General features: G+C 43.1%; 2 protein-coding genes across 4 annotated transcripts in view; both read right to left on the bottom strand.

Annotated features, from left to right (window-relative positions):
- The window catches only part of LOC132893856 (ras-related protein Rab-15-like), a 12,954-nt gene extending 6,047 nt beyond the window's left edge, over positions 1–6,907 (bottom strand). For both annotated transcript variants that reach the window (XM_060933014.1, XM_060933015.1), the window contains exons 1-2: positions 6,585–6,907; positions 406–466 (exon numbers count right to left, since the gene is read on the bottom strand). In XM_060933014.1, the coding sequence (XP_060788997.1) occupies positions 406–466; positions 6,585–6,708 (185 nt within the window). In that variant the 5' untranslated portion in view covers positions 6,709–6,907. The remainder of the gene's footprint in view (positions 1–405; positions 467–6,584) is intronic.
- Positions 6,908–16,670: 9,763 nt separating this feature from the next.
- Positions 16,671–51,036, bottom strand: LOC132894328 (protein max-like). 2 transcript variants are annotated; one of them, XM_060934000.1, is made up of 5 exons: positions 50,895–51,036; positions 50,621–50,647; positions 38,577–38,684; positions 28,768–28,906; positions 16,671–17,843 (listed from the first exon to the last, which is right to left on the bottom strand). In XM_060934000.1, exons 1-5 carry the CDS (start codon positions 50,928–50,930, stop codon positions 17,659–17,661), a joined length of 495 nt encoding a protein of 164 aa, XP_060789983.1. In that variant the 5' UTR covers positions 50,931–51,036; the 3' UTR covers positions 16,671–17,658. The 2 variants fall into 2 exon arrangements, with proteins under 2 accessions (XP_060789983.1, XP_060789984.1); XM_060934001.1 differs by having other exon boundaries at positions 28,768–28,891.
- Between the last annotated feature and the right edge of the window lie 2,012 nt (positions 51,037–53,048).

Genomic DNA, 53,048 nt, shown 5'->3' with positions numbered 1-53,048 from the left:
ACAAACGTGTTGTGAAGATCAGACTTTGATAGATCCCTGTTCTTTAAATAAAACAGGGTGCCCACTCACACCTGATTTGTCGTCCCATTGATTGAAAACACCTGACTCTAATTTCACCTTCAAATTAACTGCTAATCCTAGAGGTTCACATACTTTTGCCACTCACAGATATGTAATATTGGATCATTTTCCTCAATAAATAAATGACCAAGTATAATATTTTCATCTCATTTATTTAACTGGGTTCTCTTTATCTACTTTTAGGACTTGTGTGAAAATCTGATGATGTTTTAGGTCATATTTATGCAGAAATATAGAAAATTCTAAAGGGTTCACAAACTTTCAAGCACCACTGTATATATCCAGATTATAGAATAGAAGTATGACATCAACCATCTCACCCACCATATTTGTATTCTCACTTTGAGTCCACGGACTTCTATGGTCTTCATTTTGAAATCCACCCCTGAAGGAAAGATAAAGGACACATTTACAATACTGCTGAAAAGGTGGACAGAGGTATTTTATGTGAATAGAGTCATAGTAAATGACTCTATATACTGCAAAGAAACAGAGGTTTAATTATTATAATCATAATTATTTCAGATTCTCTGCTGGTTTTCAAGAATTCTGGCGAGATCTTGACCTCTAAATAAATTCTTGGTAAGAAAGATCCTCAACTTCCTCCATCAGGAAGATTTGCTTTCCTGAAGAATTAAGGTCCATCTTTGCTTTCCTAGCTAAACAAATAGACTGGTTATCTGAAGCCATGGCTATAACTAGCTAGTCTCGCTGAGATCTGGACCTCGGTAGTTTCAGAAGGGTTTTGTTTTTGTGTTTTTTTTTTTATAAACCTCCCAAGTAGCCCATCTCCAGGTGTAAAATTCAAGATGGAAACAGGGATGTCCTGATAATGTGGTGGCAGAATGGAATCATGCTTTATAATGTACTTTACAAGACAATCAGTGGCAGCACGGTGGTGTAGTGGTTAGCACTGTCGCCTCACAGCAAGAAGGTTCTGGGTTTGAGCCCAGTGGCCAACAGGGGCCTTTCTGTGCGGAGTTTGCATGTTCTCCTCGTGTCTGTGTGGGTTTCCTCCGGGTGCTCCGGTTTCCCCCACAGTCCAAAGACATGCAGGTTAGGCTAATTGGTGGCTCTAAATTGACCGTAGGTGTGAATGAGTGTGTGAATGGTTGTTTGTCTCCATGTATCAGTCCTGCGATGATCTGGCGACTTGTCCAGGGTGTACCCCGCCTCTCGCCCATAGTCAGCTGGGATAGGCTCCAGCTTGCCTGCGACCCTGCACAGGATAAACGGTTACGGATAATGGATGGATGTCTGGAAGACAATCAGTGGTGGTAACTGGTTCTCAACTGGAGATAAACTAGAGAAAAGAAGCTAAGCACATGTACAGAGAGAGTGACATACTGTAACTGTAAACCAAAATATTTAACTCAATAACTTTTTGAAGTCAGAGCAGTTTATGGAAGAAGTCAAGTATAACATAATTGATGTACACATTCAGCATTGTGGTATACTAGATTGCCAAAAGTATGTGGACACCTGATCATCACACCTACAATATATGTTGCCATTCCTCTAAACTGGTGGCACAAAGCAGGAACCACTGAATTGTCTCGAATGTCTTTGCATGTATTAGCTTTAACATTTCCCCTCACTGGAACTAAAGGGCCCTGTGAATCAATCAAGGTCCACAAAGATATGGCTTGCCAAGGTCGATGTGGAAGAACTCAAACCCTGAGCCTCAACCCCACGGAACACCTTTGGGATGAATTGGAACACCAGGCCTCCTTGCCCAACATCGTTGCCCGACCTCAGTAATGCTCTTGTGGCTGAATGAGCACAAATCTCCAGACATGTTCCAAAATAGAGTGAAATTCACAGAAAAGAGTGGAGGTTATTATAATAGCGAGGGGGAGGAGCAACTTCATGTTCATGCCCAATGTTTTGGAATGGGATTTTCAAACAGGCATTTGTGTGTGTCATGGTCAGGAGTCCACATACTTTTGGCCATACTGTGTATATATACACACTTTGAAGTGGGTCATCTTACTGCAACCTGGACCTCATTAAAAATTTAACCCTGGCTATTGTGGTTGGTAGAAGAGAGCAACTGGACTTGCTTGAAAAGTCTTGAAGACGTTTCGCCTCTCGTCCGAAAGGCATCCTCAGTTCTGTCTGTCTAATAGGGAGTATCAAGTATTTATCCTCTCATGGATCATCATAGAATCCGAATCAGAATGCTGATGGCTGCATTGTGGGCGGCTGATAGATGTCATAGACACCCACCTCTGTTCAGTGATGGTCGTTCCAGGTTGACAAAAATGAACGATCCTCTCTGGTTAAGATGTCTGCCAGTTTTCTGGAAGTCCTCTCATACTCCCACACCAGTCGAAGGGAACTCATCCCAAAGTGCGTAGAAACATATCTGTGAAGAATCTCAGTCATCCAGGTACATAGTAATCTGTGGCTGGTAGAAGAGACTTTTGCTTGAAAAGTCTTGAAGACGTTTCGCCTCTCGTCCGAAAGGCATCCTCAGTTCTGTCTGTCTAATAGGGAGTATCAAGTATTTATCCTCTCATGGATCATCATAGAATGATGATCCATGAGATGATGATCCATGAGAGGATAAATACTTGATACTCCCTATTAGACAGACAGAACTGAGGATGCCTTTCGGACGAGAGGCGAAACGTCTTCAAGACTTTTCAAGCAAGTCCAGTTGCTCTCTTCTACCAACCACAGATTACTATGTACCTGGATGACTGAGTATCTTCACAGATATAACCCTGGCTATTATGCTATGGCTCTGTCTGGAGAGGGGCTGACTTCTGTATGACGGTAGATCAGTAACAGGACTGGTAAAAAATTCACCATTTCTACTGGTTCTGAGTGGTCAAATCAGTTGAAAATCTAATTGATTTAACTATCTGGAACAAATTGAGCAAATAACAATTGAAAATCCTGCTGAAAAATCCAGCTTAATCTGACCAGCTACCAGCTGCCAAAACAAAAGGCTAAGCTACTCAATACAGTAGACCATTTTTGCTTTTTCTATTTTAGAGCACTTGAGCGAAACAGATCATTAACCTTGTCAAGGGTTTGCTGTTGGGTTATTGTCTTTTAAAAAAAAAAAAAAGTCTACAAATGTTCCATTAGTAGTTGCGTTTCAGAAACCGTGTCCTTTTTACCAGCACTTGAGCAGCTTGGCCTGTGTTACGGCAGCCGGTCAAACCCAGCTGGATTTTCTTCCAGCATGAAATCAGCATCCATTTCATACTTAGAAATTGTTGGTGCTTTACTCCACCACAACCAGTAGAGCCCACTGGAGCACCAAATAATTGTAACTTTTGACCTAAACTGCTTTTATTCAAACTGGGACAGGTTGATTGAATATGTATGGAAGCCATTATTACCACCACAATAAGGTTTCTCATAAGTGTGACTTACGTTCTCAAAATAACGACTTAATACCTTATAATGAGATAATCCTCATAATTATGACTTATAAAAATGAGATATCTCAGAATTATGATTTTCAATCTCATAATAAGGACTTAGTATCTTATAATGATGAAATATGTGAAAGTGTCTTATGATACTGAGTTATGAGATACTGAGTCATTATCATGAGAACCTTTCACATATTATTAGGGTGCATCAGTTGCCCCCTAAAAATGAAAAGTTCCTCCGATCATGATGCATTTTTGTTTTTATGTTCCTTTTGGGGCGGCACGGTGGTGTAGTGGTTAGCGCTGTTGCCTCACAGCAAGAAGGTCCTGGGTTCGAGCCCCGGGGCCGGCGAGGGCCTTTCTGTGTGGAGTTTGCATGTTCTCCCCGTGTCCGCGTGGGTTTCCTCCGGGTGCTCCGGTTTCCCCCACAGTCCAAAGACATGCAGGTTAGGTTAACTGGTGACTCTAAATTGAGCGTAGGTGTGAATGTGAGTGTGAATGGTTGTCTGTGTCTATGTGTCAGCCCTGTGATGACCTGGCGACTTGTCCAGGGTGTACCCCGCCTTTCGCCCGTAGTCAGCTGGGATAGGCTCCAGCTTGCCTGCGACCCTGTAGAAGGATAAAGCGGCTAGAGATGATGAGATGAGATGAGATGTTCCTTTTGGTAAGAAAACACACTGGGTGAAATATTTTGACAAAATTCTAAAGTTTAATGGTGGCACCAGGAGCTCAAAGTTATGGAAAAAGCTGCTATTTTATGACTTGTGACAAAATTTTGATCACTTTTTATGAAACATTATGGCACCTTATTAGAGTATACCAAATATCTTAGATACACATTTTTAGTACATATTCTAAATATATTATCAAGCACAGTTTGAGTTTTAGCTGTTCATTGAATCATTGTTCAACTACTTTTAAACAATACAAATGTATTATGAATCACATTAATGCTTCTCAATCCCTTGCAAAGGTTCTTAACATGATCTCTGGCTCACAAGAAATCAATAAATGGAGTCCAACATTGTGATTCAAACCTTACGCGAAAACATAAAATAAGCGGTTTTTGGCAAAAAATGAACCTCATGGTGCCACCATTAGACTTTTGAATATGGTCAAAAAACTTTACAGGATGTCTTTATTGATGAAAAGGAACACCCAAACAAAAATGCATCAGATTTTATGAAAGTGAGGGCAACTGATGCACCCTAATCTTTATGGCATACGGAGTTATGAGATACGGAGTCATTATGCCAGAAAGATATATGTGAAAGGTTCTCATAATAATGACCCAGTATCTCATAATAATGAAATATGTGAAAGTCTTATAATAATGACTCAGGAAGAAAGCGCAACTTTATTCATCACACATTTTGTGAAATTTCCTCTCTGCATTTAACCCATCTGAAGCAGTGAACACACACACACATACCCAGAGCAGTGGGCAGCCATGCTAACAGCGCCCGGGGAGCAGTTGGGAGTTACGTGCCTCGCTCAAGGGCACCTCAGCCCCAAGGCCGTTCCATATTAACCTAACCGCATGTCTTTGGACTGTGGAGGAAACCCACGCAGACACCACATATTCAAAAAATCATTTTGCAAAAATAAGGCAGAACACCATCACAAAGTGTGGATATGTTAAAAACAGACATCTAATCTTTCTAAAACAGTCAATTTTATGTTGGTGGATGCTGTCATTTTTTGCTATAACATGCCAAAAACGTCACCAAATTAATTTTTTCCATTTTTAAACTTTAATATCTTCCAAACCGCTCATCACAGAGGGGCAGTTTTAGAAAACAAAGTGCACAGTATATATGGGAAGGTGTATATGCAATATCAAGCCTCTGTCTTTGAAATTGCACTTTCCACGGTCCTTCAAATATGCTGCCACAGAGTGTAGCGTAGAATTTCCGAGCAAATTGAAGCCCCCAGAATTCTATAATAAACCAAAAGCACACATGTAAAAAGTCCATATTCTACAAGTACTGGTGCCAGATTTTGACCCTTGAAAATGTGAAGGACTTGGCTTAAATTAGATACAGCAATCTCAAAGTGGCTCCCCAAAAAACTCCGCTCAAAACGGGTCCGAGGTTAGTTGCAAAAATTTTTTTTTTTCTGACAAAACTATAAGGAGTTGGGAGCTAAAATTTGGGACTTTTCCTATTGCGAAGTGTGAGAACCTCCTGGAATTTTTTCAGCCAAATCCGAGATGGTCAAGTGGGAGCATTTGGAGATTTGACATGGAATGACCCATATGTGAAAGTTTCTCATAATAATGACTCCATATCTCATAATAATGAAATACGTGAAAGTCTCATAATAATGACTCATCTCATTATCTGTAGCCGCTTCATCCTGTTCTACAGGGTCGCAGGCAAGCTGGAGCCTATCCCAGCTGACTACGGGCGAAAGGCGGGGTACACCCTGGACAAGTCGCCAGGTCATCACAGGGCTGACACATAGACACAGACAACCATTCACACTCACATTCACACCTACGGTCAATTTAGAGTCACCAGTTAACCTAACCTGCATGTCTTTGGACTGTGGGGGAAACCGGAGCACCCGGAGGAAACCCACGCAGACACGGGGAGAACATGCAAACTCCGCACAGAAAGACCCTCGCCGGCCCCGGGGCTCGAACCCGGACCTTCTTGCTATGAGGCGACAGTGCTAATCACTACACCACCGTGCCGCCCACTACACCACCATGCCGCCTAATAATGATTCAGTATCTCATAATGACTCAATATCTCATAATAAATGACATATGTGACAGTATCTCATAATAATGACTCAATATCTCAATGACTCAATATCTCATAATAATGAAATATATGACAGTCTCTCATAATAATGACTCAATATCTCATAATAATGACTCAATATCTCAATAATAATGAGATACTAAGTTATAATTATGATGTGCCTTCATTTTGTTCTAAAGCAGTTTCCGTAAATAAGCGACACTTTACAAACAAAAGTTATTTCCCTCAGTTTCAGGTTAGTCTTCGGGTTCATGAGCTTTCTCACTAAAATGTCAGCTCATAATGAAGTTAGCCAGCATGTTCCCAGCGCTCCCAGTGCTCCCAGCGCCCCGTTACTCACCAATAGTGGAAATGTGCGGCGACAGAAACTCCGTGTCGGTGAGGCGGTGCAGTAAACAGGTTTTCCCCACACCAGAGTCTCCTAACAGCAGCAGTCTGAACAGCACGTCGTACTGCTTCGCCATGGCGGACACCAAGCTCCGGACTCAACGCCTTCAAACTTAAAGTGCTCGGCGATCATTCGTTTTCCAAAGTAGCGACTTCTTCATATTTCCGCTCATTAAGCGAAGCCTCACTCATCACCATCTGTTCAGTCAAACTCCTGAGTGTAGCCGAGGGGAAGGGAAAGAACCTCTCTCCTTCTCCTCCTCCTCTCAGGACTTCTCTCTCCTCCTCCTCTCAGGACTTCTCTCTCCTCCTCCTCTCAGTACTTCTCTCTCCTCCTCCTCCTCCTCTCAGGACTTCTCTCTCCTCCTCCTCTCAGGACTTCTCTCTCCTCCTCCTCTCAGTACTTCTCTCTCCTCCTCCTCCTCTCAGGACTTCTCTCTCCTCCTCCTCCTCTCAGGACTTCTCTCTCCTCCTCCTCCTCTCAGGACTTCTCTCTCCTCCTCCTCCTCTCAGGACTTCTCTCTCCTCCTCCTCCTCTCAGGACTTCTCTCTCCTCCTCCTCTCAGTACTTCTCTCTCCTCCTCCTCCTCTCAGGACTTCTCTCTCCTCCTCCTCCTCTCAGGACTTCTCTCTCCTCCTCCTCCTCTCAGGACTTCTCTCTCCTTCTCCTCCTCTCAGGACTTCTCTCTCCTTCTCCTCCTCTCAGGACTTCTCTCTCCTTCTCCTCCTCTCAGTACTTCTCTCTCCTCCTCCTCCTCTCAGGACTTCTCTCTCCTTCTCCTCCTCTCAGGACTTCTCTCTCCTTCTCCTCCTCTCAGGACTTCTCTCTCCTTCTCCTCCTCTCAGGACTTCTCTCTCCTTCTCCTCCTCTCAGGACTTCTCTCTCCTTCTCCTCCTCTCAGGACTTCTCTCTCCTTCTCCTCCTCTCAGGACTTCTCTCTCCTTCTCCTCTCAGGACTTCTCTCTCCTTCTCCTCTCAGGACTTCTCTCTCCTCCTCCTCTCAGGACTTCTCTCTCCTTCTCCTCCTCCTCTCAGGACTTCTCTCTCCTTCTCCTCCTCCTTTCAGGACTTCTCTCTCCTTCTCCTCCTTTCAGGACTTCTCTCTCCTCCTCCTCCTCTCAGGACTTCTCTCTCCTTCTCCTCCTCCTCTCAGGACTTCTCTCTCCTCCTCCTCCTCTCAGGACTTCTCTCTCCTCCTCCTCCTCCTCCTCCTCTCAGGACTTCTCTCTCCTCCTCCTCCTCCTCCTCTCAGGACTTCTCTCTCCTCCTCCTCCTCCTCCTCTCAGGACTTCTCTCTCCTTCTCCTCCTCTCAGGACTTCTCTCTCCTTCTCCTCCTCTCAGGACTTCTCTCTCCTTCTCCTCCTCTCAGGACTTCTCTCTCCTCCTCCTCCTTTCAGGACTTCTCTCTCCTCCTCCTCCTTTCAGGACTTCTCCTCCTCTCAGGACTTCTCTCTCCTTCTCCTCCTTTCAGGACTTCCTCTCTCCTTCTCCTTCTCCTCTCAGGACTTCTCTCTCCTCAGGCTCAGAGCAGCCTTGAGGCCCATCAGCCCCAAGTGGCCCCAGCTCAATACTTTCATCACATCTCCTTGGATTCATTCATTTTCAGGGCCAAACCCATGTCATGGTCTTCAGTTTAAAGTGAATGGCTGCCTTTGGAAAGATAAACGATGCTAAACTGTAAACATGTGTAATATAATCTCCAGTAGGCGTTACTGATATGCAGATAAAAACAAGGTCAGTTTTCCTTTTTGAAGTAAATTTATACAAGGTTGTTAATTTATTTAGGCACAATTTAACTCTCCAAGAGAAGTCCTGAAATAGTCAACACCTCGAAGACCAAGGAGCTGGTCATTGACTTTGGGAGGTCCAGACCAAGGTCACGACCAGTTCTGATCGAGGGAGTCGAGGTGGAGGCTGTGGATTCCTACAAGTACCTCGGGCTGTGGCTGGACAGCAAGCTGGACTGGACTTGCAACACCAACCACCTGTACAGGAAGGGACAGAGCAGGCTGTACTTCCTGAGGAGGCTGCGGTCCTTTAACATCTGCAGGAAACTCCTGTGGATGTTCTATCAGTCTGTGGTCGCCAGTGTCCTGTTTTACACCGTGGTGTGCTGGGGGGGCAGCAGATCCAAGAAGGACACATCCAGGCTGGACAAACTGATCAGGCGGGCCGGCTCTGTGGTCGGCGTGAAGCTGGACTCTCTGGTGATGGTGGCAGAGAAGAGGACTATGGACAAACTACTGAACATCATGGACGATGCCAGTCAACCTCTGCACACCGTCATCAGCAACCAGAGGAGCCTGTTCAGTGACAGAATGCTCCTTCCCAAGTGCAGGACGAACAGACTTAACTCCTTTGTTCCTCACGCCATCAGACTGTACAACTCCTCTCTGGGGGGAAGGAGGGGTAACAGGAGGACAGAGGACGGGAAGGAGCAGTAGCCTAGCCTGACAATAGGCAATACTGGACAATGTGCAATACCTCTTCCCCATGTCTTATTCTTTTTTATACTTGTATATGCAAATACCTAATTTAATTAATTTATCTAGAAGTTTTTCTCTATTTCTATTCTCTGTTTATCCTGTAATGATGCTACTGGAATTTTAATTTCCCTGAGGGAACCCTCCCAAAGGGATCAATAAAGTTCTATCTAATCTATAAATATCAACCTGCCATAAAGTTTGGTTGACTAAACAGTTTATAATATAAACCAGAACAATAGAAACAATGCCCTGCATGCATGAAGACTACCAACATGCAATGTACATTGAGCAGGATCATAATCTACTGAAAAATCCAGTTTAAATTTGTCATCTACCAGTTGTCAAAACACACTCCAAACTGGTAGTCCATCTTTCCCTGCTTTCTTATTACTGTTTCCTGTCCAACAGCACTTACCAGTTGGTAAAGATGGTCTACCAGTCTAACCCATCTCACCCTCTGTTCTGGCATACGGTAGCTGTTCAGACTAAAGCCGGCTTTATCTCATCTCATCTCATTATCTCTCGCCGCTTTATCCTGTTCTACAGGGTCGCAGGCAAGCTGGAGCCTATCCCAGCTGACTACGGGCGAAAGGCGGGGTACACCCTGGACAAGTCGCCAGGTCATCGCAGGGCTGACACATAGACACAGACAACCATTCACACCTACGGTCAATTTAGAGTCACCAGTTAACCTAACCTGCATGTCTTTGGACTGTGGGGGAAACCGGAGCACCCGGAGGAAACCCACGCGGACACGGGGAGAACATGCAAACTCCACACAGAAAGGCCCTCGCCGGCCACAGGGCTCGAACCCGGACCCTCTTGCTGTGAGGCGACATCGCTAACCACTACACCACCGTGAAGCCGGCTTTATATCGTATGATATTTTTGGACCAATTTTGCTGTCGCAGGCAAAAATTGCACACTGTAAAGAATGAAATGAGATCACTAGTCTTCAAACATATATTATTTTACTCATCAGCAGCCGATTTGGTGCTATTGTGGCCCAGGACAGCGGACAACAAATTTCTGGCCGTGTCAGAAATACTTTATTAAAATTTCAGACTACGCAGTGTAAACATAGCTGGATTCTTCAGAAGGATAATCAACAATGCATGCTTAAGGTGGGGACAAATGTATAATTTGATCTGTGCCGAGTTTCCCAAAAGCGTCGTAACACCAAGATCATTAAATGGTAGCGCGAGCAGTACAACTAACACTTACTATCTCCTAGTTAAGATGCTCTTAGCGTTAAGAGGCTTTTGGGAAACCCACCCCTGGTCAGTACAGTGTTTTTTTGGTCTTACCCAAAATCTTACCCAGTGAAGCTTGGTATTAACTTTATAAAAGGATGCACAACAGTCCCCCCCACCGACACCTGATGCTACACTGCTTTAGAGTTTCCCAGAGGGATACTGAAAGTTCCTTCTACATTTACCAAGTGTAGGCCTTCTGCAAAAGGTACTCGCACTTTAGGTATGCGTTTTCAGTTGACTTGTATTTTGCCTCATGTTGTCTTTGCAAGTGGAGTCTTTCGTTTCCACAATTCCCAACTCATTCAAGTGTATTAACTTTGGTTCCAAGTCTTTTATGAAGCATCATCTGATAGCTTTTCACTACAGAAGCAGTTCTTGTAAAAAGCTAAAAGTTGCTTTAACAACTTTCCTTGTGCAGACACACCCATTGCTAAAAGGTCCATATAAAATCAAACACATAGCCATGCAACATCATAGACAAACATTGGCAGTAGAATGGGTTGTCTGTACTGAAGACCTCCCAGTGACTTTAAACATGGCACTGTCATAAGGTGCCACCTTTGCCACAAATCAGACAGGCCTTCCCCGGTCATCCGTCAGTGCAGTTATTGTGAAACGGAAGTGTTTCGGTGCAGCATCGTCTCAGCAACAAAGCAGTAGACCACACAGACTCACTCAGACAGAGTGAGGCTGCGGAGTGGTGAAACCTGTCATGCTTTAAAATCACCTATATCCTCTCTCGATCCTTATCACTAGAACTGTTTATTTGGAACTTCATGAAATAGGTTTCCATGGCCAAGCAGCTCCACACAAGCCTGAGATCATTATGTGCAACACTAAACGTGGTCTGAAGAAGTGTAAAACACATCACCACTGGACTCTGGTGCAGTGAAATTCAAAGGGTGTTCTCTGGAGCAATGACTCACATTTCACTATCTGGTGGACGAATCTGGGTTTGGTGGATGAATGCCAGTTGCCTGAAAAGAGCTCTGACCTCAACCCCATCGAACAGCTTTGGAATGAATTTGGAACAACTTTTGCAAGCCAGGCCATTTTGTCCAACATTATCGGACTTCACAATTGTTCTTTTGACCGAATAGGTACAAATTCCCACAGAGACTCCAAAATCTTGTCGAAGACCTTCACAGAAGACCGGAGGCTGTTAAAGGTACCAAGGGGGCGGGAACAACTCCATACTGATACCCATAGTTTTGGAATGTTATGTCCAACAAGCTCATTTTACCATACCTGTGGTCAGGTGTCTACATACTTTTTAAGCCATTTGTAACATGATTTTTGGTGCTTTGAAGGTTTATGGTCTTCGGCTCCACCCTCATTTCAGGCAACCCATCTGGCAGGAGAAACTGGAAGGAGGATGCTGAAGTTAGTGCAAATCTCTCTGAAGCTGAGAAAATATATGTTTTCCCTAGTCCTTGCACATTATAACTATCCAGTCCATAAATGCAACATCCATGAAACACTTGCATTAGTAACAAGCGATAGGTTAAAGTCACACAGTATCCATTAATGGTTGTAACAACTAAAAACGTTGATGCTTTGCGACAGGCCCTGGCGAGATCCTGACCAATCCACTGTAATGCACATTGTGTATCCTCTCTTTGTTACCACATCCATTAGTCTAAAGTCCGTCCTGCACCATGTTGCGCATAGGGCAGCGCCGATCTCTGTTGCTGTAGCCCTCGGCCTCTTGCCTATTACAGTACATAGCTAGGGTTACAGTGGGGGGCTAGTCCTCTGGTAACCACGAGAGTTTGACTCCCCACTCACATCTGTATTGCTGCATGCCTTGCCAGAAGGTACCATTTTTATAATGGTCTTTGGTATGACCCGACCGCGAGTAGAACTCACGATCTGCACCACATCCATTACCATAAAGAGACCATTGTGCATCATTATTTGGGGTGTGGCTCATTCTCAGCCCAGGAGTGTTGGTACGAGTGTAACAGGCACAACAATATTGCTTTGAATTTTAAACAAAGCATTGCCCAATTTATTAGATGCACCTGCCTTACAGATGTATTGTTAGAAACTGTAGCTGCCCCCCATGTACAACATCTGGCAAAAACGTTGTAAATAAATCAGAGATCTGACAATTTTTTGTTCAATAGCTGGACATTCTGGCTTCAGGAAACATACAGTTAGGTCCATAAATATTTGGACAGAGACAACATTTTTCTAATTTTGGTTCTGTACGTTACCACAATGAATTTTGAACAAAACAATTCAGATGCAGTTGAAGTTCAGACTTTCAGCTTTAATTCAGTGGGTTGAACAAAATGATTGCATAAAAATGTGAGGAACTAAAGCATTTTTTAAACACAATCCCTTCATTTCAGGGGCTCAAAAGTAATTGGACAAATTAAATAATTGTAAATAAAATGTTCATTTCTAATACTTGGTTGAAAACCCTTTGTTGGCAATGACTGCCTGAAGTCTTGAACTCATGGACATCACCAGACGCTGTGTTTCCTCCTTTTTAATGCTCTGCCAGGCCTTTACTGCAGCGGTTTTCAGTTGCTGTTTGTTTGTGGGCCTTTCTATCTGAAGTTTAGTCTTTAACAAGTGAAATGCATGCTCAATTGGGTTGAGATCAGGTGACTGACTTGGCCATTCAAGAATATTCCACTTCTTTGCTTTAATAAACTCCTGGGTTGCTTTGGCTTTATGTTTTGGGTCATTGCCCATCTGTATTATGAAACGCCAACCAATCAGTTTGGCTGCATTTGGCTGGATTTGAGCACACAGTATGTCTCTGAATACCTCAGAATTCATCCGGCTGCTTCTGTCCTGTGTCACATCATCAATAAACACTAGTGACCCAGTGCCACTGGCAGCCATGCATGCCCAAACCATCACACTGCCTCCGCCGTGTTTTACAGATGATGTGGTATGCTTTGGATCATGAGCTGTACCACGCCTTCACCATACTTTTTTCTTTCCATCATTCTGGTAGAGGTTGATCTTGGTTTCATCTGTCCAAAGAATGTTCTTCCAGAACTGTGCTGGCTTTTTTAGATGTTTTTTAGCAAAGTCCAACCTAGCCTTTTTATTCTTGAAGCTTATGAGTGGCTTGCACCGTGCAGTGAACCCTCTGTATTTACTTTCATACAGTCTTCTCTTTATGGTAGATTTGGATATTGATACACCTACTTCCTGGAGAGTGTTGTTCACTTGGTTGGCTGTTGTGAAGGGGTTTCTCTTTACCATGGAAATTATTCTGCGATCATCCACCACTGTTGTCTTCTGTGGGCGTCCAGGTCTTTTTGCATTGATGAGTTCACCAGTTCTTTCTTTCTTTCTTTCTCAGGATGTACCAAACTGTAGATTTTGCCACTCCTAATATTGGATGGGTTTTTTCTGTTTTCGCAGCTTAAGGATGGCTTGTTTCATCTGCATGGAGAGCTCCTTTGACCGCATGTTTTCTTCACAGCAAAATCTTCCAAATGCAAGCACCACACCTCAAATCAACTCCAGGCTTTTTATCTGCTTAATTGAGAATGACATAACGAAGGAATTGCCCACACCTGCCCATGAAATAGCCTTTGAGTCAACTGTCCAGTTACTTTTGGTCCCTTTAAAAACAGGGTGGCACATGTTAAGGAGCTGAAACTCCTAAACCCTTCATCCAATTTTAACGTGGATACCCTCAAATGAAAGCTGAAAGTCTGGACTTTATGTCCATTATATAACTATAACCTGAATATGTTTCAGTAAACAGGTAAAAAAAAAGAAAATTTGTGTCAGCGTCCAAATATATATGGACCTAACTGTACCTCAAACAAATTATATCTAATTATTTTAATGGCATTTTTCCACAGACCAAGTAGGGTAAAAAAATAAAAATGGAGTCACCTTGTAATATGCATTTCTAACACAAATACCAGCATAAGTCTAAGAAGAGGAATCAGTCTGCAGTTAAAAGCGACTGCAACAAACTGTTAGACTTGGCTAATTGAAAGGAAACGTGGCCCCAACAAGAGAGTTATAAACTGAAACAATGGAAAGGATTAGAAAATTCCTTTAAGAAATCAGCTGCAGGAAATGGGATTTACATACAGAAAAGCCAAATGAAAACCAGCTCCTATCCAACACCTAAACAGAAGAAAGCAACGTTACAGAGGGCTAAAGAGAAGCCGTCATGGAGTGTAGATGATCGGATGAAGGCGACATTCAGTGATGAATCACGAATCTGCATTGGTCGAGGAGATGATGCTGGAAATTGTGTCTGCTGCCATTTTAATGAACCATATCAAAATGATGGCCTGAAGAAAATCACATTTCCCCACTAATTTATGACATGAAGTTGCAGGTCAGGTAAAGGACCAGGGGAGATCACAATCATTACTTCAACAGTCAAGGCTCGGGTGTACACTGAAAATTTGGACACGTTTCTCATTCCACTGATAGAAAATAGGTTTGGTGGTGATGTAATAATTTTTCCAGGATGATATGTGTAGCCAAGACTGCTAATGCCTCTCTTCAGGAAAGGGATACGAAATTAATGGCAAACAGTCCAGAACTCAATCGACTGGAAATTTATGGTAGAAATTAAAATTAATAAATAGGTCCATGACAAGGCCCAGTTCCACAAAGCTGACCTGTCAAGTGCTAACTGAGAAAGCCGATGTAGAATATTGTTTTTCATTAGTGAAGTCCACGTCTCAAAGAATTCAGGCTGTTCTAAAAGCCCAAGGAGGAGCAACAAAGCACGAATTGCATGCCCAAAGACATGTGGTTAAGTTAACATGGGGTGGCCATGGCCTGAAGGGTCCTTGAGCAAGGCGCCTAACCCCCAACTGCTCCCTGGGTGCTGTAGCATAGCTGCCCACTGCTCTGGGTATGCGTGTGTTCACTGCTTCAGATGGGTTAAATGCAGAGGAGGAAATTTCACTGTGCTTAGGTGTACATGTGATAAATAAAGGCTTCTTAACTGTGAATTTCTGTTGTTGACGATGGATACCATATTTACTTCAACAATGAGTGAAACCATAATTGTTTCCTCGGGGGCATTAATTATAATTATTTAATCTGTTTGAGGTGGGCATGTTTGAGGAAAATCCTCAAAGTGCAGTAAGCGTAATTCCGAAGAGGAAGTGAATCCAAAACCTTTGCCAGGGTTTTATTATTTACAAGAAATCATCCTCAGTCTGTCAGAAGTGTCAGTTTCTGGCCCCAGGATGCTGTATGGTGGACTTTCAACCCAGCACCATGCACTAACATAGGAGTGCCATGGCATCACTACTCCCCTTCGTTTTTACTTAAAAAAAATAAATAATAATTCACAGATAAAGATGGTTAGCGCTGTCGCCTCACAGCAAGAAGGTCCGGGTTCGAGCCCCGTGGCCGGCGAGGGCCTTTCTGTGCGGAGTTTGCATGTTCTCCCCGTGTCCGCGTGGGTTTCCTCCGGGTGCTCCGGTTTCCCCCACAGTCCAAAGACATGCAGGTTAGGTTAACTGGTGACTCTAAATTGACCGTAGGTGTGAATGTGAGTGTGAATGGTTGTCTGTGTCTATGTGTCAGCCCTGTGATGACCTGGCGACTTGTCCAGGGTGTACCCCGCCTTTCGCCCGTAGTCAGCTGGGATAGGCTCCAGCTTGCCTGCGACCCTGTAGAACAGGATAAAGCGGCTACAGATAATGAGATGAGGTATTGATTTTCCCCAAGATCAATACGTTTGCCTCTTTTATGACTCATGACCAATAAAGTCCATTTCAGGTCTGGGTTGTAACATGATAAAACATGGCAAAGTTCAAACAGGACACTGAGCCATGCAGTCACCTGAAACATTAAATATTATTGCTGAAATTTTAAATTCACCCAACCAAACATGTTAACAGAAGCTTCTAATTACAAACAGTGAAGGCCTTTTAAATGGACAAAGACACAATACAGTTTAACAAATGTACATTACTACCAAAAAAAAAAAAAAAAAAAACCACCACAAGCCATTTGATTAACAGTATACCATTACAGACCAATGCTGTGGACGCAAATATACTGTAACATTTCAACCACACAATCAGGATTTGGTTTCAAGGGCTTTTGTAAAATCCCATTTTGTATCCGGCGGCCATTCACCTGAAATAAAACATTCATGCATTTTACAGTTGTTACCGCAATGTTTTTGGGGAGATGCTGATGCCTTAGTATCTCCCAATCCGTGCACTTTGTACGAGGTTTGATTGTCATAATACTCTCATACAAACTCATGTCATGACGCATAATCTGAAACAGTTGGAAAATCACCCCCGTCAGCACAACCACACGTGAGAAGTTCGAAGATAAAATAGTTTTATTTGGAGTCTCATAGTAAAGGTATGCCTCAACTTGCAAGACAAAATGTTGGCAGTATGTACAACATACCTGTAATTTCCATGGAATGGAATAAAAGCACAATATTTCATACACTCTTTCAAATGAAACCAAAACATTACCTATAGGCAGGCAGGATCGCAGGGAAGGTTATTCCATCAAGACAATTACATTTAAGATTATACAGTGCCACATACTACATACTGAAAGGGACAAACTTACATGTAATCAAAAAACTGCTTTTGAACTACACGGTAACATTCAACTTCTGGAGCGAAGTTTACCTGTATTAAAAGGTTGTCCTCTTTTGGCGAAGCAGATTAAAAATCCAAGTTCCCAAACTATTAAGTCAGGATACGGAAAAAGTCGAGGCCAGCTACTTCCACTTAGAATCTCAGGCAAAAACAACACATTAACAAAATACAGCCTCAACATTCCATTAAATAAACAAATTCAGCAACAGATAATTGCCCAAAAGGGGAGAACACCAGTCTTCCATACCAGGATCATACAGCCAACATACCCTTGTGTTCTTTTAAAAAGCACCATTGTACATCTCATGGAAAATTAGAAATATTACAAATGTAAAATTTATTTTTTTATTAAACACCTATGTTCTTCTTTATCTCTTAGCTCATTTGGGAAACATAATGGTTTGTTGCTTTACATTACTTGCTGCATGACTACTCGAAGAGGCTGAAAAATATTGCAGTCTTAAAACTGCCAAGCTGCCACGCCTTGGAGGAAAATGAAGCTTTGCTTGATCCACGCACAAAGTGGCATCCGTGTTGAGAGATGAAAAGGCTGAAACTTTCAGGCCTTTCAAGACACTCCCCAGGTTTCTGAACACACAGGAGAAAAAAAAAAAAAAAAAAGGAACAGGTTGTGGGAAGGTGAGACAGAAGGGGGCGAGGATGGAGGAGAGAGTCAGACAGGTAGGATGGATGCGTCTAGCTGGGCTCCATGCGCAACTTCTTCCTGGTGGGTGGTTCCTCAGGCTCAGACTCGGAGCTGGAATCAGAACCGCCATCGAAGGCCGAAACGGCACTGCCTTTAGGGTTGGTGTACAAGCTGCTGTCTGATGAGTAGCTGGCCTGCAGCTGTGTGTTCCCCTTGGCCTTCTCTAGAGCACGGACTGATGTAGCCAAGAAACAAACCAAAAAAAAAAACCACCTAAATATTTCATTTGCAAAATATTCGAACAAAAAAACCTTTAGAGAGGTTGCACATACACAAAACACCCCATCCAGTTCTTATACCTCATTTTGATCAGCCACTCGCTAGCTTTCCCTGATCACATGACCGCTACCAACCAGGGAGGATAAGGACGAGCACATCACATGCTTGCTCTGAAGGGGTGTTCACACGGCAACTTTTACTCCGGTGTAGCGCCGGGGCTGCCCCGGTAGAGCGTTCACACGGTACAAAGTTATACCGGTGCAGCCACTGAAAGCTGCTTAAACCGGTGCAAATCTAACCCTGCTCGGGAGGTGGTTTAAGAAATTTACTCCGGAGTAAATGCTAGTTTGTGGGGCAGCACCGATATAAAATGGGACGTCTGAACGCTACAGGGGTAGACTCGCTACGCGTGAGGAGAGTTGATTACATACGGGCATTGCATAATTTGCATCCTGGTATTTTGTGCTTCCAAAATGGCAAATATCAACAACAGAACTGCGTGTCTTCCAGTGTTGCCAGATTGGGCGGTTTTAAGTGCATTTTGGCAGATTTGAACACATTTTGGGCTGGAAAACGTCAGCAGTATCTGGCAACACTGGTGTCTTCATCCACGTTGTTTTCCCGGCGCTTGGTGATGCCATGACAACCGGGAAAAGGAAGTACATTTTCACGCATGCGCACATTTCATTTCTGCATTATTACTATCATATAGCACGGTCGCAAAAACTGCCGTGTGAACGCAAGTGGGGCTGCACCGGTGCCAACACGCTTCTCTCTAGTAAGCAGGTTTGTGAAGTGTGAACGCTCCACAAAATTTACACTGGTGTAAGATATATCGCAACAAAATACATCGGTGCAGCATTGATGCAAATACGTGCCGTGTGAACACCCCTTGAGACACCTTAAAAAAAAAAAAAACTCGCAACATTTCAAACTGCTGCTCACGCTATGGACCAGGGACACTGAACAGATTCTGAGGAGACTGCCGACTGCCCTCTTCCACATACACACAGATGCTCACACATTGCTCACCTCTTGGACTCCTTGCCACAGGAGTCTGCGGCATTGTCAGGATTCAAGCTCGTAATTTTCAATTCTCAATCGAGTGCTTTTCTGTTACGCAACTTCAGAGCCAAAACATGCAGATTTACTGCTGCCAGAAGAACTGGCACATTCATCGCTCACTTCAGAATTATTCCTAATACCGCTATGGAAGGCACATTCATAGCAGTAGTAGGAACAATCCTGAAGTTAAAAAGTTGTCTATTCAAAGCTTAACTGACCGTAAAATCAGTTTGAAGCAGGACAGTCAAGTCAGTAATAGGCTGCCTTAACATGAGGCAATATAATCCTATTTTTAAAAAGTGCTGCTGCTGCGAGTTCTCTTTTTTTGGGGCAACAGATGACTTAGAAAATTTAGTGAAGAAAAAGAAGAAGTCTTTTTAGAAAAGCAGTGAGTGATGTCACTCTACTCGTGTGTTGGGGACAAGTTAGAAAACCAACATGGTAAACATGTGATCAAGTACAGTGTCCTCTCCAGACTTATAAAAAGGGCTGGAGTTTTCCCTCCTTGTTTAAAGTGCACATCACGGGTAAATTCAGGAGCAAGATCAATGTAATTCTCCTATTTTATATTAAACTTTGGTCAAATATCGGTCGCATTTTGTGCAATTTTTTTTACCTTGCGCAATACCAGAAAAATTCAGTTGAAATCAAGCCATTTGAGGCGAATTGGTCCGCCTCTGAAAAAACTTGGCATTTGGATTTCCCGGCAAACATTGATTTTCGTGACGTTGCGTGCGGGACGCCTCCTTCTGAATCCTACGTCAGCGCTGGTTTGTTTATGAGAAAACGACCTGGTGGTTTTCTGCAAATTTCTTCGTTATCACGTAATTATTAAAATGGCTAACAGATGTATCGTAGAAGGGTGTAGCAACACCAATCTTGATGGGATTACTACTCATCGTTTCCCACATTGCGCTCAGGTGACAATTCCATATTTCAATGCAAAATCGCTCGCTGCTAAACTTGGTCTACACAGGCTGTGCACTGAAACCGTGCAAAGCTCTCGCAGCCTGCTGGTGCTTCTGCAGGTAACGTCACGAATCTGGCTCCAGACTCCCTTGGGATTTTTCCAGATGCGTTTTGTCATTTTATTTTTTTCTGCTGTAGACAGATGGCCTTGTGCAAAATTACCCTTCTGGATGAGTGTGTAAAGGGACATAGTTCCATATTAAAAAAAAAAAAAAAAAAAACAACCGAATTTGGTCCAGGATATGCACTTCAAGTGCGAGATGAAGGTCCCACGTTAACTGTTGCTACATACAGTCAAGTCACACAAAGCAGCTCCTTACCTATTGAATTTCTGCCCCCAGAGCTACACTGAAGCAGCCACATAGTGCCAAATACTGAAACAAACTTGGCCAAATCAAGTCAATCACCTGATCCAAACCCCTTGCAAAACACCGAACCAGAAAAGATTTCTTTAATCTCAATGGATCCTAGACAACCAACCTTTCCACCACCAGCGTTGTAGTCAAGTCACTAAACCTCGGGTCCGAGTCCAGTCTTAAGTCCCCAGTGTTCAAGTCCAAGTCATTAAAGAAAATTTTGAGTCGACTCCAACCGCGCCGTTTGACGGTGGCCGTTTTAGCCCCATTAACGTTAGTCTGTTCCTGAACATGACGTATGACCAGGTGAATGTGCTTCTCTTTGTCAGGGAGTGCGAAGTATTCTGTCAGAGATGGTTGCGAGACAGATGTAAGTGCAGAAGGTGTTTTTATTAGACAGATAAACAATCCAGAACGGCAGGCAAAGTTGCAAAATGGTGAAACAGGCAACAGGTCGTGAGGCACAAACAGGCTATCGTAGACTCGGCAGAATCAAAGACGAGAAACAGGAAATCAAGGATCAGGAAACCAAACAAGGAAATAAGGCTCAGTAATGTGTCAGCAACGCGACTCAATACTTCACAAAGTATGTGTGTGTTTGCAGTCTTTATATAGGTGCGCTGATTGCACCCTAATCCTGTACAGGTGCGAGTCATTTACAGCGCATGTGCGAGAGTCCGCTTGGCGCGTGCTGTCCCGAGAGTCTATCTGATGCACGCAGAGGTGTGACATTCTTGCACGAAATTAGTACAAAAATTAATGTAGATATAAATCTTTTCTTATGCCAAATTATTAATGGCATGTTACAAAAAACCAGTCCTCGTCTCCAATTTACGAGTCCGAATGCAGTTAATGCACAAGTCCGAGTCATCAGTGCTCAAGTCCAAGTCAAGTCATGAGTCCTTAAAGTGCATATCCTGGACCAAATTTATTTTTTTTTTTATATGAAAGTATGTCCCTTTACACACTCATCCAGAAGGGTAATTTTGCACAAGGCCATCTGTCTACAGCAGAAAAAAATAAAATGACAAAAACGCGTCTGGAAAAATCCCAAGGGAGTCTGGAGCCAGATTCGTGACGTTACCTGCGGAAGCGCCAGCAGGCTGCGAGAGCTTTGCACGGTTTCGGTGCACAGCCTGTGTAGACCAAGTTTAGCAGCGAGCGATTTTGCATTGAAATATGGAATTGTCACCTGAGTGCAATGTTACTTCACCTTTGGATGAAGAATGTAATGTTGCTACACCCTCCTACGATACATCTGTTAGCCATTTTAATAATTACGTGATAGCGTTGAAGAAATTTGCAGAAAACCACCAGGTCGTTTTCTCATAAACAAACCAGCGCTGACGTAGGATTCAGAAGGAGGCGTCCCGCACGCGACGTCACGAAAATCAATGTTTGCCAGGAAATCCAAATGCCAAGTTATTTCAGAGGCGGACCAATTCGCCTCAAATGGCTTGATTTCAACAGAATTTTTCTGGTATTGCGCAAGGTAAAAAAAAAAAAAAAATGGCACAAAATGCAAAAAAAGTGTGACAGATATTTGACCAAAGTTTAATATAAAATAGGAGAATTACATTGATCTTGCTCCTGAATTTACCCGTGATATGCACTTTAAAATCAGAGCACAAGTCGGACTCGAGTACTACAAGCCTGTCCACCCCATCACTTTGTGCCATGCGATTCTAGTAAAACAATGAAACCAGTCGATTCTTCCTCCAGCAGCATGCACCATGATGTGTTATTCCCTGAAATAACCTTGGCCAAGTCAATCACCTGATCCGAACCCCACGGCAAAAGACTAAATAATCCAGGGAAGACTTTCAAAATTTGAACAGATCACAGACTTCAGGGACCAAATGAAATGATACGCAACCAACCAAATAAAGAAATCTACCACAGTGATCTATGCACTTCATGCTGTGATATCACAGAACAATGGCAATTTGTCAGATTTTCTCCTTAGAAATGTTTCCATCTCTTCACCTACATTTATCACCCAGCATGAACACCACTAGATTTCTTCTAATAAAACAAGCGAAGGTATCTGAAGCCTCTTAAACAAGCCAGAACTGAACATGGCTGCATTTACCAGGAAAGATGCCTAGCAACTAGTAACGAGAGTGGCTTTAGAAAAGCCTGGAATTCCTGTATAAATGGAGAACACCACAGCATGGTGCATGCCGTTATATGAAAACTTGACTGTTCTCATTGTTTTCCTATAATTGCATGGCACAAAGTGTGTAAATGTGTATTGCTGTGGTGGAAAATTTGTTTGGTTGGTTGTCTAGGATCCATTCAGAGTCTGGAAAGCTTCCCCAGTTTAGCGTTTTGCAATGGGCTTCAGATCAGGTGATTTACTTGGCCAAGTTCACTATTTGGCACGATGTGGCTGCTTCAGTGTAGCTCTGGGGGCAGAAATTCAAGAGCCCAGGAGCTGCTTGTGAAACAGAGCTCCGATTTCTTGCTAAATCTATTTGTACAGTCAGTCGCACGACAGCTCTTACCCATTTTTTGAGCCGTTTATATATGCGTTTTAAGCCTCGGTCACAACCGTCCGTCCGTGCCCCTACGGCCGGTCTACGTGCAAAAAACGCAAGAAACGCACGGAGGGCGCGTGTGTGACGTGCTGATTTTCGAGCCGTAGACTGGCTGCAGAGGTTCTTTGTCATGTCAAACTCACTCTACGGGCGCTTACGTTTTTTTCAGGTTGCAAGACAAACTTACGGCCAACGTGCGTCTTTCTCCACGAACAGAACAAAAAAAAAAGAAAAAAAAAAAGGCAGCGATTTGGGAAACGCCAAAAATCGCACGGCCAAAAAAATCGTACGTCCGGTTGTGACCTAGGCTTTAGCAGAATTAGCGCTGCGTTACTTCCGCCTACGGTCAAGTCACGTGTATTCATGCTATTTTACATCGTTGCACCCTCTGCTGTGTAAACACAATTACAGTGAGGAAAAACCAAGGGGTCATGCAGCCTGATAATCATCACAGGTCATCGATTCGAATAATCAAATTTCTATCGCACTTGATCGTCACACGATATCTCTTTACATGCCTACAGCCTTTACTGTCAGGACCAGTTCTGAAGTTAATAACGAATGAGCCAGTTCTTCTGGCACCATTACATACATCCAGGTTTCACAGATGGGCTGCACAGAACTGGACGTTTTTGCTCTGAAGATGACAAAAGTCGTAGCCATCCGTGGTCAGATGTGATACTAGTCAAATCATTAGCGGCTGTGAGCTCATGTATGTGGAAGAGGGCAGTCAGCAGTCTCCTCACGATCTATTCAGCTGCACTTTTCCACAGCATTACTGGCAATTTGAAAAGTTGCTGTGACTTCAGGCCATCCTTAAAAAAAATCCGTTTTCTGTCCACCAGGTGAGCAAAAAAATTTTTCAGTAGGGAGGGAGGGATTTTTATTTTATATATGGATGGATAAGAAATGAATTTCGCAAAACAAAACTCAAAAGCTGTTTGTAACGTCTCGGATGGATCAAGATCAAACGAATTTTCCAGTAATGGTTTGTGATGGTCCGACACACGGACTTTTTGTAGCTCTAAATCGAGCGTTAGGCCTAGTTCGGATGAAATTACACTATTAAAATGATCACTGAATGATTTGTTTTTCTGAATCTTTACTATTTTGTTGTTCGCTAGAATACCATTTTGCAATTTCACACTTAAGCAAATGTTTGATAACTCCGGATCTCCTTCCTTCATGGTGGCTGCCATTTTTTTGTGCCGCACGGCGCATGCGCAGAGCTGATTCGATTCTATATTCTGCACGGAATGCGTAAATGTCAAGATCGATTTTAGATTTACGAACCCCCCCCCCAAAAATGTCAAAAAAAAAACGGCGTTAAAAAAAAAAAAAAATTTCAACCGCACAAACGGCACTCACCCGGCCGGTGGACCGGAAACAGAACATTTTTTTAATATAAACCCCTGATGTTGGCACATCTGGAGAGGATACAAAACCGACACTTTTTTTTTTGATGAGCAGCACATTAGGTTTAAATTAAGAGTTACCTGCTCCTCGTTAGGGTTGAGTATCATTTGAGTTTTATCGATCATGATTCTGCTTATCAATTCCCACTTTTGATTCTAGAATAAATAATAATAATAATAATAATAAATTTAGTATAAATACACAGGTGATTATAGAAAACTGCGTGTGCTGATTGATCGAGAAACTCCGACTATTTCTCAATAAATCACCTCGAGCGACTCGGCAAAATGGCGATGGCTTCGTTACCGTAAATGAGGAAAAATTACAAATTATGAAGGGGGGGAAGCTGTTCTGAAAAGCACTAAAAATATTCAAAGGTAAGGTGGAATTGTGATTTATTTTATCCATTTCAAAACACAAGTATTTTATGTGACTTGGCATAGAGATGTGACAAGTCTACGTGCATGATCGTGCATGCTGCTTTTAAGATTTCAAATAAGTGATTGTTTTCAAATCCAACTTTAAATTTTTTTTAAAATTAATTAAAAAAAAAAAAATCACCTGTGTATTGATGATAAAACAATTATCTGCTTCAGGCTCAGTGAACATCAGTGAATAATAACCTCGACTTCCTCTCAGTTATTATTCACCTCACCTGAGGCAGAGAACTCTTAAAGAATAGGATGGAGAAAAATAAATAATTTAAGTGAACGCACTGATGAGTAATAACATTTATATTGATCATAAAGAAGCGTTTCTTTTTAAATGAATATCAAGCACATTTTATTAAAGCAGCTGGTATCCAATAAGAATAAAGATTAGCTAATAAACAGGATTAGCTAATAGGGATGTGAAGAGTTCTCGTTTCTGGTTGTAATCTACGAGCCAGAGTTATACTCGCAGCACAGATACTGTACAGTGGCGTGAAAAAGTGTTTGCACCCTTTGATTTCTTTTTTTTTTTGCACGTTTGTCACACTTAAATGTTTCAGATCATCAGACAAATTTAAATATTAGACAAAGTAAACAAAAATGCAGTTTTTAAATGAAGGTTTTTATTATTAAGGGGGGAAAAAAATCCAAACCTACATGACCCTGTGTGAAAAAGTGATGCCCCCCCCCCCGTTAAAACATTAATTAACTGTGGTTTATCACATCTTTGGAAAGCTGAGTTCGATTTCTCTAGCCACACCCAGGCCTGATTACCACCGCACCCATTCTCAATCAAGAAATCACTTAAATAAGACCTGCCTAACAAAGTGAAGTCAACCAAAAGATCCTCAAAAGCTAGACATCATGCTGCGATCCAAAGAAATTCAGGAACAAATGAGAAACAAAGTAATTGAGATCTATCAGTCTGGAAAAGGTTATAAAGCCATTTCTAAAGCTTTGGGACTCCAGCGAACCACAGTGAGAGCCATTATCCACAAATGGCGACAACGTGGAACAGTGGTGAACCTTCCCAGGAGTGGCCGGCCGACCAAAGTTACCCCAAGAGCTCAGCGACGACTCATCCAAGAGGTCACAAAAGACCCCACAACAACATTCAAAGAACTGCAGGCATCACTTGCTTCAGTTACAGTCAGTCAGTGTTCATGACTCCACCATCAGAAAGAGACTGGGCAAAAATGGCCTGCATGGCAGAGTTCCAAGACAAAAACCACCGCTGAGCAAAAAGAACTTAAAGGTTTGTCTCAGTTTTGCCAGAAAACATCTTGATGATCCCCAAGGCTTTTGGGAAAATACTCTGTGGACTGACGAGACAAAAGCTGAACTTTTTAGAAGGTGTGCGTCCCATTACATCTGGCGTAAAAGTAACAGCATTTCAGAAAAGGAACATCATACCAACAGTAAAATATGGTGGTGGTGGTGGTGTGATGGTCTGGGGCTGTTTTGCTGCTTCAGGACCTGGAAGACTTGCTGTGGTAAATGGAACCATGAATTCTGCTGTCTACCAAAAAATCCTGAAGGAGAACGTCCGTCCGGCCATCTGTTCATGACCTCAAGCTGAAGCGCACTTGGGTTCTGCAGCAGGACAATGATCCAAAACACACCAGCAAGTCCACCGCTGAATGGCTTAAGAAAAACAAAAAGAAGACTTGAGTGGCCTAATCAAAGTCCTGACCTGAATCCGATTGAGATGCTGTGGCATGACCTTAAAAAGGCGGTTCATGCTCGAAAACCCTCCAATGTGGCTGAATTACAATTCTGCAAAGATGAGTGGGCCAAAAATTCCTCCACAGCGCTGTAAAAGACTCATTGCCAGTTATCGCAAATGCTTGATTATTGCTGCTAAGGGTGGCCCAACCAGTTATTAGGCTGAGGGGGCAATCACTTTTTCACACAAGGTCATGTAGGTTTGGATTTTTTTTCCCTTAATAATAAAAACCTTCATTTAAAAACTGCATTTTGTGTTTACTTGTGTTATCTTTGTCTAATATTTAAATTTGCTTGATGATTTGAAACATTTACGTGTGACAAACATCTCATCTCCTCTCATTATCTGTAGCCGCTTTATGCTGTTCTACAGGGTCGCAGGCAAGCTGGAGCCTATCCCAGCTGACTACGGGCGAAAGGCGGGGTACACCCTGGACAAGTCGCCAGGTCATCACAGGGCTGACACATAGACACAGACAACCATTCACACTCACACCTACGGTCAATTTAGAGTCACCAGTTAACCTAACCTGCATGTCTTTGGACTGTGGGGGAAACCGGAGCACCCGGAGGAAACCCACGCGGACACGGGGAGAACGTGCAAACTCCGCACAGAAAGGCCCTCGCCGGCCACGGGGCTCGAACCCGGACCTTCTTGCTGTGAGGTGACCGCGCCAACCACTACACCACCGTGCCGCCCCTGTGACAAACATGCGCAAAAAAAAAAAAGAAACCAGGAAGTAGAGGTCTGCGCGGGACAGAATTTTCAGTCCTGCTCCCGCAAAGAATTATGATTTTCAGTCCTGCTCCCGCCCGCAAATCCCGCATGATGCAGACGTTCGCGTTATTTCCCTCACACGAGTGAGAACGACTTCCAAATGTCTGATTTCAGGACTCTTGACTTAACGGTAAATGTACCTCTTTTTAAAGCAGCACTTACTTCTGAAGCACTGTGAGCTTCACTAGAGGAGCTCTGCTCTTCTGCCATGATCGGAGATCTCAAACACGGAAGAGCGGAAAGGAATCGGAAACGTACGCGAGATTAGACCACATCCGCAAATTTAGGCATCTTAAAATGTTTTTATTAATGCCAAATAAAATATCCAGCACAAATTATATATGACAGACATAAATTAATAATTTATAAATTTTATTTTAAACACGTTTTTAGTTAGCAGGACTGCAGCTCATCACCTCTCCCGCCCGCTCCCGCATTGTGCACTCCCCCTCCCGCCCGCAATGAGCTTTCAAAATTTGTCCCACGCCGCACTGCTTTGCATCGGGTCCCACGGGACTCCCACGGGAGTGCAGGGCTCTACCAGGAAGCGGGCAAACACTTTTTTCACACCACTGTATATTGAGATGAGTGTCGGAGAAACAGCCGGCTGCAGTTTACTGCAAAAGAAAAATAGATCAGGATTTTATAACAGAAGGTGTAATTTTATCCTATAGGTCACCGGTTACTTCAAAATCATTTTCAGTGGAACTGTACAAGTATTTTCTGGCAACATTAATATAGAAAGTTGAATAAATGTTAAAATTATTTGAGATTAGACTGTACTTCTAATGTAATGAAAGAACAAATGGGGTAAAAACGACTTCTGGTTTAATATGGAGCCCCTGCTATTGATACGAAAATGGATGGAAGGAGGCGTCTCATGGCCAGGCGTTATTAATTCGTTCCCTCATTTTAACCGCGCCCGTGATTGAACTAAAATGACAGAACGAATATATCTCATGAGAAAACAATTAATACAACCTGGCTGTGAGATTTTATACATTTGTATTATTTCTCTGCGTCATGAGCTCATGCGTGCTGCATTATGGCAGTCTATATGCGAGATCTGCTGTAAAGGCTGGATCATGTGAAAATGAGCAGTAGTGTTCGATGGGTTGTTGCAATATTATTAACTCCGCCCCCCACCCCCAAGCTCAGGCGGGCCGAAATAAACAAGGCGACGGTTTAGAGAACAAAACGACTTTTGACTGTTTACTGAAGTTCATCTGTCACACTGTTGTGACATTAGCTATGCATGCTAGCTCGTATCTAAACAAAATGGACACGCTGTTGTGTTGATGCATGACAATCATGTAGACAGGTCCTGGCAGACAGCTACGTACTTCATCGCAGACATGTAGCTTTTGTTTGTAATAATAAGTGTCATCACAGAACTGATAAGCAGAACCAGAAAAAAATATCCCCAAAACATTTTACAGGTATCTGGTAAATTTTGGATTTGGTTCCAATTTAGAACCCAGTTTCAGTTCCCAACCCCACGCCTCACGTGGCACGTTATTCATTTCCAGCCCTGATGTAAAAGCATGTGAAACACTGAGGCCCTACTACGTTTTTTTAAAAGAAAAATCCGCACACTTACCCTGCTGCTCCAGCAAAGCGTTCTGTTTCTTCAGGTCATCAATGTCCTGTTGGTGCGTGTGGTTCTTGCGGCGCATGTACTGGATGTACTCTGTGGCTTTGTCTAAAATCTGAGCTCGGGAAGCCTGTTTGACAAAGTGCTGTCACACATCTGAATCATGACAGGAGGTTCCATCATATACACATTTATCAAGATGACAATCATGCTTTGACCTCTAAAGATCTGAAAGCTTGTTCATGTTAATGTGCATCAGACAGCTTTTGAAGTGAAGAACCAAATATTTCAAATCAAGCAGGAACTAAATAACTCAATGTGTTCAACTTGAAATAAAATTTTATAGTATAAACATTTTTGCACTGAAAAGTGTGTGGCGGCCTGGGAAACTGGTGTACAAGTTTCATAGGCTTTTCTGTATTTTGACCATTTTCTACACTGTAGAACAATACTGAAGACATCAAAACTATGAAATAATGTGTTTTTTTTTTTATTTTGCAGTCCAAATCCTGTGCTCTGATTGGCTGGCGAGCGGGTCAGTATCCTACGGTATGGACCCCAGTTACGGATCTCTGGTGACTCACTCGTTCACAACAAACATAGGAGCAATTTTTGTCAACATTTATTTTCGCATTTCTCAGGAGAATAGCATTACATTTTACAGCATAGATAGCGATAACAGTCTTCACAGCAAAAGTGAGTTTTACTACCCTGAGGAAGAAGAAAAAAGAAAAAACATTTCAGGAGAGAGCTAAAAACCTCTAACTTGCTAACGCCGAAGAAAAACATGGCTGAATCCTGAATGACTCAATTTTGTATAAATAGGGGACTACATAGGCGGCAAAATGTAGTTTTTTTCCTGCCATGGAAGTGCGCTTGTATACCAAGGAGGAAGCAATTTGCATTACAGCCGTGAATGAGGATTCAAAATGGCGACTCGGCTCGGTTTTCCCTTTCAGACGCTCTCGTTTTCCGTTAGAATTTGGTAAAGAAAATATATATATATATTATTTACCAGCTTAAGATCGGTCCGTATGGCGAAATACCGTGACCTCGGCCTTGAATACTGACCTCGGCCCAGAGGGTCTCGCTCAGTACTTTCAAGACCTCGGTCACGGTATTTCACGATACGGACCTCCCAGCTGGTAAATAACGTGTGTGGTAAACGAACAACCCCAAAAAAAAAAACCCCACACAAAAAAGGTCTCATATTTTAGATTCTTCAGCATAGCCACTGTTTATCTTGACGCTTTACAAGCTATTGGCATTATCTTAACCAGCTCCATGAGGTAGTCACCTGGAACGCTTTTCAATTAACAGATGCCTTGTCAAAAGGTAATTAGTACAATTTCATGCCTTCTTAATGTGTCTGAGATCAAACAGTAAATAATAAATACAGTAAATAGCTCCATTCCACAACTGTAGTAATCCATAATATGTCAAGAACCGCTCAACTAGGTAAACAGAAATGACACCCATCATTAGTGTAGGTAATCGTATGGGGCCGAGTAAAATTAAGGATTAATTTCACAAGTGATTTCGAAGTTTTGAAAATTGCCCAAGTCGCGAAGCAACGAGGGCAATTTCAAAACTTTGAAATCACGAGTGAAACTGATCCTTAATTTTACAAGGAACCATACGATTACTTGTTTATAATACATAGGGCCAAATTACTCAATTCTGACACGACACGAGGACTGCATTTCCACAGAATATCATTTTCTTGTTTCGTCAGGCTTTTGGACTTGTTTGGCTTTTTACCCATTCCAACGAACTAGCCAATAGCATTTCAGAAATACGGCCCCGTGTTTAAAAAAAAAGCCCTCCTTGATTGACCGATCAGAATTGAGTAATTTGACCCCATGTATTATAATTGAACCAATCAGGGCGCAAGACTATCTTGCACGTTTGAATCAGGTTCTAAAGCGTCTTTCCTCACGACACGAGGATTTTGGACAGGATTTTAACATTTTTCAGGATTGATCCCGGATATTTCTCTTGTCTCAGATGCCGATGCAATGCTGCCTGCATTACTTTAAGAGAGTCTGGTTCGTAGTTTTCCCCCATTTTCTTTCCTCACTTCTGCAAAAAACTGCAATAGCACCTTGTCTAACTCACAGCATTCATATGCCACTAGAGAGTCGTTTATTTATCTTTCTGCGGCCCATTTCTTAAACACGGAAAGCCAAAAATTCGTACTTTCATTTTCGCTTGCAGCTTTCGATTGGTTTATCATTTCTTCGTCAAATATAGCGAAACGTGGCACTGCTGAGTCAGCCATTTTGGAGACAAAATTTGCTAATTTTTGTAACCGTAACCAAGCAACGAACTAGCCAATAGCATTTCAGAAATACGGCCCCGTGTTAAGGGAAAAAGCCCTCCTTGATTGACCAATCAGAATTGAGTAATTTGGCCCCATGTATTAGCACTTTAATACATGAACCCTGTGTCCGAAACCACTCGTTCACTACTCCCTACTCACTATATAGTGAGCTCATTGGTAAAATAAAATAAATAAAAACAAACCACTTCCTAACACTACTCCATTGCGCTGTTATTTACGTCATTACTGTCGCACGATTAAAACCCGCCAGATCAGTCGGCCGGTGGGTTTTCAAGAATAAGAAATACATGCGTGTATTTTTGTGATAAATCCATATTATACTGAGCGTATTTCCCACATTAATAAATACAAAGTATTTTGTGTATGCTGCATCTTTCAGTTCTTTTAAATCAACACTGAATACTTTTCTTCTTTGCTGCTGCCTTTTATTAAATCGAATTTGAAGCTTTCGATTTGATTTCTTTCAGCGTGACCGCAACACATGATGGGATATATTGCTTTGGTTAGTGACCATCGGTTGTACACTACTTTTCATGATGCATTGTGGGATACTTTGAGTGCACCATATAGGGTGTAATAATGCTCGCTATACAGTTGGACAGTGCTACAAAATGGCGACCTCACTATATAGACCCTTTTCAGTCACGTGACCTTCGTAAACGTGACCGCCATTTTGGACATGTAGTGGACTTCGGCTCGAATCAGTTTGAATGCGAGGAAGGCGACAAACGAAAAACATAAAAGAAAAAGGAGCGAGATAAAGAAAACACCTTCACTATCCAGCGACGTAGGGCATTTACAGGGTGAGCAGAGGGAGAGGTATTTGCAAAAATTGAGGTTAGCAGGCTTAGAGAACAACGTTTACCTGCTTCCACCAGGATTGTTCACTGACGTACAGAAGTACACGAAGCCCTCGTCTTTACCTGACTTCGGCCCACATGATCTGTATACCTATGTCGTTAAAAACCCATCGCCATACACATACACGCCAACGTCCGAGGTTCCGGAGCGCGCTCTGGCTTGCTCCAGGAGTGCTCCGGCCGAGGTTCCGGAGCCCGCTCCGGCTTGCTCCAGGAGTGCTCCGGCCGAGGTTCCGGAGGGCGCTCCGGCTTTACTGGATTTACTAGTTTACTGTAATTATGATCCGGCAGCTATTTACACCGGATCCAGTGTAAATAGCTGCTGGAGTCAACGTCAGAGAATTAAGCAGCGCGCTCTGGCTTGCTTGCCCTCAAATTAAGCAGCGCGCTCTGGCTTGCTCCCGGAGTGCTCCGGCAGAGGTTCCGGAGCTCGCTCCGGCTTGCTCGCCCTCAAATTAAGCAGCGCGGTCTGGCTTGCTCGCCCTCAAATTAAGCAGCGCGCTCCGGCTTGCTCCGGAGCAAGCCGCTTAATTTGAGGGCAAGCAAGCCGGAGCGAGCTCCGGAACCTCGGCCGGAGCACTCCGGGAGCAAGCCGGAGCGCGCTGCTTAATTCTCGGACGTTGGCTCCGGCAGCTATTTACACTGGATCCGGTGTAAATAGCTGCCGGATCATAATTACAGTAAACTAGTAAATCCAGTAAAGGAAAAACTTGAGACTGAAAGGTTAACAGTCATCCAAATGACTGAACGTAAACATTGCTACAGTAACATACTAGCTACTATGTTGTTGACATTAGCTAGTCAACAATAGCTACTACAGAAGAACAAAGAGGTTACAATGGGTTATTTTAGCCTATTTGCTTACACACTCGCCGCCACAGAATGTTAACAGCAATGTAATGCCTTTTCTGGCTAATTTTATTCGTCTTACCTCCAACAAAGTGGTCACTACACAAGCGTTGGTATGCCGAGGGCTGCCAATCTTTCCCGTTAATGGCCGCTATCCATCTTCTCTGTCGGGATCCGATAAAATGATAAACCTTGCCTTGTTTGTTGATGGTTACTACATCCAGGTGCACAACAATATAGTGGCATGATGGAAGTCTTGCTGAAAATAAACACTTTCTTTGCTGCCGTTCCTCAATGCCGGCTATGGTAAACTACTGGTAGTACACGTCCAAAATGGCGGCCGTGTTTGTCGTGACGTCACGTGAAAAGGGTCCATAGTCCACTACACAGCGAGTAGGGAGTGATTTCGGACACAGGGGAAGTGTCTTAATTAACAAAATGAAGAAAAACCCATCGACTGAGAAGGCGTGTCCAAACTTTTGACTGGTACTGTGTAATTCTGAAAACTAAATTTTTGAAATATGTTCCTCTTTTACATGCAGCTCAACCAGTAACAAGTAACAGCATTTTAAAAAGTCTGTTTACCCTCAAAAGTGAAACGGAAGAACATGAGGCTGATGTCAGTTTCACTACAGCGTGTATGTAGCTATTCATTAACCTGACCAAAGCCTGACACTCACTGTATGAGGATATTAGCGAGGAAGGTTTAGATAGCTTGACTTGGACAAGAATAACAAAGTAAATTAAAAAAATTAAATAAAATTTCCATGTTGTTTTACTGAAATGTATTTACGGTTTATTAACCCTTTCACCACTGCACCACTAGATCAGCCTGGAAAATATGGAATCTCAACACCACAGACCGTGAAAACGGTCTCATGTATTGGTCGCCATTATCAGGGCAGACCACTATTCTGGTCTCAGTAGTCGGGAAACCCCGTGTATCATACACGCTGATTTTTTGAGAAGTCGAATTTGCTGGGATTTCCTACGACATTATTTTATGTTAGAGTTACGCATTTTTCTTTCGGTAAATGTTAATGGATGAAATTCAAATTTCATGAAGAATATTAAAATCGCCTGCGACCCTGTAGAAGGATAAAGTGGCTAGAGATAATGAGATATTAAAATCGCAGTTACATATAATAAAAGAAACTGCTAAAACTTCAAACTACAATAAAATTGGTTTTATTCACATAGTAGTATTTGATCTAATACACACCTGCGTAAAAGCTCATTAGTGCATACACCTGGATGCAGCAAGTGAGAAGAAACTCATGTATAACGTACACAAAATTGTTACAGCTGGTTTTTAGTCATGTTTAGGCCGGATTCTGTTCTTTTAAAAATAAAACCAATAAGAAGTTGACATTTGCAGACCTGTGTAGTTATCAGTGTTCGGTTTACTGTCAAAGTGTTACATATTCCTGGAGCAGAATTCCTCCACTTTCCAACGGTACCAAATGGGTCACTACGGCACACAGTTTAGACAGATGTATAGATACACACATACAGTACTGTGCAAAAGCCTTCGGCACATGGAAAGGAATGCTGTCGACCAAAAATGGCTTAAAAATAATGAAACTAAATGTTTGAACATTTAAAAAACAAAAAAACAAAACCATCAACAGCAGTAAGCCATAATAAATGAAATATTCAACATTTGGTGAGAGACGACCCTTTGCTTTAAAAAAAAAAAAAAAAGTGTCATCTCGGGTACAACGATTGCAGTTTGATAAGGAAATGAGCTGTAGGTTTTACTGAGCATCTTACAGAACTAGCCACAGTTCTTCTGGACACTTTGACCGTCATACTTGCTCAGTGTGGGAAATAAGGAATTTTAAGCAGACCGACACAGGACAGACAAGTCTGAAATGTTGTCTGTCCGTCCAAATTTCAGCCTGTTCGAATGACGGGCCAAAAGCCCAGAATAACGCGGCCAAGGGTCTGGGGCCCGCCTTTGGGCTGAAGGGCTTTAGGTGCCTGGAGATGGCTTCTCAGCTCTTTCTGGGCACATTTTTGTGATCTTCAAAAGGTCAAATTACACTACAAATTAAATCTTACTTACAAGAAAATGTCAGAAGATTCGAGAAAACCATGCTGAAAGTTCTACCCAAGAAAACAGTCATACACACAGGTCAGTTCCACGTCTAGAAAAAAGTATGGTGGCGTAAGGATGTTCCAGTTGGTTACAATTTACTGGTACTCATATACCGGTACTATAATGCCGCTTTTCCACTACAAACGCGGCTGAGTTGGGCTGAGCCGTGCCGTGCTGAGTTGGGCTGAGTCAAGCTGAGTGGGGCTGTTGGAGTTGCATTTCGACTACAACTGCACTGAACCGTGCTGGCTGGAAGTGGGTGGACACATTGGGTGGAGTTAGCGAAAGTGGGTGGACGTCACGTGATGTCGTTAGGCGGCGCAAACAGTGACATCAGTGACCTTTTAAGCGGTAGTCTCACGACCCGGATAGTAAACAATAAACATGGAGGACATGGAGTCGTTAGTGTTGCTGGTCTTGGTGCTGTGGCTTGTTGTCACCGACAACGCGGACAGATACTGGCAAGAGCGTATAGATGAGGCGAGGCGCATAAGGCTTCAGAAATTCTCGTAATTTGTAATTCTTCTTCTTCCGGGTTTACAGATCCCAGCGTGCTCGCGGGGCGTGTGTGGGCATGTGAGGACACTCCTCCTCACCAATCAGTGCACAGGGGAGTGTCTGCTCACGCCCCCAACCTCACTCGGCTCGCTTTGGCTTGCTTCAGCCCCACTCCAAAACGGTGCGAGTTTTAGGGGCTAAGCAGGGCTGAAGCGAGCTGAGTCGTGCTGGTTTTTGGTAGTCGAAACGCGAGCCGTGTCGGGCTGAAGTGAGCTGAAGCGAGCTGAAAAAGGGCCATATTAACACTCATGAAACATTATGTCAACAATGACTTTTTTTATACCATGTCCATCAGAAATTTAGTAATTTCAACTATTCTTTAGAAATACAACTATTCTTACATAAAAGTTAAAATTGAGTCCGAGATTCCAAGTAACTTTGCAACAAAATGACTCCGTACTAGACATGGAAATATCATTTGGCATTCAGACTAAAATCTGCTGGACTAGGACTTAGAAAATAAAAACACTGTTAAAAGATAAATCTACAGCCTCCAAAGCATATGACTATCATTCTTATTATGAATTTAAAAAAACAAACAAACAACTGACTGGCAGTTTGGCACGTAACACAATACTGTACTGCAAAGTTTCATGGAAACTGAACTCTTAATCAACTGACTGGATCAATCAGATACCGTCAACCCTAAAACACTAGTTCAACTGCATTGTGCAATAAAAACAACAGTGAATACTCAGTGTATTGTCTTATTTATTGTGCCACTCGGGGAGAGGGAGGTGCCTGTAAAGTTTGGCGGGGCGAGGACCTTTGGCGGCTGAGTTATGAATTTTTAAAGGATGGCTCGAGCCAGGGCTCATATTCAAGTTGTTTTCAGCGAGTAGTGCTCACGCGGGGGATCCGGGGCCAAATAACAGGCCGAGGGGCGGTCGTGGTGGGCCAGGCCTGTGCTGGTTCGAAAGGACTCAGGGAGAGGGGAGGTGCCTGTAAATCTTGGCGGGGCGAGGACCTTCGGTGGCCGAGTTATGAATTTTTAAATCCCCGCGCGAGCAGCTGGAGCATGGGCTCGTGCTAAAGCTTTCCCTGATCCACGCTCGCTGCTGATGTCGGATCGGGCCATGCCTGTGCTGGTTCGAAAGGTCTCGAGAAGATGGAGGTGCCTTGAAAGTTGGGTGAGGCTAGGACTATTGGTGGTCGAGTTGTGAATTTTTCAAGCCAGGCCCACGGGGTCCCCCGTTTCACAGGCCGTGTTACGACAATTTATTTTTTTCGCAGTGTGGGTTCCATCAAATCCTGCGCTCTGATTGGCTGGCGAGTGGGTCCGAAACGGACCCCGGTTACAGACCTCTGGCGACTTGCTCATTCACAACAACAAACATAGTAGAATTTGTCAACATTTATAAGATTTTTGATAATCTTATAAATTTTTGCCAGCATTTCTCAGGAGAACAGCATTAATTTACAGCATGGACAGCGATAATGACAGGCTTCATAGCAAAAGCGAGTTTTACTACCCTGAGGAAGAAGAAATAAAACATTTCAGGAGAAAGCTAAAAACCTCTAACTTGCTAACGCCGAGCAAAAACATGGCTGAATCCTGAACGACTCAATTTTGTATAAATAGGGGACTGCATAGGCGGCAAAATGTAGTTTTTTTTCCTGCCATGGAAGTGCAGATGTATACCGAGGAGGAAGCCATTTGCATTACAGCCGTGAATGAGGATTCAAAATGGCGGCTCGGTTTTCCCTTTCGGGCGCTCTCGTTTTCCGTTAGAATTTGGTTAAGAAAAAAGTAAATATATTATTATTTACCAGCTTAAGGTCGGTCCGTATGGTGAAATACCGTGACCTCGGCCTTGAATACTGACCTCGGCCCAGAGGGCCTCGCTCAGTACCTTCAAGACCTTGGTCACGGTATTTCACCATACGGACCTCCCAGCTGGTAAATAACACATGTATTCGCCCAGTGTAACATCTGAAAGAAAATTAGATGTAGATTAGACCCATATCTTTACAATTTTTGATGGGCTGTCCAGTTTGATGCTTTTAAAAATACAGACAGACAAATGCGAAAAAGTTACCAGTCAGTGTCCGCCAGGCTGGCCTTAGTTCCCACACTGCCTGCTTCTTAAATTTTGCAGCAAAACCCAGTAACCATTTTTTTTTAAATCTGAAAAGTGGCATCTTATGTAATATGCTGCTCAGATATAAACAGGGTTTTTTTTTCCTGTAACAAATGTTGTGCTGGAAAATTAACATTTGGAGCTCTAAAATGTTTTTGCGCTGACTCGATCAAGTCATAAAATAGAAATCCATTTAAAAAAAATTGTATGAAAAAAATAGGGCGCCTCAGACTTTTGCACAGTAGTGTGTGTGTGTATATTATATTTTTCTGATTGTGTACTGGTTTATGCTGAATTTATCACAAAGTTACTGAGTATTAATGGTATTTATGTAAAGTTCTATAGTGTATATAGCAGTCTGTACATGAAGTTACACAGCAGTGAAACAGTTCAAGTTCAGGTGTATTAATAATTATTCTATACACATTTCACTGGATATGAGCAATTGTGCGCGCCGATAGCCTAGTCGTAGCGTAGCCAATCAGCTCATATACCGTCAGTAGAGAAAAACAAAATGGCGGCGCGCGTTGCTGAACCAACTGAGGACGAAATAAAAAGGGGGATGTATTTGATGGTAAGAACGTCTTTTTACTTTTCAAAAATTATTATAGCATTTTTCAGAAATTGCTACCGTCATTTCGCCGGCTTGTTTACATTCTAAGCAGAAATGATTTTGTTGGACGTTTTGCGTGAAGTTTTTTTTTTAAATCAACTTTGCAAAAATTAAAAAATGCTCCGTTTCTCAAAATCCAGTGAACATAGATAGAATAAAACAATTATTCCACTCAATCTCATCGTGCGTGGCTCATAGCCAACTCGGCGCCTATCGGCTCACGTACGACTCGATTTCGTGGAACAACCATTAAATAGTAGAAGCAAAAAAAAAAAAACTTTGCCAATTTGCCAGAACTCAGTCATTTTCCCAGACCACCACATCAGTGCTTAGCAGCAGTAAAAAGACATTGTAAATTTTGCACCTAATATAGAACAGAAATAAGAAAGAATGAGGAACAGCCTCCAACCTTCTCTCCTTGTAAAGAAGGCACAGAGTCACGTAAACTGTGAAAGCTGTCTTTGATGTGGTCCCTGCGTTTGCGCTCCAGTGCGTTGTGGTGTGCCCGCTTGTCTGCCTGCAGTTTAAATAAAAACAGCCCATGTTCTTATACATACACACAAAAAAATAATAATTACAATAGCATACTATAATTCCTCTAATGAAGAAGACTGCCCAGGCACCATGATTTGACCTTTGTCGAACTGAACAGCAACGCCATAATCAGGAGAAACAAACAGGCCACGATACAGTGACACTGTTTCTCAGCGACTTCAACATGCTCATTTTACTGCTTTAAAAATATGTCTCTTTGGCCCATTTATCACCGATATCGTGATAAACTGCCTTTTCTGAAACACCATCACGGTACTCGAACAAATCACAAACTCTGACCTGGAGCAGCTGGTTAAAACTTGGACAGGTTTTTCCCTCCTTTTCAGTGTTAAATACTTTAATTTCTACAAACTCAGTTTTGTAGGATTTTAAACGATAATATCCAGCTGTGACCAGAAGTTTACATACAGAGACATGGTCATGCCAATATTGGGCTTTCAATGATTTCTTTGAACCGATCCTTTCCTGTGGCAGAATGATTACTGTACATCAAACAGCACAAAAAAAAAAAAAAAGTGAAAAATATTGGTGCACAAGTTTAAAAAAAACAAAACAATCACTGCATCAAAACTATACATATACATGCACTCAATTAGATCACGAATTCAGTGGTGCTGAAAATTCCAAAATGTCTCAACTTGCCAAGGCCTCTTAACTTCCTGTTAGTGATCATGATTAACTACAGCTGGTAACTTCTCGATGCACAACATGAAAAGGGTTTGTTTGACAGCAAATCGTTGGCTTGACCAACAGAAAGTACAACGGGAAAGTCTCAGGAGCTCAGTGCAGATCTTGACATGTCTGACTGTCAGGACAACCAAATGTTTGGTCCGGACAATTCAAATCCAGATCCGCCTGCCTGACAGGACAAGCTGAATATTTGTTGAATATTACCATTTCAGTAGCAATTATTCAAGATTTACACATCAATAAAATTCCAACAAAACCAGTTCAACCACCTCAGTGATGCGGCAGTGTTATTGTTGACGACATTCCGGGGAAGCCAAGTACAGCAGATGTGTATGTAAAAATAACCACGGTGTAATATCTAATTAGATCATCTGGTTAGACATTGAATTCATCAAAATCAGAGAAATGGCGATCAAATACCTCCATAAAATAAATATCTGTGGCGAATCATTTTATTCAGTCAGTCAGAGTGTTTTTCTTTTGGATGGTTCACGTTAACCATCACAAATGTCGTAAAATATTTTGCGGGAATTTTACAACAGTGCCGAATTCACTTACGGTTTGTTTTCATTCACAGTGTGATCCTGTCGCCTTTATCACGGCCGACTCGTTTTCTTTTGGTTTCAGTTCACTGAAAGAAAGTGAAAAAGACGACAATCCCAGCTCTTAACACTGCAGATCAGGTAATGGGTTATAACATGTGCATCATAATGGGGCACTGGATAGCTTTTGTTCGTTACGGTTTGAGCTTTATTGAAAAATTATAAAATCATTAAAAGCACAATGATCATAACTACACCTGCTTTTTGATAAAGTTTGTTAACCACTTTCCCTTCGTTGAACACGTAAATATATAGCGATAATAAAAAGGTGATGGTCAGGACAAGGGAAAAAAATCTTGCTGCTTATCCGACTGGACAAGCGGATTAACAAGTTAATGTTGAGCCTTTTCAGTGCAGATCTAAAAGAGGATCATAAAAAGTTACACAACTCAGGAACGTGTCATGAAGTCATTTCTAAACAACTGCAGTTTCCAAGATCACCACTTCAAACAACTGTATGCGAGTACAAGTTATTGGGAGGTGTAGCCACTTTGCTGGGGGGGAGACGACGACCCCCAAACAGTCACCCTCAGCTGAGAGGAATGTTCAGGAACCATCAAGGCACAGACGCCCATCATAAACTGGAAACTGTTGGAACACTGCCAACAGTCAAGTGAGATTTAAAGGGGAACTGAAGGCAAATGTTTTTTTTAAATCATCAAAATTCTATTTCTCATATTATAAAATGTAAGAATGCATTTCTGACAGGTATTTTGTCACTGCTATAGCAAGTTATGAGTGTTTGAAATATGCTCTGTAATAGGGATGTTAACCGATGACCGTTTGACCGAATCAACATCAACTGGTTAATTTTTTTTTTGGTTGTCTGTTAAAAAAAAAAAAAAAATCCATCGTTTTGAAGCCGCCAATTTTGGAGCGGAGAACCTGGAATTCTGTGTTGTAAACACTTGGGGCACGCCATGCGGTGTAAGGACGACAGCTGACAAATCAGAAACACCCATTCAGTCATGTCCCGCCCTCCCGCCCCAGTTGAACACAGCTGCCACTTGGCGAAAGAAAAGTGTAGACACAGGCTTTTTAGCTTACAAATTACTATTCTGTTTTTTTTAATTATTATTCGAAGGCACATGGAGTTTAGTCCTACCTTGGCCAGTGCATTCTGAAAGTATGTTTCGGTCTGTAGCCAACAATGCATGTTATTGCAGATCATATCTCTCCACGCAAACTAAAGGCGCAGATGCCGACTTTTGGAGGGAAGGGGAGAGAATGAACTGACAGCGGTGTCTGGAGGGGGAGTGACAAACGCAGCTTTTATGTCTGTGAGCCAAGTCGGTGACGGCTTCAGAGCAACTTCAATACCATGCAGTAACGGCGTGTTGATATTGGTAACGGCGTTATAACGATTGTAGCTAATTAATTAGACTACCCGGCGTTATAACAGCCTTTATTTTAACGCCGTTATTCCCATCACTGAATGTTATGTACTACTTCTAGCACTTGACTATTTTCAACGCCATCATGGCCAACTGAAACTGTCTCTAAGCTGGAGCCATTTGTCCTCCGCTCCAATACAAACCCCTCGACATCAGTGCCGCGTTTGACTAAACGTTTCGCGCTGTAGAAAAGGGTAATGTGAGTGGAGGGCAGCGACTGGGACTGAATGTCCGGATGCTCGCGGTTAGATTTAGAATAGATTCTAATAATTCCAATTCTAGAATTTTAAACTCATAGGTTAACCGACTTTAACCGGCTAATGAGGCTCGGTGGTCGGTCAAGATTTTTTTTAGTTTTCGCCATCCCTACTATGTAATATAGATCAGTCCGTATGTCAAAGCAATGGCCGTAAACGAGATTCGCTGAGACCTGTGTGAGACATCGTAGGACGGAAGTAAAACATACAGCGGAAATCAAAACGACCAACATCTGTCAAAAGACACACGCGCCCTCCTTCAGATGCTGACGTAATCAAGCCGGAAGTTTTCCCTGTGTCCGAAATCGCTCCCTACTCACTATATAGGGCACTATAAAGTGGAGACGCCATTTTGTAGCGCTGTCCAAAACCTTAGTGAGGATTGTGGGAAACGCGCTCAGTATAATATGCATTTATCACAAAAATACATACATGTATTTATTATTTTGAAAACCCACCGGCCGCCCGATCTGGCACGTTTTAATTGTGCGACAGTAATGACGTAAATACCAGCACAACGGACTCGTCCTAATCCTGTCGTCTTTCCAACACTTCTCTACTCCATGTTGGTTCGAAGTCGGATGGAATAATTTCCACGTCACCTACGCGAGGGAGGCGGATGTATGTGCAGAAGTATACAGTTTAATAAAGTGCAGAACAATATGTACACAGGCAAACAATCCAAAACGGCAGGCTAGATCACAAACGAGAATACAGGCAAAAGGGCTCAAACAGTACATCAAAGGCTAAGCGAGAATAAGAACGAGAAACAGGCGCAAGGACCGTGAAACAGGACATCAAGACAATGGGTAGAAAGGCTTGGTAATGCGTAAATGCGTATCATAAAGGCCAATTTATGCTGACAATCCAGTCCTCGCAGACGGTGTCGCAGATAGTGTCTGCGTAGCCCCCCCACCTTCGCAGACGCTCTGCGCGCACCTCCCAAAAATTGTGACCACCGCAGAAGCCTCGCAGACAAGAGGGCTCCGATTGGTCCACTCTACATCCGCTGTACACGCACTTCCGCTTCACTACTTTCCCGGTTTGTTTTGTTTTCACGACCGGCATTTTTAAAAACACGAGCGAAGATGGAGCAGCATGAAGAGCGGTTGATTGAGGAAGTACGTACATCTATACGACTCCAGTTCTAGTCATTATTAAAAAAAAAAAAGTTCTAGTCATTATAAGTAACCGGAGGATAAACACTCCACTAACCACACCCACCAACTACTCCTAGCGACTTCGCACCCCCTTGCGTTGTGCCGGTGAATAACATCGCGCACGCCTATTACTCCCCGCTCAACAATAAATTACAACTGTCTGCGAAAAGCTATCTGCGAAAGCCTTGTCGCAAGAGCATGCAGAGGCCTTAATACTTCGCGATACAAATGCATCAGCACAGTCCTTAAATAGGTAAACACACAGTTCCTTAATTGAGCTCAGGTGCGCCTTGTTCACGGCACGCGTGCTGGAGTCCACTCGGCGCGCCTTCAGGCGCACGCGCCACAGCGCGCAGGACTGACACGCCATCACTGATGAAGCTGGCAGAGCTCAAAATTAAATTGGGATGATATGGCGATCTGGCGGCTGTGTAAACAGTTTTCAAAATGGCCGCGCTGACACGTCACGTTTGAAGTCTCGCACAAGTCTTGTGAAGATCGTGCAGATAAGCGACGCCTGCTGTGGACCGTATGAACCACATTCGACATGGCTAAAAACCGAAAAGATTGATAAGTGTAATATAATATGCCAAAATGAGTCACGATATAAGGTTAATAAAACCGAAAACGTAATTGAATAAACACGTTAAGAAATAAAGCAAGTTTAAAAACAACTTCAGTTCCCCTTTAAATTGCCGTGGACTAAGAAGTTGCCGTCCGAGACAGAAGCCCCTGCTTCAAAATGTAGCTCTTTCCAAACTTTCAGCTGACCACATGGACAAAGAAAAATTATTTTTCCTCCAAAAGAATTTATCAACGGATGAGAAAGATGGAGTTGTTTTGCCACAATGACCAGAGGAACACTGTACCAGCTGTTAAGCACGGTGGTGGCATCCTCCTGCTCTGGAGCTGTTTTGGTGCATTACACAAAATGAATGGAATAATGAACCTCAGACAGTTGAAACTTGGACACCATTAGGTTTCCAACAGGACAATGACCCCAAACACATCAACGCTGGTTGTGGATAAAGCAGGCAAACATTAGCCTTAAAGCAAGTCCCGACCTCAAGCCTATTTATTTAAAAAAATAAAAAAAAATAAAAAAAAACAAGATCAACTGTGAGCTCCTGCTCACTTACGTATCCCCCCGCTCTCGCTTGTATCAGAATGCAAGCAATCGAAGGAACAGGACACTTATTATGAATGTCGACTTCAACAAATAATTAACCCTGAAACAAGTAAAGAGCAGGGTTCTCCCCAGGGATTTCAAACAGCATCCTGGTAAACTGGCATTTTGAAATAGCATTTTGCTTCTTGAAATAGCATCAAAATTTATTTATTGCTTTTTATCTGCAAATTGCACATTTTATGTCTCAATTTTGAGAGACTATAATTAACTCCCTGACGTTTTTATTCCCTGACGTTTTTTATTGTATATTCTGTGTCTCTTATGTGCATTTTATTTTCTGGTGTATGGTGGCTCTGTGGGAGCACCCTCAATTTCGTTGTATCTCCCGGTACAATGACAAAGATTATTCTATTCTATTCTAGATTATTCTAAAATCCACCCTATATGTTTCGTAAATACATTCAGTCGGTAAACAGGAAGTCGATGTGCGACAGACCTGAAAACGGTATACATGGTACGGAACCCCAAGCTGAAGCTCGGTACCAAATATCAAACAGTTGTGATTTGTAGTGGCTGAGCAAAGTGTTAGAAAAAATTGCGTAAATCCATGTTATGGACCCTTTTCACGTGACGTCACGACAAACGCGGCCGCCATTTTGGACATGTACTACCAGTAGTTTACCACAGCCAACATTGAGGAACGGCAGCAAAGAAAGTGTTTACTTTCAGCAAGACTTCCATCATGCCACTATACTGTTGTGCACCTGGATGTAGTAACCATCAAACAAGGCAAGGTTTATCATTTTATCGGATCCCGACGGAGAAGATGGATAGCGGCCATTAACAGGAAAGATTGGCAGCCTTCGGCATACCAACGCTTGTGTAGTGACCACTTTGTTGGAGGTAAAACGAATAAAATTAGCCAGAAAAGGCATTACATTGCTGTTAACATTCTGTGGCGGCGAGTGTATAACCAAATAGGTTAAAATAACCCATTGTAACCTCTCTGTTCTTCTGTAGTAGCTATTGTTGACTAGCTAATGTCAACAACATAGTAGCTAGTTACGGTAGAAATGTTTACGTTCAGTCATTTGGATGACTGTTAAAACCTTTCAGTCTCAAGTTTTTCCTTTACTGGATTTACTAGTTTACTGTAATTATGATCCGGCAGCTATTTACACCGGATCCAGTGTAAATAGCTGCCAGAGCCAACGTCTGAGGTTCCGGAGCGCGCTCCGGCTTGCTCCCCCTCAAATTAAGCAGCGCGCTCCGGCTTGCTCCGGCCGAGGTTCCGGAGCGCGCGGCTTAATTCGAGGGGGAGCAAGCCGGAGCGTACGTCAGTGAACAATCCTGGTGGAAGCAGGTAAACGTCGTTCTCTAAGCCTGCTAACCTCAGTTTTTGAAAAAAAATACCTCTCCCTCTGCTCGCCCTGTAAATGCCCTACGTCGCTGGATAGTGAAGGTGTTTTCTGCACCTCGCTCCTTTTTCTTTTGTTTGTCGCCTTCCTCGCATTCAAACTGATTCGAGCCAAAGTCCACTACATGTCCAAAATGGCGGTCGCGTTTACAAAGGTCACGTGACTGAAAAGGGTCTATAGGTCTCATACTGTAAATACATTCAGTCAGTAAACAGGAAGTCGATGTGTGACAGACCTGAAAACGGTATACACGGTATAGAACCCCAAGCTGAAGCTTGGTACCAAGTGGCTATGATTTATGGTTGCTGAGAAAAAGGGTGTTTCGGACGGATGGACGGTGTTTTAAAAAAAAAAAAAAAAAAAAAAAACCTACATGGATTGTGGTCAAAAGCTGGGTCTGTAGCAGAAAACACACACAAACTCAATTTAACTCTACAAATCCTGCCAAGAAGAACGGTCAAATATCCAACCACAATTCTGCCAGAAGCTTGTTAACGGCTCCCAAAAGCATCTGGTCACGGTGAAACTTGCCAAATGACATTTAACCAAATATTAAGTGCGCTGTATGTGTAATTTAACCCTGTGTTGATTTCAGAAAACAAAATTTATAACCTTGTGCACCAAATTGTGTTTTTTTTTTCTATTAAAGAAAAAATGTTGTACAATTATTCTGCCCCAGAAAAAGAACAATTCAAAGAACTGGCACGGTGGTGTAGTGGTTAGCGCTGTCGCCTCACAGCAAGAAGGTCCGGGTTCGAGCCCCGTGGCCGGCGAGGGCCTTTCTGTGCGGAGTTTGCATGTTCTCCCCGTGTCCGTGTGGGTTTCCTCCGGGTGCTCCGGTTTCCCCCACAGTCCAAAGACATGCGGTTAGGTTAACGTGGGGCGGCCTTGGGCTGAAGTGCCCTTGAGCAAGGTACCTGACCCCTGACTGCTCCCCGGAGGACGCAGAGGATGAATTTCACTGACAAATAAAGGTTTCTTCTTCTAAAATCACTGGAAACCCAATACTGCCATGACGTTCATGTCCGTGTATATAAACTTCTGACCGCAACCGTAATTAAACTACGAGACTGCAATCCATATCATGTATCAGGATGTATTTTTGCCATGTCATTCAGATCTACTCAGATTCCTGTTCTTGGTTGACAGGAGCGGAACCCGATGTGGTCTCCTGCCTGTAAGTTCAGCGTGTTGTGTGCCATGTGATGCTTTTCTGCTTACCACATTACCACAAGCGGTTAATTGTGTTCCTGTAAAATTCCTGTCAGCTGAAACCTCTGACCTGATTGGATAATTACATCTGTGTGTGTTCCAGTGAATCTAGTCTTCATTTTAAATAATAAATGTGAGGAAAGGGGCGATAAAAATCAAATTGCTGGAAGCTAATCTTTAAGATAATGACACGTTGTAGCCTATTTATAGCTTTCATTTAATATTCTGGCTAATTTAATAACTTTAAAACAGGCAGATTCACTGGTAAATTATGTAGTGGGGCTGGAATCGGTGCACTTTAATGTGTCTCTCCCTCAATTTATTTCCCTAATGGCACACGGGAGCAGTAAAACTGAAATATCCATCAGGACGAATGAGGGTTACTATCGTCAGTACGTAAACAAGTAGCTAGGCATATTTATAGCGAAATAGATCTATGGCTGTTTTCAACTTGGGGCCGTTTTAGCATGCCGAGTGATCCCAGACCAACATTACATGGAACTCAAACCATGTAAAACGCCCGACAAGCAAGGCTTCCAGAGCTTCTCGGTATGTTTTGTCTGTGGTTCATTTTGCAGACCTTGTAAATTTGCGTCTTGTGAAACATGTCCACTTTAAGGCTAAAGGACATGCTGTCCATACGCATCTGCAGGTTTCTGTCATGTTTGGATAGAAAACAAGTGCAGAATTTAATAAAACGTGTGATGTCATGTAGTTCAGTGACCAAGCAAACAGTGTTGGATAGGCTCGTCAACTATTATACGAGTCCCGATGTTGACATTTCTTTTAAAAACAGGAAGTCAGAGTGACGGGGTGTGAAAGCAATTGACCGATTTACACAACGCTCCACTCCCACTGAATACAAACATACTTTTTGGTATTTTAGCAAAATGGGTAAACATGGAACAAGAAAGCATTTAAGAGCTTTTCTGAACCGGAGAGGATTTCTCACTATCATCATCACCCCCCACACCTGTTGTGCTTTTGGAGTTACATATGACATACGTGTTTGGGCCAAGGATCACTGTTAACAGGTGAGGGAACGGTAGATAAAATTATACTGCTTATTCTTACTACCATCCCGACAGCGTATAAAGACGGAGTCACGGTCCTGATCAATCTGAGGAAGAAATATTCTGATACTGAACAGCCTCAAAGGAAGACACTCCCCTGAAAATGGTGTGCACGTTTGCCGTTACGTGACAGGCAAACTCCATGTGAATTTCTTTCAACCAATAGCTTTTTTCCCCCTAGCAGTCAGGTGCTGGTGTGGCGCCAGTTCCGCATTGCTGTCTTTTGAGAACTGAATGCTACGCAGCAGCAGGGAAGTTGGAGTAATTCCCGTTGAAGTGTCATCAGGGGGAAACATTTATTCTAAAAAATAACAGCGGACCGAACTCATCTACTTTTCTTGCATTTTATAAAAGTTTCACTTTAAGACATTACAGCTTGCACTTTAAAGGGCACATCTTGGGTATATGGAAGAGCAAGATCAATGGAATTCTCTTATTTTATATTAAACTTTGGTCAAATATCTGCCACATTTTGCGCAATTTTTTTACCTTGCGCAATACCAGAAAAATTCAGCTGAAATCAAGCCATTTGAGGCGAATTGGTCCGCCTCTGAAAAAACTTGCCGTTTGGATTTCCCGGCAAGCACTGACTTTCGTGACGTCGCGTGCGGGACGCCTCCTTCTGAATCCCACATCAGCGCTGGTTTGTTTATGAGAAAATGACCTGGTGGTTTTCTGCAAATTTCTTCAACGTTATCACGTAATTATTAAAATGGTTAACAGATGTATCATAGGAGGGTGTAGCAACACCAATCTTGATGGGATTACTACTCATCATTTCCCAAAAGACCAGACAATGAGAGAGAAATGGGAGCGCGAGGCACTCGGAAAAAATGTCAACATGCAACTGGTGTTGTCTCCGTCATCTTCACTACTTGAATCATCATCAAGTCCAAACAGTCATCTTCACTACTTGAATCATCATCAAGTCCAAACAGATGAAGCCCCAATTCTGACATCTCATTCTTCATCCAAAGGTTTAGTAATATTGTGCTCAGGCGACAATTCCATATTTCAATGCAAAATCGCTAGCTGCTAAACTTGGTCTACACAGACTGTGCACTAAATCCGTGCAGGGTCTCTGAGCCTGCTGGCAGATCCGCACATGACGTCATGAACCTGGATCAATGTGGCTCCAGACTCCCTTGGGATTTTTCCAGACACGTTTTGTTATTCATTTGTTTTTTTCTGCTGTAGACAGATAGCCTTGTGCAAAATTACCCTTCTGGATGAGCGTGTAAAGGGACGTACTTTTTCATCTCATCTCATTATCTCTCGCCGCTTTATCCTGTTCTAAAGGGTTGCAGGCAAGCTGGAGCCTATCCCAGCTGACTACGGGTGAAAGGCGGGGTACACCCTGGACAAGTCGCCAGGTCATCACAGGGCTGACACATATGGCCCTTTTCCACTACCCTTTTTCAGCTCACTTCAGCCCGACACGGTTCGCGTTTCGACTACCTCAGAACAGCACGACTCTGCTCGCTTCAGCCCTGCTTAGCACCCAAAACTCGCACGGTTTTGGAGCAGGGCTGAAGCGAGCCAAACCGAGCCGAGTGGGGCTAGGGGCGTGAGGAGACACTCCCCTGTGCACTGATTGGTGAGGAGAAGTGTCCTCACATGCCCACACACGCCCTGCGAGCATGTTGGGATCTGTAAACACCGTAAACCCGGAAGAAGAATTATGAATTACGAGAATTTCTGAAGCCTTATGCGCCTCGCCTCATCTATACGCTCTTGCCAGTATCCGTTGGCGTTGTTGGTGACAACAAGCCACAGCACCAAGACCAGCAACACTAACGATTCCATGTCCTCCATGTTTATTGTCTACTATCCGGGTCGTGAGACTACCGCTTAAAAGATCACTGATGTCACTGTTTGCGCCACCTAACATCACGTGACGTCCACCCACTTTTGCTAACTCCACCCAATGTGTCCACCCACTTCCAGCCAGCATGGTTCAGCACGGTTGTAGTCGAAATGCAACTCCAACAGCCCCACTCAGCTCGACTCAGCCGCGTTTGTAGTGGAAAAGCGGCAATAGACACAGACAACCATTCACACTCGTGGTCAATTTAGAGTCGCCAGTTAACCTAACCTGCATGTCTTTGGACTGTGGGGGAAACCGGAGCACCCGGAGGAAACCCACGCAGACACGGGGAGAACATGCAAACTCCGCACAGAAAGGCCCTCGCCGGCCACGGGGCTCGAACCCGGACCTTCTTGCTGTGAGGCTTTCATATAATAAAACTCCACTAAATCGGTCCAGGATATGCACTTCAAGTCTGCCTACATGATTTATCAAAACAGTAAGGAATTTTCTTCCGGCAGTCCAGCCCAACACCCCAGACGTCAGCGGTTCTTACTTTTCTCAACCAGCAGTTTTGTAATACCGGGCCAGTGCTGTTTTTTGTTTTTTTTAAATAGTCAAAACACTTGGAACTGGTTCTCGGTTAGGCACTGGTACGTGTTAGTGGAAAAGGTCGACATGAAGTGAAGTGAAGTTTTACAACCATGTTTGCTGTTGAGCAAGACCCACCCCTGGGGGCGGGACTTAGATGTTCTAGAGAGCATTTGATTGGATGAATCTGTACAAGTAGTCCAGGTAGGACGTGTTGAGTCATGGAAAAAAAAAAAAAGTTTTATAAAAATGAAAACTCCTTAATTATTTTTCGCCTTAGATAGATTATTGTATTGTGTTTATAAGACTAAAGAACAGATACAAAAAGGTTTCAGAAGCAGAGTAAGAAATGAAAGCTGAGATGTAAACAGCTGTATAATATTTGAGGTCCATGTGGATTTCTGAGATGTTTCTAGGAGCTGAACAGGTTTCCTACAGGACTGCTTGAGGCTAGTAAACACCAGGCAGGCAGGCAGGCAGGTAATGGAGCCAAAGGCCACATGAGGACAGGAGCAGAGAGCAGAAACGCTGCTGGAGCTCATTAGTTAGCAAAGCGACTACATACCACTGGGTGAAATCTCGACGACTCTTCCTGTAAAAACAAAAAAAGTGTATTAACTCGGAGTGAAGAGGCACAACTCGGAATACAAATCACACCGATAGAAACCAAACCAGTCACTAAAGCCAACTTGATGAGGAAAATCACATGTAAAGCAGCGCTAGCTTCTCCAGCTAACCCGGTAGCTTTCTGTAGGCTAGCTGCTAGCACGCGCTGTATTAATAACACACTGCGGTCTAATCACACAGGGAAACAGCTCGCCGGAAGCACCGTCACCTACATCACTATCGACTTCGATGTCATCGTTATCACTCATTCTCCGAACTCGACAGAAACGCCACTGAGATCCCGAGCAGCCTGCAAACACCACACACACATCCACTGGAGCACACAACAGGACTCGAGCAGACCTGTACACGTGACTGAACCAGAACCCGAGGTGCGCATGCGCAGCAGTGTGAAACGGTCTGGGTATTAGGGTTCTTAAAGGAAGCGTGGTGCTTGAAAGTTTGTGAACCCTTCTGTATTTCTGCATAAATATGACCTAAAACATCATCAGATTTTCACACAAGTCCTAAAAGTAGATAAAGAGAACCCAGTTAAACAAATATTATACTTGGTCATTTATTTATTGGGGGCGGCACGGTGGTTAGCGCTGTCGCCTCACAGCAAGAAGGTCCTGGGTTCGAGCCCCGGGGGCCGGCGAGGGCCCTTCTGTGTGGAGTTTGCATGTTGTCCGTGTGGGTTTCCTCCGGGTGCTCCGGTTTCCCCCACAGTCCAAAGACATGCAGGTTAGGTTAACTGGTGACTCTAAATTGAGCGTAGGTGTGAATGTGAGTGTGAATGGTTGTCTGTGTCTATGTGTCAGCCCTGTGATGACCTGGCGACTTGTCCAGGGTGTACCCCGCCTTTCGCCCGTAGTCAGCTGGGATAGGCTCCAACTTGCCTGCGGCCCTGTAGAAGGATAAAGCGGCTAGAGATAATGAGATGAGATGAGATTTATTTATTGGGGAAAAGTATGTGAACCTTTGCTTTCAGTATCTGGTGTGACCCCCTTGTGCAGCAATAACTGCACCTAAACGTTTCCGGTAACTGTTGATCAGCCCTGCACACCGGCTTGGAGGAATTTTAGCCCATTCCTCCATACAGAACAGCTTCAACTCTGGGATGTTGGTGGGTTTCCTCACATGGACTCCTTGCTTCAGGTCCTTCCACAACATTTCCATTGGATTAAGGTCAGGACTTTGACTTGGCCATTCCAAAACATTAACTTTAGGCCATGTTTACATTAGACCGTATCTGTCTCGTTTTCTTCGCGGATGCACTGTCCGTTTACATTGAAACGCCGGGAAACGGGAATCCGCCAGGGTCCACGTATTCAATCCAGATCGTGTCTGATCCGGTGCTGTGTAAACATTGAGAATACGCGGATACGCTGTGCTGAGCTCTAGCTGGCGTCGTCATTGGACAACGTCACTGTGACATCCACCTTCCTGATTCGCTGACATTGGTCATGTGACGTGACTGCTGAAAAACGGCGAGGACTTCCTCCTTGTATCACCTTTCATTAAAGAGTATAAAAATATGAAAATACTGCAAATACTGATGCAAATACTGCCCATTGTGTAGTTATGATTGTCTTTAGGCTTGCCATCCTTCCACTTGCAAGTGGTAAGTGACGCGCATGCCCGACATGCACTGAGATCACACACACAGCGGCTCAGTCCCGAATCACTGCTCGTGCACTCCACTCACGCGCTGTGTGAGCTGCGCAGGGCCGGAGTGTGCACCCTCCAGAGGGCACTCGCTGTTCAGGGCGGAGTGATTTGGAGCGCAGGATGCCTGCGGAGCCGAGCGTATCCGTGTATTGGTGTTGCTGTGTGCACGCGAATCGTGTATTGGCGTTGCTGTGTGCATGCTAATCGTTTTAAAAACATTAATCTGATGATCCTCTGATACGGTCTAATGTAAACCCCACCTTATTCTTCTTTAACCATTCTTTGGTAGAACGACTTGTGTGCTTAGGGTCGTTGTCTTGCTGCATGACCCACCTTTTCTTGAGATTCAGTTCATGGACAGATGTCCTGACATTTTCCTTTAGAATTCGCTGGTATAATTCAGAATTCATTGTTCCATCAATGATGGCAAGCCGTCCTGGCCCAGCAAAACGGGTCCAAACCATGATACTACCACCACCATGTTTGACAGATGGGATAAGGTTCTTATGCTGGAATGCAGTGTTTTCCTTTCTCCAAACATAACACTTCTCATTTAAACCAAAAAGTTCTATTTTGGTCTCATCCATCCACAAGACATTTTTCCAATAGCCTTCTGGCTTGTCCATGTGATCTTTAGCAAACTGCAGATGAGCAGCAATGTTCTTTTTGGAGAGCAGTGGCTTTCTTCTTGCAACCCTGCCATGCACACCATTGTT

The sequence above is a fragment of the Neoarius graeffei genome, chromosome 11 (assembly GCF_027579695.1).
Source record: "Neoarius graeffei isolate fNeoGra1 chromosome 11, fNeoGra1.pri, whole genome shotgun sequence".
NCBI lineage: Eukaryota > Metazoa > Chordata > Actinopteri > Siluriformes > Ariidae > Neoarius > Neoarius graeffei.
The sequence above is the reverse complement of the archived record's forward strand: the minus strand, read 5'-3'. Positions and strand labels throughout refer to the sequence as shown.

Bases quoted from the DNA above. Each gene is read 5' to 3' on its own strand.
- LOC132894328 (XM_060934000.1), bottom strand. From the start codon at position 50,930: ATGAGTGATAACGATGACATCGAAGTCGATAGTGAT. The intron at 38,685-50,620 runs GTATGTAGTCGC...TTTAAACTGCAG, and splicing joins CGTCGAGATTTCACCCAGTG to GCAGACAAGCGGGCACACCA. The intron at 28,907-38,576 runs GTTGGAGGCTGT...GATGTGTGACAG, and splicing joins CTTCTTTACAAGGAGAGAAG to CACTTTGTCAAACAGGCTTC.